The sequence below is a fragment of the Thalia democratica genome, chromosome 9 (genome assembly GCF_965202585.1).
Source record: "Thalia democratica chromosome 9, ktThaDemo2.hap1.1, whole genome shotgun sequence".
NCBI classification, from domain to species: Eukaryota; Metazoa; Chordata; class Thaliacea; order Salpida; family Salpidae; genus Thalia; species Thalia democratica.
This window is the reverse complement of record NC_139173.1, coordinates 33,667,128-33,739,216: the sequence shown is the minus strand read 5'-3', so window position 1 is coordinate 33,739,216 and position 72,089 is coordinate 33,667,128. Positions and strand designations below refer to the sequence as shown.

The 72,089-nt window shown below is 26.4% G+C and overlaps 4 protein-coding genes across 4 annotated transcripts in view; all 4 read right to left on the bottom strand.

Annotated features, from left to right (window-relative positions):
- The window catches only part of LOC145843978 (ubiquitin-conjugating enzyme E2 K-like), an 8,261-nt gene extending 7,854 nt beyond the window's left edge, over positions 1-407 (bottom strand). The window contains exon 1 of the mRNA XM_082951278.1: positions 326-407. Within this exon, the coding sequence (XP_082807404.1) occupies positions 326-385 (60 nt within the window). The 5' untranslated portion in view covers positions 386-407. The remainder of the gene's footprint in view (positions 1-325) is intronic.
- An 805-nt stretch (positions 408-1,212) lies between these two features.
- Positions 1,213-12,667, bottom strand: LOC145844241 (uncharacterized). Its single transcript, XM_082951615.1, has 4 exons — positions 12,497-12,667; positions 9,538-9,696; positions 3,148-3,309; positions 1,213-2,722 (listed from the first exon to the last, which is right to left on the bottom strand). The coding sequence occupies exons 1-4, from the start codon at positions 12,640-12,642 to the stop codon at positions 2,191-2,193; spliced, it is 999 nt and encodes a 332-aa protein (XP_082807741.1). The 5' UTR covers positions 12,643-12,667; the 3' UTR covers positions 1,213-2,190.
- Positions 12,668-32,018: 19,351 nt separating this feature from the next.
- LOC145844384 (uncharacterized) lies at positions 32,019-37,197 on the bottom strand. Its single transcript, XM_082951781.1, has 4 exons — positions 37,101-37,197; positions 36,623-36,792; positions 35,208-35,309; positions 32,019-32,306 (listed from the first exon to the last, which is right to left on the bottom strand). The coding sequence occupies exons 1-4, from the start codon at positions 37,174-37,176 to the stop codon at positions 32,238-32,240; spliced, it is 417 nt and encodes a 138-aa protein (XP_082807907.1). The 5' UTR covers positions 37,177-37,197; the 3' UTR covers positions 32,019-32,237.
- Positions 37,198-59,980: 22,783 nt separating this feature from the next.
- On the bottom strand, positions 59,981-66,987 carry LOC145845221 (uncharacterized). The gene is made up of 6 exons (XM_082952645.1): positions 66,886-66,987; positions 63,968-64,126; positions 63,239-63,349; positions 62,324-62,502; positions 61,269-61,370; positions 59,981-60,110 (listed from the first exon to the last, which is right to left on the bottom strand). The coding sequence occupies exons 3-6, from the start codon at positions 63,336-63,338 to the stop codon at positions 60,039-60,041; spliced, it is 453 nt and encodes a 150-aa protein (XP_082808771.1). The 5' UTR covers positions 63,339-63,349; positions 63,968-64,126; positions 66,886-66,987; the 3' UTR covers positions 59,981-60,038.
- Positions 66,988-72,089: the final 5,102 nt, after the last annotated feature.

Sequence of the window (72,089 nt, the reverse complement as noted above, 5' to 3'; positions counted from 1 at the left end):
TTTTTTTCTAATGTAAAAAAAATATTAGCATTTTTTAGATAAAAGTGTTTGTATGTTAATGTTTCATTTGGTTGATTTGTTTACTATTTAAACTAATTAAGTATGAAGTAAGTTAGAAATTGTATACAGGGTTGCCACTTTACATGGAAAAACCTGGAATTTGACAATTAATAACACTCTATTTCAAACCCACCTCATACATACACTATTAAAATAGTGTTAAAACTTCTAGGTTTTTTTAGTGAACTTTGTTCAAAAATCTTTTTTTTCTCAAACTTATTTATTTAAATATTTATTTAATAATACTTTTAAATTTCAAACAAACCTCATTCGCGTTCATGTCTTTCAGCTCCCTTTGGATTCTGGTCACCGCGATGTTGGTCATTTTAAATATTTTCTTAAATATTGAACCTGAAGCGTGAAAATAATAAGTACTACTTGAAATATTTGCAACAACGTATACCTAGCTTTGTATAAATTGCGTGCTGAATTAAAAGCACAAAAATTAATAAAAAAGCTACAAAACACTTTATAGTAGAAAACAGTCGAAGTTTAAAGAAAAAAACAGTAACAACAAAAATTTGAAAAATTCAAAACTTAAATTCCATTTTTACTTGAAATAATTTTGGCATGTTAGAAACTTCCTTTAATATAATAGTAATGTTTAGTTTTTATTTTTTCATATTATATCAAAATAAATTGAAAAAAAAACATTGGCTGAAAGTAATACTTTTTTTGTTTTAGAACCTGAGTAGAGAAAACAGTTAATTGGCACAAAAAAAATAACAACATTGAATTTACAACAAACAGATTAGTGAAAACTAACAAACAGGTTATTAAAGAAGTAGTTATGGTAATGTAAATATTTAAATAACAAGACAAAGTTAATTTTTTTAATTTAATTATATCGTCACAACTAAAAATTCAAGGTACATATAATGAAAAATCTTTGAAACATCATTACAAATAAACTGACTAATTTTAAATAAATTCTTGCTTAAATTACTAAAAATCATTTGACACAACTGAAATTATAAATATTTTATTAATTTCTTGGTGTGATAAAAATAATTTTAATTTATATTTATTTTTAATTATTCAAAAAGCTTTCAAATAACTAATGGCAACCAGTTAAACTAATTTCAACATGATACATAAAATTAAAACTGTATTCTTTTATAAATGACTTAACTAATTTATGTAAATTGACTTAATGACGTAATAGGTTTCAGGAAACTTTAAGAAATAAAGAAATTTGTTTCAAACGCTTACTAAATAATTACCATTCAAACATAAAACTGTATTTGAAAAGAAACCAACTTAAATTCAACTCAGAATTAAACCTAAACTAAATTTTTGATATAATTATCTTTTAACTTAACTTATTGAAAACAAAACTTAAATTTTAACTTTTACATGAGGAATTGTATTGGAACTTTTAAATAAAGAATTTGAAAGCATATATAAGTAACCAGTTATTTAAAAAAATAATAAACGTTAATTTGTAATTTGGCAACTTTATCTACACTGGGATCCACAAAAACTTTGCCTGCAAACTTCTTAACGAAGTTTTGTGAAATTTAACTGAAACTACAAAACAAATTTGCTTGTTTCTTAAACCCTCCCAGATAACCCATTCAGAAACGGTTGTACAGATGTAAAATTTAACTACCATTTGGTCAGGAAATGTAAAAAGAGCGCTGAAAATTTTTTTGTCTTCGTTGGCTGAAATTTTAAAACAATATTTTCAAATAGTACTACTGTTTTTGAGATACCACATTTAGGGGTTAAGTAAGAAAAAAGGGTCCCCAAACATGTTACCAGAACAATTCCGAAGACAGGAAAAACTTGTGTATCCACACTATTTGAAAGTGCAAACATTATAACATTGAATAAACCGTTTAACTTCGAACATTGATAAAATATTTTTTTGTTAATAAAATTATAACACTAAAGGCCTAAATACACATTTTTGAAACGTAACATATACTCTGTAAATGAAAAATATTGATCGCAAAATACTCCCAAAAACACTCCAAGAACTCGCTAAAACACAAGTCTCACAATGATTGTTTGTAAAAAGTCCCCGGAAGAAAAATCATTAATCGAAGTTTTGAAAAATTTCGAAAAGTTTAAATTTCAAACCGGGCCAAGTTCAACACCAACTCTCTCAAAACACCTTCCAAGAGGTCATACCGCTACAACCTCGCATTCGTGGTCGGACTTGACCAGCTCGTCACACGACGAATTCGATCCCTGCTCACACGCTTTCTTGTACCCAGGGTCGTTTATAACATCCGGGTCGTCCTCGTACTCTTCCTCGTGGTCGGAAAGCCCCCCGTCTTGAAACTCATCCTCAACGTCAGAAAGTCCCCCATCTTGAAACTCGTCCTCATTGTCGGAAAGCCCTCCATCTTGAAACTCGTCTTGGGAAATTCCTCCATCTTGAAACTCGTCTTCGGATATTCCCCTATCTTGACACTCGTATTCAGAGCAGTAAGCAGGGAAATGATCATCAACAACTGGTTCTGGCTCTACTTCATGTGAGGGTTCCTCCACTAGAGGGAGCTGTTGTTTGGGGCGTTTGGTGCCGCTCTCGATGTACCCTTTGCTGTTGTGGTCGCCCAACCTTTTCAGTTCTTCCTTCAGGAGGGGATTTCCCGTCTTGTTGTTGTTGATGAGCTTCTGAAGGTGCTCGTCGTGGTCGGCAAGGCGCCTGGCTCTGAGTAAAACAAACTTATTAACTATAGTATTTTCAAAGTTATTTGATTTTAAATATGTTTTAAACTTTAACTACCAAACAAATATAAAAACGAGCTTAAAAACTCGTAAAAACTTGTTTTACAACTTTTAAAGTTAACAAAATTTAAATTTTTAAGAGGCCATACAAAACCTATTTAAAAAAAACTAGCTGGCAAGTCATACGGTAATACTTTTATAGTATTTAATTTTTGTTTTAACATTTAGTTTTGAACATTTAGTTGCAAGCAGTAAACAGAGAAAATAAAAAAATTAAAGATTTTATAGAATTCAAAAGACATAAAAATACTAAATTTAAAAAACCAAGTTATGAAAACTGAAATAATACCTTTACAAATATTAAAGTAGGTATATATTAACTGTAAATACAAATTATTAATAACCAACCTCGTTATAATGCCCTGGCTGCAGAACTCCTCGAAACTTTTTTCCTTGGGGTCGGGTTGCAGCTCAACTGATCTGAAGTATTCCCTGTCGGCATCCGTCAGAACTTCAGAGAGTTCAACTTCGCTGCAGTTGCGCATGTTGAATGTGTGGGTTGGATACAACCTGTGTTGTGTAATAGTTTATTAAATTTAAATTCTTATGTGTTTTGCACTATAAAACATTAATCTGTTTTGGAGTAACAACACATATGTGTGCTTAAAACGTTATAAAACAATTAAGAGCTGAATATTTCCTAAAAGTACTTTAGTTGGGTAAAACATGTGTTGTGTAAAAGTCTATAAAATTTAATTTCTTATGTTATATCCTCTATAAAAAAGTGTTCTGTGTTGGGGTAACACTTCATGTATGTGCTTCACATATTAATATTATGAAACACTAAATATATATATTACTAAGCATGTTGAACGTGTGGATTGGGTACAACCTGTTTGGTATAGCAGTTATATTTATATACTCTAAATATATTAACAAACATTATAATTGTATGAATTGGAAAGGGCTTAACTTTAAGAGACAAAAATTACTTATCAACATAAAATAACAGGACAGTAACCACAAATCTATTCGGGTCACACAATTATTTATAGCAACCTTAACATTATCTATGACGAGCATGGACCAACCCGAATTACATGACAGTTCATGTGTGGGCAAATTCATGATGTTACAAACTAATACTATGTATCACAATAGAATCCCTGTAAAGGGGCAACCAATTGGCAGTAAAGGCATGGATAGGAAAGAGGCTTTTGAAATATAATAAATAAAAACAGTTGCATTTAATTAACAATACAGTAGCTCAGGGTTGCCAAATATTTTGCAAAATTTCTTCAGGCTTTCAAAATTTCCTAGAGTTTTTTAAAAGTACACATTTTTTGGTCTATTCTTAGTTTAGAGTTAACTTAAAGGTAAGAAACTGTGTTGAATAGTATAAAAAAATTGAAAATATACTGTTAAGCTATTTCAAATGTGTTTTCTAATAATTTTTTTTTGATGATGACAAAAAAATTATTTATACAATAGATGTTTTTGTGTCCAAATAATTGTTTATAATTCCAGGTTTTTCTAGATTTCCAAGTTTTTTGGCAACCCTTAGCTACAATCTGAAAGAACAAGTTCGATTTATTTTGCAAGGAGTTAGAACTTTATATTTTGTGTATAAACACAAGGGCATTATTGAATTAGCTTTCATGAATTTGCATTGAGACCTTAAGCTGCACAATTGGACATAAGTAACATGAATTTTTAACAGATTTTGAAACAAAAAAAAAATTAGCCTGAGTTACATAAGGCTAGTCTGAATTTATGATAAATTTAAAATTAAAAGTAGTAAGAGCAAAAAATAAAAAATATCTATTTTAGAGTTAAAACATTTTATTATTAATTGTGCTGACTATCAAAAAACTATAAAAAATCATAAAAGTTTCATAATAATTTGCTATTCTAAAACTAAAACGAGGTTTTTGAGAAAAATTTTATGTTGAAAAATTTAGCAACAGAATAAGAATATTATCCCAACCAGAGATTTTAATAAAAACTTTTAAAAATTTAAACTAGCTAGAGTCAGGGTTGACAAATGTTTTTGGCAAATTTTTTCCAGGTTTTTAAAATTTCCTCCAGGTTTGCAAAAGTACACATTTTGGGTCTATATTTAGTTTAAAGTTTAGTTTAAGGTAAAAAACTGTGTTAAATAGTACAAAATCATTGAAAAGATGCTGTAAAGCTACTTCAAATGTGTATTTTGATAAAAAAAATTTGATAATGACAAAAATAATTTATCCATTTGGTAGATTTTTTGTGTCAAATTCAAATTTTTCTACTTAAGATGTAAAAACTGTTTAGAATTCCAGGTTACTCTAGTTTTTTTTAATTTCTCGAATTTGAGGCTCTTCCAGGTTTCTAAGTTTTTTGGCAACCCTGCAGATTGTGTAGAGAAATAAAACTAAGTGGAGACAAATAAGTAGATTCATATTTATTAGGGTGAGATAACTAATTGTTTGTACCAATAAAATATATATTTATACAAACCTACAGTAAATATGAATAATGCATTGAAATTATAGAAATAAATTTATGACAACTAATGCCTTACTAATCAAATTCTCATTTATAATTTATTTTATATGCATATAAAGCAAAATTTAATAAAAAACATTGTTATTTTTTTTTAATCTAGAACTTTTTTTTCTTTAATTTCAGTTGCAATTGTTTCTTTTAATCAATTTATTTCTTTTTATTATTTGCTATAGTTAAATAAAACAATTACCTTTATTAAAAAAAAAAAGTTGGAGATATTTTGTAATTTTAAGAAATATTTCAACAAAAAAATATTAATTTCTGCTTATAAAGATATATTTAAAACTTATTTACCAAAACTACAAAACTTACTTAATAAAATTTTAAGAATAAATAAAAACAAATTATACAGTAATCTTCCTTTATTCTACCAACATATGTTTCTGTGTGTCAACGAATCAACACACTTCAACTGGGTTCTGTAAAAAAATAATTACTGTAATGAGAGAATAGAAGCATAGAATAAAGTAGGTGTATACATGGTGTATAAAGTAGGTGTATATTTTAACTATTAATAACTATTATCTGTAGAAAATATCTTATTTCAATGAAAACATGTATACACCTACTTTATTCTATGCTTCTATTCTCTCATTACAGTAATTATTTTTTTACAGAACCCAGTTGAAGTGTGTTGATTCGTTGACACACAGAAACATATGTTGGTAGAATAAAGGAAGATTACTGTATAATTTGTTTTTATTTATATTCCAGTGAAGTTACTTCACTAGGATCTTTTGTTAGCAAACAATTAAAACTATATTTTGAACAGTTAAAATTTTAAGATAAATTTTAAGCAACTATTGAAAAATTATAGAGAATTTTCAAGTTAAATTTTCAAACAATTTTTTTAAATTAAAAGATAGTTAAAGATTTCCGTTAGTTTTTCTACATAAAAAGTATATTTGTCACCTTGACTATAAAAATAGCATACTAAGATACCCTGATACAAAAATGGCATAGTTGTAATTTCTTTGTCTGCAAACTGTAGAACATAATTATTCTGATGTGCAACAATATACTTCCTAAGAACTGCAATTTAACAACTATTTATAGTAATAACTTATATTAAAGGATTACCATCCTTATTTTTAGCACATTACTCTATTTAATTAAATAATTTTAAGCTAATCATTATTCTATTCAAACAACTAAATGGTCATTTCAAATACTCCATATAATAAATAGTTATTTTACATAACAAAAAAATATGATATTATAATTTGCTTTAAATCAAGCAATTGAAAGTTCTTAACTTAAGAGTGAAACATTGTTTTGTTTATAATAAACCATGAAAGTAAAATATAACAAAAAATTACATTGTAAAACCTAGAACATATACTTACTTTAGACACACTTTTATGAACTATTTAGCTGAAATACCACTTTTAACTGAGAAATTTTATAAAGCTACCAAAATTTTCTCCTTAATTTGACTGATGAAATGTTTTAATATTGTAACTAGTTCTTTAATCCATTTAGAGCTTATTAACTTATTATAATTGTTCATCATTCATAATATATTTAATTTTAAGAAAAAAAATCTACATTTGCATAATCCCTTTATCTTAAGTTTAAACTATAATTTACAATCCTAGGTTGCCACATACCTAGACAAAAACCAGCCTTAGTAACCTAAATCTAGTATAAAGGTTCTACATACTCTTTTTAATAACAAAAACATAACTTAAAGATACTTAAAAAAATTCTTTAACTTTTCTTAAAGTAATAATATTACCGTTATATAGAAAGCAGTCAAACTACTTGTTAAACTTTAAACACATCAAATATAAAAGCTAAATTTAATATGACCTAAAAAATTTGCTGACTTCAATGTATGAAAGATTAACTTTTTTTTACCTTAAAGGAGTTTAAAGTTTTCTGTACTTAGTTAAAGCTATTACTGGTCAACAAATAATAATAAATATAAATTTTGCTCAATTTTAAATCTATATATATGTATCAAATTTAATTAGTACATCTTATTTATACAATCTTGACATCAGGTTATACAGATCTACTTACTTAAAAAAATTCAAGATTTCTTATTTTTAAAGATTAATCATGTTTCACATGATTTGCTTTAACATTGCTGTTATCTATAAGATTTAAATAAGGCACAAAATTTTATATCTTATTTCTTTTTCAATACTTATAAGTATTTAATACTAAACAATGATATTTATTGCTTATTGTAATCTTATTGCTTATAGAACAAAGATTTTTTATCAACTTTATTCATGCAAAAATTAAATTATTGTATCTAATCTTATTATACCTTACATAGTAATATCATAGTAATCTTATTTCTTTTAAAATAATTATTTTTAAACGTGTGGTTCATAAAAATTTATAACCATTTACATAATTAATCAGTATAAAAAAAGCTATTAACCAGTTGATAATAACAAATTTAAACATCATTGTTTTTTTATTACACTAACACATGTTTCTATGTGTTAACAAGTCAACACACTTCAACCATGGTTGCCACTGATCAAGCTGAGAAAAATTTCCTGACTTTTCCTGACTTTTTACCAAAGTTTTCCTGACTTTTCTAAATCAAACTCTTAAATTAAACTTATTCTATAATATATAATCTAAAACTAGAAACTATATTTAGCTTTCAATCAAATTTTCATACAGGAGACTGCAGTTTTATAAAGGATATTTTACTAACTTATACCAGATGAAGGCATTGGAAATAAAGTTAAATATTTTTGTAAATTTTTGGGAAAATTTTGGAATATTTTTCTGACTTCAAAGGACTTTTAATAAATTTTTACCATTTGAAGGCTTTGGAAACAAGGAATTCTGGAAATTTAAACAGACAAAATTTGACTTTTTTTTTAATTTTATCAAATTTCCTGACTTTTCCTGACTTTTTTTCAAAACCCCCCATTTTTTCCTGACTTTTCCTGACTTTTGTCATTTTTTTTAGTTTTTCCTGACTTTTCCTGATTTCCTGACTTTTCCTGACCGAGTGGCAACCCTGTTCAACGGAGCCATGAAGTTCAAGAAATACAGATTCAAAAATTTATCATTATATATTCCAGTGAATATACTTGTTTCGCTAGGATCTTTATTAGCAAACGCATAAACTTATAATTTGAATAGTATAAACCTGTTAATATTTTTGAAAAATACTAAAATATTTAAGTAATACTACTTATGCAACTATAAAAAAACAAAATGTTTTTTATCACTTGATTTTCATGTACTTGTAACAATTGAAACTTCAAGAAATTTTTTTTTAATTTTTAGTTATAAACAAAGAATAGAACAAAATGCCAAACATGTGGGAATGCTAATTCACTAAAATTTAACTGATTATTTTAATGTGGTTCACTATCATCTTATCAAAGTCATTTTTTAAAAACTAATATATTTATATAATATAAATACAAGTACATGAAAATATTACATTTATTAGAATTTTGTAACTATTTTTTTAAATGTATTACAATATTTGGTAAATATATATTTTATAAAAATTTGATTTAAATTAGATTTCGTAATGCAGTTAACTTGTTTATATCTTCAATGTGGCTAATTAAGTTATAACTAATAGATATCATAAAAACTAAATAATTTAACTTATAACTAAAACAGCACTTTTTTTCATATTGAAGAAAATTTTCTTAAAGAAAATTTTTTGTATGAGAAAATAAATACAAATACAAGAGTTTGTAGAATGATTTGACCAGAAAAAAACTTTGCTAAAGCTAAATATTAAAAAGTTATTGTTACATTGCACTTTATAATACAATATTATCAAATATACTATATATTTTTAAATTGATTTTACTTTAAACAATTTTTTAAAACAAATAAATATCATTTTATAGCTGAGTAAGTTGCTTACTGAAACTGAAGCTTTTCAACTAATAAGTAATAAATTATTAATATAAACGTCTAAAAATATTTACAGGATTTACACTTTTTGAAGCAAAGAAAATTTGGCCTGTGTGACCAAAAACTAGCCAGAGTCACTATAAACTAGCCTGAAGTCATTAAAACTGTTTAAAATTCATTTTTCACTAACTTAATTTTCATAACACTTTAATATATCTGCTACACCTTAAAAGTTACTTTGAATTTTAAAACATAATACAGTGATAACAACATCATAGTAACTTCTATATAACTATTATAAATATAAAAACGAACATTAAATTAACTTCACCAACTAACTATTTCAACTTATTGAATACTTTTCACTTAATACACTATAACAAATTAAAATCAACAAACTTCAGTGTGTACAAGCTTTCATTGGTGATGTTGACGATGATCCCGCACAATCTATCATCTTCACTACAGCCCTTGGCAAACACCCTCATTCCAATCTCGTACTTCATGCCTTTCGGAATGTCCTCGCCCACTATCATCTTGTAGTGGTTTGCGCGACCCCTGCAGGAATTACAAATTTTAAAAAGTTATATTTTTGAACATAGTTAAAGATACATACTTTTGTTGAAATATAAGTAAAGTTGTTTAAAAACAGAAATATTTATTTAAGCAGGAACTTGTAGTGGTTTAGCACAAACCCAAATGTTTGTAATAAATTATATTTATAAATACTTCCACTGATAGGAAGTTTTAAAATCATTATATTGCAATAAACTGGCTGCCTGGGATACTATTGTGACTTTATATGAGTAATAAAAGTCTTCATAACCATTTATACCAGGTTTAAAACTCAGCAGGGCTAAATAAACCATCGGCTAATGGATAAATTTTTCCCACATTTATTCTGCAAACTGAGAGAGAAAGTGGAGTGTAGAAGACTTTAAAATTACACTATAACAATATCCTAAATAAGTTAGGGGCATGGAGGGATAATTACCTTTTTCATAATTTGATCTTATTTTATAAAGGGCATAGGGGGTTAACACCTTTTTTTTGGTTTTTTATCTTAATTTATAATGTTTTTACCAAGCTACAAGATGCTTTTTACAGATTTTAAAATTTCAAAATAATTTTTGAGATATAGTCGGTCAAAGTCGGAGGCAACAATAGGATCCTTATGGGAGATAAATACCTTAAACTTTTGGAATATGTTCCTTGCAATATTTAGAAAATTCTGTTAGAAAAAAAAAATAAAAACCATCAAAAATTAAAAACTTTATGACAAAAAAAAACAAAAAAAATGTTTTACTTTTTATATATATATTTTTTAATAGTTTTAAAATTTCATTCCAACAGAGTTTTCTAAACATTGCAAGAAACATTTATTGTTTATTGTTTAACATTTATTATTTATTAATTACATTGAATTTTTGAAATCTGTAAAAATCATATTTTAGCTTAGTTGAAACTCAATAAAATAAGATCAAATTGTGAAAAAAGTGATTTAGCCCCCTATGCTTTTAACTTATATTAACTTTATAAACATACCAATGATCTTAACAAAAACAAATGTTCATTTTTACCTTACTGTGAAAAATTCTCTTAAGCTTTAGTAACTTTATAAATTACCAGTTATACACTCACAGATCTTTAAAATCTAGTTTATATTTACAGAGGGAATTTTTAAGGTTCACATGTGATATGTTATACAACAAACTTTTGGTTACTTATTATTCAAATGCTTTCAACACACAAACACTACAAGTATGTATGTTTTATATGAATAAAAAAGGTTTTTATGAGTTCTACAAAAAAACATCAAAATAGAATGAGTAGGTGGAAACCTTAATGTAAGTAACTTTTTTATACAAATGGTTTGGAGCAACAAAAAACTTTGAGTAGCATTTTAAAAATTTGCAGCAATACAACTTTTCTAATCAAAAACATCTTAAGTAGTATTTATACTGAGAGTGGGATTTTTACTGGAAAAAGGTTGGAATCAATGGCATAACAAACTGTGAAATCAAGTAAAAAATATAATATAAAATATTTCTACACGCTGCTCAACGTTTTAACAAAAAAACAATTTGTCACATTATACTAATCGTTTGAAAAGTATGAAAAACTAGTATCAACACTGATTAATTACTGTAATAATATGTAATTCTTTAAATGAGAATTCAAAAGTCACTATTTTTATAAGCACCTAACTGTATATTGAGTTCATGTAAATAAACAACATGTATTGTTATACAATGCTTATTCACTTATCCAGACACTTATTTTTCTGTAAACATGTTAGAATAACCAAAATTCCAGATAAGTACAAAATATAAATTTTTCATATAATAATATTAACATGAAAAATGCTTGCTAAAAATGATCTAGAATGTTCACCATAAATTAAAAGGTGTAATTCAGAGGCTTTTTCTAAGAGGTGATTAGTTATTGGACTACCCTTCTCATGCTCCTGATGAAACCAGATATAAAGGGCGCTGTCCAACTTTTTAAACCAGCCACCTCTACTTTTTTGTTTGTTTTTGTGGCTTTAATTAATCCCAGCTCCTCCTTTTCTACTTCAATCATCTTAAATTTTTCTTCATTTTTTTAAATATTGTACATAGTCGACTTGCTTATACTGAACTGCTTGATTATAAAAGACTTTTGAACATTGTTTTTTACCATTTTACAAACTTCTAGTTTGTTTTAAATGGTTAGTGCAACTTGTTTTCTTTTTTTAGAACTCTTGTCCATTTCTAAAACCTGGTATGTTAAGTGTGTCAAACTTGTATAACTAACATAAAAACGTAAACAAAAACTGTTTGAATTAAAAACTTCTGTAATTTTGTTTGGATTAAAAATCAAACAGAAAATAACTGCTATAAATTCATTTTCTAAAAAATCAGAATTTTATTACCTATAAAAAAAACTTTAAAGTTTAACTAAAAAACTAAAAGTTATGCTTTAAACAACATTGCTTTGAAAATTTCTAAACTGACTTACTTTACATGCAAAGGTTTTTGATAACTAAACTAGTTTTGAACAAAGATAGAATGTATACTTTATTTAGTAGTATTCTCTCGTCATAATAATGAACGAAATTGTAGAATTTGTGAAATCACTTGAAATTTTCTTACAACATTAAAACATAAATATTTGCATCATAGAAAAATGTTAGTGTTTAATATTGAATTTTTTTTCAATTTTATTCTGACCAAAACTGTCCGGATAAATGAGCGTACGGATAAGTGAAGTCCGGATACGTGAATAAGCACTGTACTAAAACTAGGTATTACAAACAAATTCCAAAATTTATAACTAGTATCATAGTGGTAAATTAATCTAAAAGTTTCTTTTTTACCTGGCCTTGTCCATTGCCCACTGGCTTGGGTTGACATTGTGAAGGTTAAACTGATTGCTTTGGGGCGGTATTTTTTGTCGTTTCCTTCCAGCATGACTCTTTTTCTTCTGAGCTCGTGATCTTTTTTTAGAGTTCTTTGATGGCATTTTGGTGTTGATATTAGGGTTTAGTTAAGCTGGAAAGAATTGTTAAAGATAAAAACACTTTAAAAAGTATTAATAGTTTTTAATGCATAGTTTAAAGTAATTGATTGGCGTTTTTGTATAAATGTTAGTTCTACTATCAATGGTTTAAATGAAGGTTTTTTTGTAACAAAAACTGTCATGAGTCATCGTGAGTTTGTTCAAACACTTTTAAAAATCAATTTCTTGACAAAATTGACTAAAATAAAAGAACAAAATTTTGAACCTAAACCAGCCAAACCTCATTAATATCTAGAATAAAATTTGATCAATATTATCAGAAATCTTTAAACTATACAAAGTCATCCTAAAATTTTCAAAAATTTCAAAATGCCCTGAGAGTGTGACAACCATGTTATTCACATAAACAAATTAAGTACTCCATTTTAAAACTTGTAAACATTTTTACAAAGGTTATGTTTGAGCAAGATTTTTCTTAAATATTTAAAGACATAGGGGGTAAATAACCTTTTTCACAACTTAGTCTTAAATAGAGTTTTAACTAAGCTACAAGTTGCTTTTTACATACTTTTAAAACTCACAATATCTTTTGATATATAGCCGGTCGAAGTCAGAGACTACAATAGGTTCCTTATGGGAGGCGCAAACTAAAACGGCAAATAACTAGAAATCACTAAAAATTTATTTTTCCGAAGTTTTTTATAATAATTACCTCAAACTTTTAGGAAATGTTCCTTGAAATATTTTGAAAATCTGTTGGAACAAAATTTAAAAAAATATATATTTATGAAAAAAAAACAAAAAAAAAACTGTTGCCTCCAGTTTTGACCTGCTATGACTCAAAAAGTATTTTGAACTTTTTTAAATCTGAAAAAGCATCTTGTAGCTTAGTAAAAACTATAAAAATAAGATCAAATTGTGAAAAAAATGATTTACCCACTTTAAGCCCTTAGTTTACAATTTAAAAAAAGTTATTAAACTACTACAAATATATTAAATTTACAATTAACTTTTATCAGGAAACTTACTAAAACTTTATAGTATACTATCAAATTTAGTATACTGAACAAAAATTAATAAAATTATAAGCTTTTGTGAGTCTCTTTTATATTCTTAAGTTAAATGACTATTTGTATATTTTAACAGTAAATACTTGGTTTATTTTAATATTACTTTGTAATTATGATTAAAAATGTCTTCTTCAACTCTCAAATGCAATGCAATTTCTATTAGTTTAACTTAATGTCATTTTGATTTTTATAGACTTTTTTTAGTTTTATATGTTTAATTGTTTCAGTTTTCAATCAAATCATTAACACTTATCAATAAAAATTCATGATGCTTTGTTAATAAAGAATTGTCATTGATAGTTAAAGAGACATTTACATTGATTAAATGACAAAAACATACTTTATAGATCTATTAGTTTTGAAATGAAAAGAATTTAAGGGCATAGGGGGGTGAACACCCTTTTTTGGTTTTTGATCTTATTTTATATAGTTTTTACTAAGCTACAAGACACTTTTTACAGACTTCAAAAATTTAAAATACTTTTCGAGATATAGCCAGTCAAAGTCGCAGACAACAACAGGACCTTTATGGGAGGCGCAAACTAAAATGACAAATAACTAGAAATCACTAAAAATCTATCTCCTCCTACGTTTTTTGAGATAACAAACTCAAATTTTGAGGAAATGTTTCTTGTAATATTTAAAAAATTCTGTTGGGACAGAATTTTAAAAAAATTAAAAAAAATTATAACAAAATAACTTTAAAAAAACTGTTTTTTTTTTTTTATATATAAAATATTTATTTTTTATTTTTTTCAAAATTCCTTCTGAAAGAATTCTCAAAATATATCAAGGAACATTTCTTAAAAATTTGAGCTGGTTATCTCAAAAAATGTAGGAGAAGATAGATTTTTAGTGAAATAGTCTATTTTTGCCAATTTAGTTTGCGCCTCCCATAAGGAACCTATTGTTGCCTCTGACTTTGACCGGCTATATCTAAAAATTATTTTGAATTTTATAAATCTGTAAAAATTAATTTGTAGCTTAGTAAAAACTATATAAAATAAGATCAAAAACCAAAAAAGGGTGTTAACCCCCCTATGCCCTTAATAATTAAACTAGGGTTTCCAATCTAAATCTAGAGGTACATCAAACAACACCCTAATGGACTGAAAAGAAGGTCAATCAGCTATTATTGACTACAGAAAAACTATTTTGTCAGCAAAAAAAAGGTGTTATACATTCTTTGATATTAATAGGTTTCTTGTTTTTAAAACTTCTTTTTTTTTTTTTTGCTGGAAGTGTTTTAGAAGTTATGCAACCATTATTTGCTTTTTTTTCAGTTAAAAAATTACTAATATTACTATAAAGTTTGTCTAAAAAGACTTAAATTATTCACACAAAAACACTTAAAAATAATTATCTATTACAAAACTTTTTATAATTTTTGTTAAAAATTTGGTATAGTGCTTATTGTAAAATAATTGTTGTTTGATAACTCAAAATTTTATAATGTTTATGATGTTTTTAAATTGCTCACTTTTCAAAATTGCAAAAATTAAAAAAAGTTTAATGCCACCAGTTTAAGGTTTCTTAAAAAAAAATTGTGCTTCAGCCTTGTTTTAAAAATAAGTAGAGGCTCCCTAATGGCATTTTTAATTCATTAAAAACATTAGTATACATTTAAATTGCCCTAAAACACACCTGAATTTCATTAAAATATCACAATTAAAAAACAAAAGTTTCTTTAAATCATCTAAAATTTTGTACAGAGTGTTTTTATGATATTTCTGAAACATAAAAATTTTTCCAGCTGAAAATCATAAGTAGCTGTAAAAAAAGCACCCTAAAGTACAATTAGTACAATCTATAATGATGATTTTTAATAAGTAAAAACTTAAAATCTGAATTCAAAAATGTGGCCTGATGGTGTAAGGGTCCTAATGACAGCTATGAAAACTCTCTGAGTTGGATGTTTCAAGATTAAAACCCAGTGGTCAACATGTGTACAAAAACAAGTTTAACACTAAAAGCCTAATTGAAAACTTGAAAACAATATTGGTTGGGGATATTAGTTTAAAAAATTAAATGATGCTCAAAATTACAGGATAGGACTAGTTAATCAGACTAGTGTATCAAACTTCATCTTATATTTGAACTTATAGCTTTTTTTGAATACTTTTTAGTTTTCAAAAAAACTCAGAACTTGAGGTCTGATTGGGTAGTGGTGATATTGGTGGATTTTAGGACACTTAAATGATTTGGTAATTTATGATTTTATGATTTGGTAATTACCTAGGATGATTTCGCACCAATATAAGCTGAAATTATTTTATACTTAATGTCTTTTTTAACTATAGTTATAAGCAAAAAGTTTATACTTTATAAAAACATAAATAAAATTAAACTTATTTATCATAGACTAATAAAACTTAAATATTCAATCGCTTTTGATTTACAATATTACAAAATAAAGCAACTATATAATTAAAATAACTTGTACTAATTACAATATTGTAAAATAAAATTGATGAAGTATTTTAGTTTATAATAAATAAATTTAATTCTTACTATGTACTTATATAGCTTGTTTAAAACAAAGCATGGTATTTCCCTAGGATGATGTTGCACCAAAATCAAATTAAAAATATATTTTGTTTCTTGTCTTTTTTAAGCATAGTTTCCAGCTAAAAATAATGGTTTTAGCGTAATATGCTAAATCTAAAAAGATAAATTGTTTTACACAAGCTATATAAGTACATAGTAAGAATTAAATATATTAATGATAAAATAAAATATTTAATCAACTTTATTTTACTATACAGAAATCAATATAAACTATTATATTAATATAGTCCTTATACTGTCAAATAAAAGTGATTAGATATTCAAGTTTTATTAGTTTATGAAAATTAAGTTTCACTTTATATATGTATTGGTTATGCTTAAGTTGAGCATTAATATCAATCTGAAAATATAATACATTTGATGTCTTATTTAACCATAATTTTAGGTTAAAAAAAAAGATCCTTTGTATTATACAAGCTATACAAATACATAGAAAGAACTGATTTAATATATTATAAACTGAAATATTAAATTAATTTTATTTTACTGTATAATAATCAATATAAATTATTGTATTGATACAATCATTTTATCTTATAAAATTAAAGCAATTAAGGGCATAGGGGGGTAAACACCCTATTTTGGTTTTTGATCTTATTTTATATAGATTTTGCTAGGCTATAAATTGCTTTTTACAGATTTAAAAAATGGAAATAATTTTTGAGATATAGCTGGTCAAATTCGGAGGCAACAATAGGTTCCTTATGGGAGGCGCAAACTAAAACAGCAAAAATAGACTATTTCACTAAAAACCTATCTTCTTCTACGTTTTTTGAGATAAAAACCTCAAATTTTCAGGAAATGTTCCTTGACATATTTAAAAAATTCTGTCGAAAAGAATTTTTTTTAAATTAAAAAATAAAATTTTATATAAAAATGAACAAAAAAACAGTTTTTTTTAGTTTTTTTTGTTATAATTTTTTTTTTTTTAAATTCTGATCTAATACATTTTTTTAAATATTGCAAGGAACATTCCCTAAAAATTTGAGGTAGTTATCTCAAAAAATGTAGGAGAAAATATATTTTATGTTATTTGCCGTTTTAGTTTGCGCCTCCCATAAGGTTCCTATTGTTGCCTCCAACTTTGACTGGCTATATCTCAAAAGTTGTTTTGAATTTTTTAAATCTGTAAGAAGCATCTTGTAGCTTAGTAAAAAGTATATAAAACAAGATAAAAAACCAAAAAAGGGTGTTTACCCCCCTATGCCCTTAAATATTCAAGTTTATTAGGTTATGATATATAGTTCAATTTTATTCATGTATTTATAAAAGATAAATTTTCAGCCAACTATGGTTAAAAAAGACAAGAAATAAAATATATTTTTATTTTGATATTGTTGCTACACCATCGTAGGGAATTACCTAAAGTATCTTTTTAGTTTAAACATATTAGGTTTAAAACGTTGATTAAAATTATGGTTAAAAAAGACATTGAATACAATATATTTTCAGCTTGATATTGGTGTGACATCATCTTAGGTATTTACCAACAATTTAAGATTTAAACCCAGTGGACAACACATACAAAAAATTAAATTTTAAGCACAATAAAAGTTTTCATTTTTAACAGTAAAAAGTATTAGTCTCAAACTTTATCCCTTGCTAAAAAGTTGTTTCCTGGGAAAGTCTTCATCACTAACAATTTCATAAGATTGATCAAAATAAAATTTTGACATCATACATTTTAGTTTTGAAGGTGACAGTAGCTTAAGAAAGAAATTTGAAACATGAATACTAGTGTTCTTCATTTCGATTTAAACTTAAAAATTTATTAATTGTATGCAAATTTTGAATAAGCTTTTAAATTTCTTACAATTTCCAGACATTCAACATTGCGTCATTATAAAAACAAGCTGTGCTAAAACTAAAACTAAACAACTAGATTTGAACAGAGCCGCTTTTTCTCCTTTAGCCAGCAGGCATATCTATATCTAAAGACTTTCTTTTAGCTCGAAAAGTTTTTTAAATGAAACTAATTAACTAAAGTTTGTAATTTTTTAAGCAATTAGTTTTAGCGAGGGTTACTTTGGCTCGAATAGTTTTTTTTTGCAATTTTTTAAAAATATTTAAACTTCAAACCCAAATATTTTCCTTATCTTTAAAGCTAATTTAGATTTTTTTTACTCTAGAGAACGCTCCTTTGCCTTTAGTTTGATAAATATCCGTTGGACTGGGGTTTAAATTTAGTAGTGGGTCCCTTTAAACACTAAACGTTTTTTTTTAATTATTTTACTTATTTTAGCTTTCCTCAAAAAGTTAAAAAGTATTTTTTACTTTTAACTTATTTATAAAACTAAGTGTTTTATAATGGAATTTTTTTTTCCTTAAATTTTTTTTTTCTCCAAATATTTCTAAATAAAATGTTCCAAAATATTCAAATTTATCATGGCTTTACTGCAAATACATAATATTTTTTAAATAATTTTTATTATCCATATTCTTATTTATCTAAATTTAAACAAAAAAAGTATTATTTTTTCCTTTTTTTTTAATTATAAAACCTATGCAAGTTTTACATAAATTTACGTAATTCAAGGGATTTCTGACTCAAGTGCTATGAATTTAAATGTTATATTTTTGCAGTAAGGCCATAATAAATTTGAGTTTTTAAGAAAATTTTGTTTGGGGATGGTTTGAGTTATCTTAAAAAAATATATTTCCATCATAAAAAACTTTGTTTTTTAAGTAAGTTAAAAAAGTCTTAATTTATTTATGTAGAAAAGCTATAATAAGATTAAAAAAAAAAATTAAAGGTGAAATTTTTCAAGAGGCTCCACTACTAAATTCAAACACTAATCCAATGATTTTTTTTTTCAAACGGCAAAGTAAACTAAAGGCAAAGTTCTCTAGAAAGAAATCTAAGTTAGCTTTAAAGATAAGGAAAATAATTAGATCTAAAGTTTAGGAAATTTTTTTGAATTGCAAAAAAAAAGCTATTCGAGCCAAAGTAACCCTCGTTAAAACTAATGGATAAAATATTACAAACTTTAGTTCATTAGTTTTAATAAATTTTTCAACGCTTAAACAAATTAAATAAATCAATTAAAATACTTTTTAAAGTATATATTAATGCTAACTTTGAATAAAAGGTTTACACTAAGATTCTACAGACTTTTATAAGTCTCCGGCCAATATTACTGGATAAAATTGTTATAAACTTAACTTATTTTTAACTAAAAGTTAAACAAGATTTTTAAAAATTTTGTTCAAAAAACACACAATTTAAACTTCTTTCTTTTTTAAAAACACATTTCCTAGATTTTTGAAGACTTTTTCAAATTTTATTCATAGATGTTGTTTAAAAACTATTTGAGAGAACTAACAATTAGTTTTTAAAATTTTACATTTACACTTTTATAATTTTTTTAAATTCTATTATAGATAACTGTTCCTAAATTTTGTTGTATAAATGTTATCTTTTTACAAAACAAGTTGTATTAAGTAGTCAAACTTGAAACCATTATAGTTTATTTGTTTTTTTTTTATTTACAAAACAGTTATAAAAATGCGAGTCGAAAAAAAACATTTAACATGTAAAAAAGATATGGTTAAATCTAGATTAAAAAAAAAATTTATAAAACAATTTTTTTGAAGAACACGATTTTGAAGTACGGCACAAAAAAAACTATTCAAAGAACATACAGAAGCAATTACCAATACTTTAAAAGAAATAAAGTCAGTACTTTTATTATTTATTCATTATTTATTAACATAATACAACTATGAAGAGTCTAAAGAGTATTTAAGCTATTCTTAGACAAAAATAACTAATATTTTTTTTCTAAATGTTTATTCGTTAAGAGCAAAGTAGCTATCTTAAAACCATTAAAGTTGTGAATATTACTTAATCATAAGTTTTTAAGTTGAAATGTGCAAAAGTTTATCAAGTACTTAAATTTAAGAGTTTTTTATTTTGTCAGTATTGGTTATAAGTAGTGTACATAGATTTTTCTACTTTGCACAGAAAATGTCGTAAAAATGATTAAAATATAACATCAAAGTTATACATCGTCCTGGACAAGACACTATAAGGTATTCGTAGTGTGCGACTTGACAACCGAAAGAACTTTTGTGCACCAGCTCCTAGAACCAAACACTTTGAGCGCTTTTTTTCATTGTTCAATAAACTATACTTTATTGTTAATTTTGATTTTTCTTTAAATTCTATATTGTATCAGTCAACAGTTCTTTTAAACTTTAATTTTTCGATTGTTCTAAATCAGGGGTCGGCAAACTGCTGCCCGCAGTCCAAATGCGGCCCTCGAAGTCAAAATATGCGGTCTACGAGCTCCCTTTAGCAAGAAATATACATTTTAAAAACAATAAAAGTCAAGGACTTTGTAATAAAAACTTACAGTTAGGCTTATAACTCAATAAGTACTCTTTATTAGTGCTCTAGTATGGCTTGAATTATCATATTTTTGATCTTAAGTAATATTTTTTTACTGATTACAGTAGACTACCGCTTAAGTACGCACTTTTTTGGTACGCACCTCGCCTTAAGTACGCACTTATCCAGAAAGACAAAAAAAATTCTAGTTTTTGTTTTATGTATATGTACAATTTATTTATCAAAATAAGAATGTTATATTAGAACTTCTAAGAAATTCCAGATTTTTTGCCTAAATTTTCAGTCATCAAGTTGTTCCAGATTATTTTATGTTTCCAGGTAGAATGGCCAACCAGCTGAGTTAGCCTGAGACTTTCACAATTTTTAAACTAAGGTGAGTAATCCTGAGTAGTCTAAGTGGCCTGAGATTGTGATAGTCCTGTTATTAAATGTTAATAAACTAAATACTTATGTAGTGGTTGCAGAAAAGTGAAAAGAATAATGATATTTGAGCTGTAATGCTATAGAATAAATAAATCTAGATAATAAAGTTTAAAAAACCTACAAATACAGCAAAATTAAGTCATAATTTAATTTAAATGTACACACCTTGATAATTTGAAAATGTTTGGTAAACACAATGTAGTTTGGTACTTTCTAACAAAACAATATATGGGTTAACATTCTTTTTTATATCATTGACTTTCTATTATAAATGTATGTATTAATTATGTAGAAACTTTTTATAGAAAAATAAATCATTTTAAAAGATTTTGCAGATTAGAATTGTGTATTAAATTTTATTTAAAATAAAAAGACTTGTTTATTTGGTTTAATTATTTGGTTGCCAGTTGTAAGAAAGAAAACAAACAACTAAATTTCATATTATACCATGTCGTCAAAAAGTACGCACTACCCGTGCTAAGTACGCACTTTTTGGTCAGGTTCAATTTGCGTACTTAAGCGGTAGTCTACTGTACTAGAACTTTTTTTAAATAAATGCGACACTAAAAGTTTTTTTTTAATTATTGCGGCCCGCAAGTAACATAAGGCTGCCGAGGCCGGCCCCTGTTCTAAATGATACTGTATATATATGTCTTGCATAAGTTCTATTTAAATTAACAACTAGCTATTAACCTTTGTTCAGTGACTTTTTCTTTGGCGTCCTACTATTTACAAATTATAAACAGTTTGAGATTTTAAAAAATAATAATCTGTTAAGTTAAGTTTTTATGTGTAAAAATCTATTTTTTTAATGAAGGGTGCTTGAATTTTTTAAAGTTTTAAAATAAAAAGAAACAGTAAGAACAGAAGTTTCCTATATCTCTTCATTTGAAAATACCATTTATTTAATCATTTTAATTTCAAATTTCAATTGGTCATTATATTTGCTTGAAATTTTGATTTTTTAACCAAGTTTAGTTTGTTGAAGTCCTTAACAAAAAAGAAGGATTTACTGCAACACTAGATTAACATGCTTTAAGTAAAATTTTAAGCTACTAAAAACTTAAAAATACTAATTAAGTTTCGTATTTTAAGATATAAGTTTAGTACTAAAAATTGCCACTTTCTACAAAGCATAACACACAAGTTTTTTCTTTCAATGGCCAATTGTTATACATTTTTTTACTCTGTTTTGAGAGCTGAATTTTATGCATGGAAAAAATTTTTCATTATAAAAAATTATTTAACGTCAGGACTGAATGTGTTTTTTTTTTGTAGACGAGCATCTTTTAGAACAAGGGTCGGCAAACTGCGGCCTTCAAAGTCAAAATCTGCGGCCCACGAACTCCTTTTCAGCCAGAAATATACATTTTAGAAACAAAAAAATTAAATAACTTGTGATAATATCCTATAGTTATGCTCTTAATTTAGTAAATACTCTTTACTAGTGCTCTAATATTGCTCAATTTATCACACTTTTGATCTTAAATAATACTTTTCTACTAAATACTAGAATTTTTTTAAGTAAATGCGGCCCTCAAAGGTTTTTTTCTAAATAGTCGACCCGCGAGCAATTTTTCCAAAGAAAATTGACCTGCGAGTTATATAAGGCTGCCGACCCCTATTTTAGAACATCACTGATCAAATACTACTCAAGCATAAAAAAGAGCAAAAATAAAATATTAAAAAAAAAATTAAGTTTTAAATCTTACAATGTAAATACAGATTCAATACATGATTCAAATTTTTTGTTACACTTAAAGAAAAAACCAAATAATTTACAATAGAACCATAGTTTACATAAACATGTTTAAATTAGACTATTAACCAAAGTGAAACAGTTTGTTTAAAATTAACTTTTGACCCAGCAAGGAGATGATGAAAAGTAATTTTTGAATAATTTTATACAGTGCTTCCTCACTTATCCAATCCTCTTTTATCTGGTCGGTTTAAGTCAAGAAAAAGGTCTACTTAATTCAACTAAAATCAATGTTTAGATATAAAAACATGTCTATTTTGATTTCAATAACTATGCAAGCAGTTTATAGTTATGTGACACTTTAACTTTTTCGCGCTATATAAATATAAGAATATCAAACCGGGGCTACTCCGAACATCAATTTTTTTTATTTTGATAGCCGGGTTGTATTTAAGAATGTTGCATTACCATTGGTATACAACCGGCTAGATGAAAACAAAAAAAAAACAGAAACCACACCACTAAAGTGTTTCCCAACTTATCTGATTCCATGCGTTAAAAACTAAAAAGTTATGTCAGACAAACCTTCATTCTTTCTTTTTACAGGAAGAGTTATGATATCAGTTATAATTTTCATGAAGTAATTTGTTTCCGTTAAAATAGTTTTAAAACTTACAAAGTTTAGTTTCGTTTGCTTTTTGTCTTTAAATTTTTGATTCGTTGAAAAAAGTCAAAACAAATTTAATTAATAGTAATTAAGTGTACGTCTTATTATACGCATTATATGATATAATGAGATATGTTATCAAAAAATGATGTTTTGTTCTCATCCGGCCAAAGGCTTATCCGAACACATTTAAAAAAACTTGCCCAACATGGCCGGATAAGTGGGGTAGCACTGTACTAGCATAAATATAACTTACGACTTTTATTTAGCAAAGAAATGAAATTAACAAATTGATCTAGTTAGTATATCAACTATCTTTAACTTGCTAATTACTATAAAGTTAACTGATTTAATAAGAAAAAGTTAATAACTGGTATAAGATTTATTAAAATCTCTAACCAATAGAGTTATTTGAATAAATATATTTTTCAATTGTTTCTAAGATCATGCTGTACAACATTATCTTGTGCTGATTTTTATTGGTGAGAAAATTATAAATACGTTGAACAAAACAGTATTTAGTATTATATTATATTGAGAAAGACTGTATAAAGCTCATGTTTAAGAAAAAGCTTTTATGGTGGCAATTAAATTTTAAACTTCGAAACTTCTGCACTACCTAAGTGCACTTATGATCGTATATACTAATAAATGACAGACTTTTGAAATTTTTAAAACTAATAGATGAACTATTTATTTACTTTTGACAATTTAACAAGTAAAAAGAGACAAATGGCTTATTTAGTTTCTACAGTTTTTTTTCTACTATAAAACTTAATATACTGCACTAATCACAAATGTTTCATAATAGTATAGGCTGTAAAAGTTACTTCAAAACTTACTAATTTCTAAATTTACTACTAAAAATCTAAAAGTATGGTTTTAAATTAAACTAGCTTCATTAATTGCTTGGTTTGTATTTTACAACATTTTAGTGTTTCTACAACTAGTAACATTAAAAACAACATTAATACAATTGAAACATGTCAAACTAGTTTGATTAAGCACTTAGAATCTTGTCAATAAACTGAAAATGTATAAAAACCATTTATAAATTAGATCGAAAAGGCTTCAGTGGTGATTTTTTTCTGAGAAGGGGAAATTTTAAACACGAATTTTCAATAATATTTTGTTGGAGTTTATAAACAACCTTGTTGGTAATTATTTAGTGTCCGTTAAAAGATTTGTTCAAATTTACATACTTTCCACACTATTAATAAATGATATTTTTTGTATGGTAGTAAATAAAAATTCATGTAACTTAACAGTTTAATAATATATCTATCAAAACATAGCTTTCTGAATTATATGTGTATAAATATGAATACAAATGAAAAGAAGAAAAGGTAAAACTAATTTGCAAAACCCCTGCTAATGTTTCTAATTTGGACCTGACGTATTTTTTACACGTGCTTTCTACAAACAAGTTGGTAAATTGTTTTTTTTACTTTTTATTCAATTTTTAGACTTGTCTAAACGTTTTTTATGTTCGAGTTTTTGTTTTAGAAGTTCCCTCAGTTAATAGTTTTTTTTATTATTTTAAACACATTTCAGGTAATTTGAATACATTTCAACTCCAAATTTTATGGATTAATAATTTAATTGATATAATATGACGAACTTAATATTTAAAGATATTGTTAACAACTTATTTTTTGTTCAGTAGGTCTCTTCAGTTATAGCTAAACTTCCATTACTAATAAAAAACTAAAAGTTTAAAGATGATCAATGATGTGTAAGTAATAAATTGGTTAACTGCATACTTTATCTTAATTTTAAACTTAAAATCATAGTATTTTAAAGTTAAGAGTGATTTTTTTCTTATTATTTTTATTTTTAATTAAGTTAAACTATTTGTTCATATTCAAGTCAAATTAGAATCCAAATTACTTTGAACTGTATGTTTTTTTATAATTTCAACCTATTTTTTATATGTATATGCCATATTTACGGACATCCTACAGAATAAGAAAGAGCTAGTTTGATTTTGTTTATATTTTTTAATTAGCATAGAAAATTGCTTACTTTAAATTTTTTTTGTCAGTTAAGGTGTCTAAAAAACAATCTCAGTCTTTTTCTATGTTGTCAGTAAAGCTTTTTGATAATTTTTAATAAATTTTTAATTTGTTTTATAAATGCACAACTTAAAACTTTAACTATGTATTTTTTCAGAAAACTTATCTTTTACCTTTTTAGCCAAAAAAATATTATCAATAAAAAAATGTATAAGACGTAAACGAAATTTTTCTTCATCATTGTCCAACTGAACGTTTAGTCTAGTTTAGTATAAAATTATTTTAATAGTCCTTTCAAACAAAACAATAAAAATTGTTAAAAATACTGAAAAACGAAAATGTATTCTACTTTATTAAGTTATTTTAAGCTACAAATAGCAGGTAAAACTTATTAAATTTTAAAATAAACTTTTAAAACTTCACAGATTGTTTTTGGAATTCTGTAATTTTACAAATTGGCATTAGTTTTATCCGGTGTAAACACAAAACAAAACTATTTTCAACAATCAGTTAGCTGCGGAAGCTGTCATGAGTGCGGAAAGAACAAAGAGGAAAAATCTTGGTTCAATAAATACCAATAATCAATTACCTGAAGAAAAATACGTTGCTCATGGTAAAACGTATAAAGTGTATAAATATGAATACAAATGAAAAGAAGAAAAGGTAAAACTAATTTGTAAAACCCCTGCTAATGTTTCTAATTTGGACCTGACGTATTTTTTACACGTGCTTTCTACAAACAAGTTGGTAAATTGTTTTTTTTACTTTTTATTCAATTTTTAAACTTGTCTAAACGTTTTTTATGTTCTATTTTTTGTTTTAGAAATTCCCTCAGTTAATATTTTTTTAAATAATTTCTTTTCGGTACTAACTTTATATAAAAATTTAAGACAATAATTCATTTTGCAGTATATTTTATTTTTGTTAACTAAAAATTTTTCAATCTACCCTTTTCAATAGTTTTTGTAGATAACTAAATAGATTTTTCTAAAATAGTAAAATTAATAAAATTGTAAGATTATGCGTCATAATAGGTAAATAAAATTACATGTACTAGACGATGCTATTTAAAGTTGTTTAACAAAATTTAAAGTATAAAGCTTAAGTACTAGAAATTGAAAGTATTAATAGCAATTTTAATAAGAGGAAACCGACTTATTTAAACTTTCTTAAAATAAAATTAAACAACAAAAACAAAACTTAGTAGCGAATTTACAATAATTTAAACAAATTAGAGTTATAAACAAATTTTTGTTTGCATAAACTTGGCTTATTAGTTTTAATAAATATAGACTCTAAAACACTTAAATGATACATGTTACGTCCTTTACAAATAATTGAAAACATATTATCGTTATAGTTTTTTGCGCATTCTAAATTATTTAACAGATGTTCACCTATTGCCGATTGACTTTTTATTGGCTTATTAGTCCCATAGATCATCCAGTTTCGCAATGCGTTGGTCACGTGTTGGTCCCTTCTTATGTGAAATCGTTGCGAAGTTCTCCCAATATACTCACTATCACAGTGGCATTTGTATTTATAGATTATATTGCATTTTTCTTGATCAGGAGTGAGATCTTTAACGATTCCGTTAAGTGGTTTTCTAGTGGAATGGGTAATTCTTAATTTAACTGCCCCAAAAGTGTTATCTACGGTTTCTAAAATTTGGTTTTCAAAAAGCTTAGCTTTCTTTCCTAAATATGGAAGTCTTAAGTATACTACACATTTATTTGGGCCGTGTTTTGTAGGACTGACAAGCTTCGCGGTAGTCCTATTGATAGTTTTTTCACTAACTTCCAAAGGGTAACCTAAGGAGCCAAAAATACTTTTAATATTACTAATTTCTTCACTTAGTTTAACCTCAGAACAAATTTTATGTGCTCGAAAAACTAAGCACGATATTAAGTTGGTTTTTTGTGAGGTGGGACAAAAAGACTGCCAAGGAATATATTGGCCTACGAAAGTTGGTTTTCTATAAATTGATGTGTTTAAAGAGGTTGGTGTTCTTTGAACTAAGACATCAAGGAAAGGTAAAGAGCCATCAGCTTCATGCTCACGAGTGAACTTAAGTGAAGGATGTAAGTTGGAGATTTGGTCAAATAAATCATCAACATTGTAGTCTGTCTTGTAAGAAATAAAAATATCGTCAACATATCTAAAGTAATTTAGAGGTTTTTCTATATTCGTAAATAAAATGGACTCAAAATAGCCAACAAATATATTTGCTAACACAGGACCCAGGGGGCTGCCCATCGCGACACCGTCGACTTGTCTATAGATGTAATTGTTGAACCTAAATTCTACGTTCTTAGCTGCCATGTAAAGCAAACTCTGGCATATCTCTTTTGGAAACATTGGTGGATTTAGATTTGAATTATAAAGCTCGTTTACACATATGTTTATGGTTTCATCTAAAGGTACATTTGTAAAAAGACTTTTTATATCGAAAGAACACATTTGGTCGGATAAACAGGGGTTATTACGTAGATTGTCAACAAAATTAAAGGAATCTTTTACGCAAAATTTGGAAAATTTGTTAGAAACTTGACTTAAAATAGGAATTAAAAATTTTGCTATTTTATATTGGGAAGAATAATATTAATATTATTAATATTTTTTTAATTATTTTAAACACATTTCAGGTAGTTTGAATACATTTTAATTCCAAACTTTATAGATTGATAATTTAGTTGATATAATATGACGATATTAATATTTAAAGAAATTGTTAACAACTTATTTTTTGTTCAGTAGGTCTCTTCAGTTATAGCTAAACTTCCATTACTAATAAAAAACTAAAAGTTTAATGATGATCAATGGTGTGTAGGTAATCTAATTTAAAGAAATTAGTTAACTACATACTTTATCTTAATGTTAAACTTAAAATCATAGTATTTTAAAGTTAAGAGTTATTTTTTTCTTCTTATTATTAAATTTAATCAAGTTAAACAATTTGTTCGTTTACAAGTCAAATTAGAATCCAAATTACTTTAAACTGTATGTTTTTTTATAATTTCAACATAATTTTTATATGTATATGCCATATTTACGGACATCCTACAGAATAAGAAAGAGCTAGTTTGATTTTGTTTATATTTTTTAATTAGCATAGAAAATTGCTTACTTTAAATTTTTTTTGTCAGTTAAGGTGTCTAAAAAACAATCTCAGTCTTTTTCTATGTTGTCAGTAAAGCTTTTTGATAATTTTTAATAAATTTTTAATTTGTTTTATTAATGCACAACTTAAAACTTTAACAATATGTTTTTTCGGAAAACTTTTCTTTTACCTTTTTAGCCAAAAAAGTATTGTCAATAAAAAATGTATAAGACGTAAACGATATTTTTCTTCATCATTGTCCAACTGAATGTTTAGTCTAGTTTAGTATAAAATTATTTTTTTAGTTTTAATAGTCCTTTCAAACAGAACAATAAATCTTATTAAAAATACTGAAAAACGAAAATGTATTCTATTTTATTAAGTTGTTTTAAGCTACAAATATCAGGTAAAAATTATTAAATTTTACAGTAAACTTTTAAAACTTCACAGATTATTTTTGAAATTCTGTAATTTTACAAACTGGCATTAGTTTTATCCGGTTTAAACACAAAATAAAACTATTTTTCACAATCAGTTAGCTGCGGAAGCTATCATGAGTGCGAAAAGAACAAAGAGGAAAAATTTTGCTTCATTAAATACCAACAATCAATTACCTGAAGAAAAATACAGTGCTCATGGCCAAACAGATACCTCTCTTACCAACAATGGTTTATTTGAAGGTGCACCTGAAATGAAATGTGGTGTTCACGACCGAACATGTGTCTCTGATGATTCAATTTCGTTTGAAGTTTTGAAACCACTGAGATTAAAGTACTTCCGGGCGAAAAAGAACGGTGCGAACAGATTCCACGCCAGGTTGGTTCCTTATGATGTCACAAAGACGGAAAACACCCGCGTGGTCTCACTCTTCCAAGTCAAAAGCGACTTCTCGCTCGCCAGGGAATTTTCCGAAACTTTCTACGAAGCGACGATTTTTGAATGACGTCTTTATAGCTGACATTCTGCTGCTGAAAGCTGACCCGACGTCAGTTGAAAACCTTCGTTTGACGTCTCTGAAAAGAGTCTAGCGCATAAACGGATTCGATGGTATCTTTTTCCTCAAAACTGTTTTCGCGACTGAAATGCAGTTTTGGACCGAATGGAACATTTACGCGGGAAAACTGAAAAACGCCAATTTGTCCCGCCACGTTTTGAAGGAAGAGGTGCGGTCCACGGTGGCATGCTTCGAACGGCTCTACTTTCACGTGCTGATACTGCTGAGGTTTGACGTGTTGTGCTTTGAAATTTCGCTGGAGGCGTTCGATTCGGACAAGAACAAAATTGAGAGTTTGATCGGCGAAATGAAAGAGCTGCTGGGTAAATACGGCACGCTGAGAAATTACACATCTCATTACTTGTCTCGCATGGGTTCTCTTACAAAGAGCAACGCCGACATCAACAGAGCCATCGGTCCGACGTGCGGTTTGTTAAAGAAGTGCATAGACAATTCGATCATCGCCACAAGTTTTGGGATTGCTTTTGTCGAAGCGTTGAAAGATAAGCTTTAGTTTTTAGTTTTTTTAACGAATTTTGTTGATGTGTTACAAACCTATCCGTTTTGTCATTTTCTTGTGATTTTTGTTGCAAATAATAAATCAGTTTAAAATTTGTGCACTACCCATTTTAACCAAATCAAACTTAAAAGGTATGCTTATGATTTTAAAGCATGACACGTTTTATACAACTTACTCACAATTTGTTTTCACTTTTTCTGTTTTTTGTAAAATTAGACATTGTACAACTGATGTTCTTATTAAAATTCCTGAAATTGTTAGCATAAATAAGGACAAATTTATTTTAAGTTTTCAAGCTGGCATAAGGTCGCAATTTAAATATGCTACTTGTAAAAACTAATAACATGTAAGATGAAATTAATTAACAAAATTTAATTAAACATTTTGGGCTTAGTTTATAAAAACAGTAGAACATAAATAAAACTTAATATCAGTTTATTGTAAGAATAAGTTATCAAAACTCAGACAACGAAAATTTAGAAATTAAGCTCAATTTTCATAGAAACATTAGTCCGTAGTTTTGGTATTCATTAAAAGTTTTCAAAATTATGAGAGTTTTTATGATAACTAAATGCTCAATTACCAAATTTTACTATTAAAACTGCAGTTTCACTGCTGTGAACGTAAATGCTAAATAAATATGGAAATATGTTTGGCTTTGTGCTGTTCGCTGCTTTGAAACAGCAGGAACTAATTTCAAGTCAAAAGGCTTTAGGTTGTCAGAATAAACTTGTTGCTGTTATAAAGCGCCTGTTTGTAAAAGAAAGTCATTTGCGTAAAATGAAAAAACTGAAAAGGCTAGAACTAGTAAAAAAATATCATGCAATGTTTTTGAGTTAAATATTGCGCTTTGACTTTAAGTTACTAAGTTCTTAAAATGGAACTACAGTTATTTAAATTTGGAAAAAATCTATATGACAGCTAAGTTTTACTAATCTTTAGTATGAAGAAATAAATAGGTTTGTTATGTTAAAGCATATTTCTGCACGTCTACTAGCATATTTGTTTTCAATTAATGTTATTTGTAATCCAAATGTAATCTTAAAGCTATTAAAATTTCTGTTCTATTAGTTAATAAAATCTTTAAAAGTCATTTCAATTACTCAACCGCGACACAAAGTTTAATACCATGTAGTTTAATATGAAAATTGTCGAGTTTAATATAACCGAGTTGAAAGTTGTCGAGTTTAATATGATCGAGTTGAAAATTGTCGAGTTTAATATGATAGAGTTAAAAATTGTCGAGTTTAATATAATCGAGTTAAAAATTGTCGAGTTTAATATAACCGAGTTAAAAATTGTCGAGTTTAATATAATTGAGTTTAAAATTGTCGGGTTAAGTATGATAGAGTTAAAAATTGTCGAGTTTAATATGATAGAGCTAAAAGTTGTCGAGTTTAATATAACCGAGTTAAAAATTGTCAAGTTTGATATGATCGAGTTAAAAATTGTCGAGTTTAAAATGATCAAGTTAAAAATTGTCGAGTTTAATATGATCAACTTAAAAACATCGAGCCAAATAAAATCGGGTTTATTATGACGGAGTTTAATTTCATTTCATCTAATTTACTATAATGTAAAATTTAAATGTGATCGAGTTTAAAATTATTAAGTTAATATATCAGTTCTAGTATGATAAACTTTGATATGATCGAGTTTAATATTTCGAGTTTAATATAACCGAGTTTAACATGATAAAGTTAGAAAAGTAAAAGTTTAAAATAGTCAAGTTTGAAATGATCGCGAGCAAGAAATAATAGGCTCCCACTAGTAACAACTAATTATCAAACTAAAATCCTAAATGTAGTTTTTTACTACAAATTTAGTTTTGTTGTTTTAAATATATTTTTATAGCTGAAAAATACATCGAAGACAAAAGTTTGCCGTCTAATGGTCTGAAACAAGGATTATAAATGACACAAATTTATTAACTTAAAATTATATTAGAGTGTGTAATTTCAAAGTAGAAATATTCTTTTATAGATTTTTATTTCAACCACCAAAAAAAAAAACACACAAAAACTAAATGGAATACTTTAGAAATTAGAGTAAGTGTTATAAAGATTTTAACACTTTTATTTTTTCAAACTTTTACGAGTTAGGTTGTACTTTATACATAATTTTTATTGCTTAAACGGAAAATACTCCGACAAATTACTTTAAAAGTATCTTAGAAAAATGAATTAATTAATTATTTTCTTTTGTAATATTCCTTAAATTCTGCTTTTTCCCCATCTGACTTTCTTGTGAATATTCCGTGCTAAAAAATATTTTTTATTCATATTTATTTTTTTACAAATGTTTTGTGTCAAATAATTATTTAGTTATACAATACTTTATTCTAACGAAAATCTTTAGTCATAACTAAACTCTGGAATTATTTAAACTAAACAAAAACTAGGACACCAAGGCTTAATAATTAAAAACTATATATAAAGCTAATAAAAACTACTTATAAAAAAAATACTTAGTAATTACTGGTAAAAAAATTTACATTATACTGCATCAAGGTTTGAGTATTTTTTAAAACAATTTGCCGATTTTGTTTTCTTGTTTTGTATTAATTGTTTTATTATTTTAGTTTGAAGAAAAAACAATATCCGACAAGCTTTCTGTTAAAAACTTTATAAATTTAGATGTTCAAGCATACATTATACCAAATATATAATTTAAGAAGTTTGTTTGACCATTTAGCTTAGAGAAAAAAGAAAGCAAAGAAAACTTGATTTCAATTTCAATCAAAAAAAAAACACCAGCTAGTACATTTTCTACAACTAAAATATTTTTTGTGAACATTTCAGCTTACAGAGTAAAAATAATCTTTCTTTTTAACATTAAACTGTTAATATTGATGTAAACTTACAAAACTGTTTCTAGGTAAATAAAAAAATAATTGATATTTTCATTTCAAATTTAGTTTTTAAAGTTTAATTTTATACATAACCACCTAAATTTTATTTTTGAAGTTTTAAACTTAATAAGCTTTTTATTTTAAATTTAGAATGTTATAAATAAAAACTTAAAATTTTATAGTTGTAGTTTATCAAATCTTCTCAGAGTTTTTCAATAAGTTTTATTCAGTTTCAATGTAAATTTAATTTAACTGTATGTTTTATGTTAAAAATATTTTTTTGAAAATAAAATAAATCTTGTTAAATGATAATAGATATATAAGTAAATAGAATAATAATAAAAACTTTGTGATAAGTAGCTAATATAAAATAAATTTTTCTGTTAAACTGCACAAAAATAAAGTAACTGTAAGCCTTACTAGGTTAAATTTTTAATATTTTAGCTAAGTGTTTTTAATATACGATTTACATTACTACAATTATCTGCTTAAAAGTAGAATATTTCAACAATTTTGAAGAACTTAAGTTTGGGTAAGTTTTTTATTTTAAAGTTTGTAAGATTGTTTTGACTAAAATTAACACAGCAAAAAATAATTGAAAAATTATCAGGGGCCCTAAGTTAAGTAGTTAAGTTTATATACAGGAGCTAACAATTTATTTTGACTTTATATACGCAAAATACTCTTTTTACAACACAGCCCTGTTGGGGCAGTAGGCAGCGCGCCAGTCTCACAATTTGAAGATCGTGAGTCCGATCCTCATACGGGGCACTTTTATTCTATCTTAACTATATATTATAATTCCAATTTGTACCACTTTTATTTTTTTTAATCCTGGAAACTGATGTATGCTACCAAGTTAGTTTAAAAGCTTATTGGTAACTATATTTTTCAAAGTTATATATAAGTGTAAAGAGGAATTCCATCCCCTGTCAAATTTCGCTTGCGCAGTTTTCAATGGAAAAATTGTAATTAATTAATTATCATGTTACTAATTAATTGCTAATTTGAAAATTTTCAGCGCTTTTTTGGTCGTTACGTCACTATACTGCTCACATACGCGTAGGATGAGTGTTTTGAATCGTTTTAAATTAATTTAAATTTTAACTGTTTAGTATATTTAAATAAAATATTTTATGAACTTTTTGTAAATGTTGGATTTTAACTTTTTAAGAAATTGCATCGATATATCCACAACAACACATCGTTAAAGTATTGAAACGAAAAGTAACAATGTGTTACTAAGCATAAAATAAAACTACAAATGAATTTTGATTGGTTTTAACAATAAATTAGTCAGTAAAAAACTTTTAAAACTGTATATTACACGAAAGCTGTAGTGAATTAAACGGGGCATTTTTAAAATCCAAGCTAGGCTGTGCGTAGTGCAAGTAACAAATTTTGATATAGAACAATTATTTTTCTTAAAAAGTCATAATTACCAGTATTACTTTCACAACTTACAAAAACGCTTGGTTTCAATTGATTCCAAGCTAGAAAAAATAATTGCAAGCCTCATAACGTTCGTACCTTTTAAACTAAGTTTTTTTTAACTCGTTGTTTTTAAAAATATAAAAATACTTTCAGCTTTGCAACCAGCTCAAAAATTTAAAATTTATTTCTAAAACCTGAGCTTAATTTAGTAAAAATTAATGATATGATCACGAGTAGTTTACTAACAAAAAAATTAACACTGCTAAGACTTGAGCTTCAGTATGATATATAAGCCAGCAGAAAAAGTTAATTTTGTTACTCTTGTGACGTAATAAAGTTTTTTGTCGATGTCAGCCACCTATTGTTGAAATAATCGATTATACTCAACCGAAACTTGCGTTCTTCATAATCATGAAATGTTTAATTATTACTTTTTTTTAAATGGATCAAACACACCACGAATGGTAGCTATGTGTAAATTAAAACTGCACAGCCCGGTAGTTTGTCGAAACTAATAAACTTGTTTACTTTTTGGCTTGAAAGCTATTTAATTAACATAAACAAGTTTGTCAATTTTATTACAAATTCAAATAAACGTACTTTTTTTAGCTAAACTTGACATTGTTTTTGTTATTAAGTAGAAATTAAAACATTATCATTAAATAAACAGTGACAACAAAAAAAAAAAATTCAACTTAAATGTTAAATATGTTAAATAATAAACCATAACATACTAATTTATTCATATAATATGTTATTAATGACTAACCATAACATATTCATCATCTACGTATTCTCTTCACTAATCATATGTAAAACAATATACTTTATTCATATTTATCTACCTTTTAATTCAATACATTATAACAAACTAACCATGACATATTCGTCATCACCTACGTATTCTCTCTTGTGTTTCCTCATAACTCTGTCTACTTCGAATTCGTACCAACCGTCTTTGATATCGGATAACTTGAACTAGAAATGTGATAAATATTTAGTATTAAATTTAATTAGAATAGCATTGTTTCCTAATATTAGTAATAATAATGATAATAATAATAAAAAAAAACAATATTAATAATAATAATAATAATAAATTTCAACTTCAAACTCATATCATTATTACTTGATATAAGGTAATTTGATATAAAAATATAATAAATGTTTAGTATAAAAACAACTACAGTAACACTGTTTTCTATTAATAACAGTCATCAACTTCTTATTTATATCAATGATAATTTAAACTGTGAATGATATTAATATTTAGAATAAAAGTAACATTTAATATAAAGTAAATGTATTCATTAGGAACGATGTACTAGCAAATAAAAGTTGTGAAAAATGCTGTATAATAATCAAGTTTAATTCAAGTTAAGTGATAGATCAGATTAACAGTTAAACTTCATTTTTCTAAATAATTGAATTTTGAAAAACATATGTTGTGATATGACGAAATCATTCTGAGTACATTCAAACTTGTGATCATAAGTTTTCAAAATTACACAAAATTTTAAAACATAGTGTTGTCATAAAATTTTTTTAAAACAACTTGCCAGTAAACTATTAGGAAAACTTTAAAAATCTCTTTTTTTTGGTAAACTTGTAGTCTGACTTTAATCATTAAGTATTGAAAGCTTAATTTTTCTAGTCAATGTAGTTACTTTTTTAAATTTGTTAAGAACAAAACTTTTATGATCTACCTGTAATATAGTTGGTTCTAATTTTTTTTTTATTTAAAAGAAAACAAGTATGAATAAAAACTATTAAAAAATCTAGCCAAATTCAATTAGCTGTTTTATCTTTGTATGTTTGTTTTGGTGACATAAGTTGAAAACAAACAAAGCTTTTAAAACGTGACTCTGTGCAAATAAACTTATTTCTAAAATTACTACTTTCCAAACTTTTTGTTTTAATTTACTTAAACTGTAAAAAACTGAATAATTAGAAATAAAAAAGAGTTTGTTATTGATATCACACAAATAAAAAAGTTTCAAAAATTCAGTTTGAAAAATAAAATCTAGGGATTCCTATATTGTTTTTTTCGTCATAAAACGGACCTGATTCTTTGAATTTTTGAAATAGAACACTCACTAGCATAAGTTATACATATAAACTTTAAAAAATCCTATTTCGGAATATTTTATTACGTCACAAAGCTTTAAATAACGTAACAAACCAGTTTCAAGAATTAGAACGTCTATTATCTAATGTACTACTTAAAAACATTAAATACTTAAAAAAATTTTTTTTATCACGTCACAAATGTTGTTTGTGACGTCACAAACCTTGATGTCCTTGCCTCCCTTCCCCATGTCGATGGTGATCTGCTCTCCCTCCAGCTTGGTGATTATTTTGAACCCGGCCTGGTCCCAAGTCTCCTTGAAGCCGTCGGCGGTCTTCTCGATCGTGTTGGTGGGTTTCATGTCCTTTATTGCGTCATAGTGCTGCTCCATGTCTGAGACAAAAATTTTTGAAATTAATTTTGCAGTTTTTGCTCGGTTCTACTTGAGCTTTGAAATAGGAGTTGGTTGTTTAAAAAAAAGTTATTACAAAAGTTTTGTTTTGATTCTGCTTGAGGGTTTAATCTTTCCCGAAAACTGGGTTGCAAAAATAAATCAAGACAAATTATTTTTTTTTAAAATTTTGTTTGATGAACTTTTAGTAACATGTATTTGGACATTAAAAAAAAGTACTTTGTTCAATTAGGCAGTATACAAATAACACTCATACTACAAAAAGTATTGTAAGATTCACAAAACTCACCAATCAGCTTGTAGACTTCAGCCAAATTTTCAGTCTTGAAACGTTGCCACACTCCTACTTTGCTTATCATATCCATATTTAACAGTTTTATTTTAAATAGTCTACGTGTTTTATAATATGTTTATATATTATTATCTTTTTTTTTTCAAATGGTCTATGTGTGTATATCAAAAATTTCACAACTTAAATATTGAAGAAAAAAAAACAATAACTTAGAAAAAAAAGTTTATAAAAAAACAATTAATTGTGTTTTATAGGGTAATTAAAGTAAACCAAAAATTTGATTAATAAAGTTCTAAGTAATAAAAAATTAATTTTTAACCTTTAACTAAAAGAATTAATAGAAGCTAGCCTAAAAGAAAAAAATTATGCCTAAAAAACAAAAAAACATAAATAAAATATAAAAATTGCTTTAATTATAGTAGCTACAGTTCATAAGTTATACATGAATATAAGTTATTAGCATATACTTTATACAAAGCTGAGTATTAAAAAAAATAATATTTTATTCTAATGTTTTAAATTACGTACATTTAAAAAAAAACTATGTTACTTACCTGACAAAAATTCTTAAAAATTTATGTTTTTCTAAGTTTTTCTTTTACTAAACCGCATACTTTATTCTTGAAAAAAAGTACTTATAAAACTTTAAACGTTCTACCTTTGCTAATGTATAAGTCAAATCACTTTTTTGTTCCTGAAAGCAGCTAAAAAGTTTATAAACGTTTTCATAAAAGCCAAAGTACAAAACAAAACCTTTATCAACCTTCGCTGAATAAGAGTGACCTAAATTCAACAAAAACCTTGTTTAAAACCCTGAAGATAGTTAAATATTAACTTACATGCAAACATAAATTAAATCATTCCGCCAAAAACTCATGATTGTAAAAAACATACGTCATAATACAATTTGAACTTTTTCTCAATTAGTTTCAAATGCTCTTCTAATTAATATTGTACTCTTGTTTTGCTTTTGTATATATGTAAAAGAGACTTTTGCTTTTTTAATGTCTCAAATGCCGTTTTAATCATGTAGTTGTATTCTCATAAGTTTCCGCCCAACCTCATGACTGTAAACAACATACGTAACAATACAATTTGAACGTTTTCTCAATTAATCCTAAACGCCTTTTAGTAATCTTTGCTTTTTGAATGTCTTATATGCTAAAAGCGTTTTAATAATACAGTTGTATTCTTATAAATTATGCTGTTCAAAAAAAGTACTTGTTTTGTTTATAAAAAAAAAATCTTAATGAAAGCTCTAATTTTTTAAGTTAGTGTTATACCCGATTTCAAAAGGTGTAGCATAGTATAAAACCATAACAAAACAAAACTCTATTGTCTTTAAAATTCTACATCGTAAAACTTTAAGAATATTGTGTTTTGAACTTTTTACTACTAAATGAAGTGTTTGACAAAGGCAGTAAAGTAAAAATTTTAAACTTAAGTTTATTTTCAGTAAGTTTTTAGTTGTCATTGAAAAAAATAAAAAACTTCGTAAACTTATTTATTCTATAATTTTCTTAATCTTAAATTGCATTTGATTGTTTTTAACAAGTAATCAAAAAGCAGTTGTGTAAAAATTGTCAAACAAATCTATTATAAAAAAAAAATTGTACTGTTTGAAAGACTTTAAAGATTTTGTTAAAAATAGCACTATTTCATAAAAAATTGTTTTATAATAACTGCTTTTAATTTTCAGTTAAAACAAACTTTCAAACAAAGGGTAGAAAAACAGCAGAGTAACAATGCAAATATTAACACAATATCACAATTTAACTTTGTTAAACTCCATTGTACTGTTTGTTGAAGATAATATTAAATTTACTCTCCTTACAGTTTTTCTTACAGTTTTAGTTTTTAGTTTATGACATCTAGTTTATATGTTTACACAATTCAAAGTCAAAATAGTTTAAATATAACACTTTAACACTGACTAAAATCTTTGGACTAAAAATAAACGAGTTGAAGAATATAAAACAAAATATAGAAAAAAGATAAAAACTCTCTAAAAAACTGAACAGAAAGGAGATAAAAAGCATCAACTGTTAAGTATCGATCTGATTCTATTAATATTTGATGCGATTTAAACGCAATTCAGTTATAAAATTTCAAAACAAAAGTTTCTAAAATCGTTACGCTTGGGTGATCGCACCAATCAAGTTTTACTTTTGCTTTGGTTTTAGTTTTATTATTAAACTTAGCTAAAGCCGGAAAATAAATATGCTTTTCAAGTTGCAAATGTTTTTAGCTTTAAATTTTATCAATTTTCGAGATCATAGTGTAATAATATACCGCTTTCTTTGTTGTAGCTGATATTACTCACGGTAGATATATTGCGTTTTGTGTTGTAATTATAGTTCATCAAAAAACAAAATAAACACATTGAAAATAATTAAGCTAAAAATTTACAATAAAATATACCTAACTGAATGTAATGCTAGCAAAAAGTACTTCCTTAATCGTTATCAATATACTTTACAATAAAGTTCATTATTGCATCATTGTTTATGAGAAAGGTTAATAAGGCTTATAAAATAATTTACAAAAAAAAAAAAACCTTTAGCAATTGAAAATATGCAAATTCACTTTGAATCAGAAGAAATGTTTTGAATAATGATTAAGTATTCAATAGTAAGCCGTAAAACTTACAATGTATCTAGATAAGCAAATTAAATAGTTTTTATTTAAAACTTTTAATTTAAAAATTCATTGTACGTAAATTTATTTGCATCATTAAAACAAACAAATCTTACATAATTCTTTCTAAATAAGACTACACTGTAAATTAGGAAGGTTAACTTTTAGTTATGTAAATACATAAAAGCTTCCAACGTGAAATTACTTAATTTATAAATAAAGCTACTATGTTAAAAAAAAACATTTCTGAGCACAGCTATCTTTGTTTTTTCAAAAAACAATCACTGATAATAAATCATAAATAAAATGTTTTGCTAAGCTGAACTTAGAAGCTATTTAAGCTGTAGTAACGACTTTGTAAAAAATAAAGCAATACAAAATCAAAAAACAGACTTTAATGTGGAGATTTATTGATTTATTTTGTCTGTAGTAATGTCTGTAGTAAGCAATTTGAAGATATTACTTCCTTCTTTGCAGCTTCTATACTATTTGACAAACATAACATTTATCATTGTAAACAAGTTGTAAAAATTATTTTTTAATAAACTTTTTTTTTTTCAAACTAGCTTTTATAATAATGCTAAATCAATTTCAAAAAAACTTTGTTAAGTTTTTGCAATATATATTTATGACTTTAAGAAACTTAAAAAAAGAAATAAAGTATTTTAAAATCGATCGAACAATTAAACGTATATTTAAACACACTTTAGTGTTTTAAATAATTATTTGATGATACTTTATACAAATATTGTAAATATTGCTACGTGTTTAAACTAATCTTTCTTTTGGAACATATATTTGTGTTTAAACACGTACATATAATCTTGAATGAACATATTAAACAGAAAAAAAAGAGTTTAAACATTTTAACTTAAAATGTATTTAGAGGTTAAGGAAATCAAGAAAAACTAGTCTATTTTGAAAACTTTTATTGCTTTAGTAAATAAATGTAAATAAGATCTACCTAATTTAAGTTTTTAGACTGAAGTGCACTAGTAAACTAGTAAAAGTTTATTTACAAATATTAATAACAACTTTATATTGTTGAAAATATTAAAACGTTTATATAAAATTTGTTACAACTTAAACTAATCGACGATTTTATGCTTTTTTAATAAGCAATTTATAATTTAAAAATTACGTTTAAAGTGTGCAACCAAATTAAAAGTTTTTAAGTTACTTTAGCACAACATTAAGTTCTTTAAGCTTATTGATCAAAAAATTAAATATAAATTAAATTAAAAGTATATACATATAATAAATTAAAAACTTATATAAGATTAAAATTAGAAACTTAAAAAAATTAAAAACTGAATTAATGAAATGAAATACTACTTAACACACTAAACTATTGATATATATTTGTGAAAGCTAAAATATACTAACTATCTCTTATAAGTTCAAACTAGATGACAACTTAAATAATTGATAAAGGCATGACTTAAATTAGCACATTTTACTGACACAAGTAAAGTTCAAGTTTATTTTGTTGAAGTTCGGAAGTTGAAAATATTAATCATGTGATTCCTAAGCACAGAAAGTTATGTGAACTTTAATATAATGCATTATATCAGTCAAAGTAATTTTTTAAGTTTAAGTGTATTCTGTATTAAATAAAAGTTATAAAAAGCTTGTAGACTGTTGACAAAATTAAACACTTTAAAAAAACTATCAAACACCATTTGTTAATTAATAGCTTAAAAACTAAACATAAAATATCTCGATTAAAAATGATTATTAATACAGCAAAAATGGTTTACATAACAGTTTGTTTAAACATAACAAAACAAATCAGTTCAAAACAATTTTATGATTTTGCAACTCAAATATTTACTTATAACTTGTTTATAGATCTTATCATTGTTTTTGTTTACAAAAAGTCAACTTAGGTTCGCTCTAAATATCCTGGCAAACAAATAACAATAACAAACATTTAAATAAAGTTGAATTTACAGTTAGTTTTTATATGTTTTATAGCTTGCATCGGTTTTCAATCAGTCACACTTTACAGCTGTTTGAAAAACTTACTAAAAACAAATTTAATTTTAAATTACAAAAACTAAAAGTATTTTACATACTTGAATAAAAACAAATTGTTTTTATTATTGAAAGTTGTACAACTTTATTTTTATACCAACAAACATCTTAAAACAAACTGTCACTGTTTATTTAACTATTACTATTATTATTATTATTAATATTTTTCTATTTAACTAAAACTATAATTTTAATTGCATACCAAAAATTTCAAACGTAATTATTTTTCAAATAAGTTTTTATGATGCTCCTATAATTTTAATAAAAATATCAACAGTAAGCTTTTAAGTTAAACTTCTTTAATAAACTATTAAAAATTTGAAAACACCTTTTTTTTGTTTATAATATTTTCAATTAAGCTTTTTTATGTTTGTTTAAAACATTTCATTGATTTAATGCTTATCTTTTTCTTAGAGCTTAGTAGTTTCGTAATTAACGTACACTTTTTTACGCTTTAATATGTGTTTTATTAATGTTATTAAAAACTTTAAAGTTTAAACTTTTTAGTAGTGAGGTACCGGACCTACAATTTCGGGTCCGGCTGGACCCGGATCCGGACTTTTTTTTCAAATTAGAGTCCGGCCGGAACCGGATCTGGACTTTTTTTTCAAATTAGAATCCGGCCGGAACCGGATCCGGACTTTTTTTTCAAATTAGAATCCGGCCGGATCCGGATATCAGACTAAAATGGCAATATCCGGCCGGACCCGGATAGTGAGTCCGGTACATCACTAGTATAAACTAGCCTAAGTCAGAATGAGGTTTTTAAAAACTGAAAAAAAAAAGAATTTTAATTTAATAATAAGTAGAACAGCTAGCCACAAGGTTTACAAATTTAGGTGTTATTTACAATTAAAAATCTGAAATCAAGTTCTTGAAGAAAATACACTAGAAAATTACAAAATATTGAAAACTGGATCAGCTCAAACTCATTCAAAATCTAAAAGAAAACTAGCCTGAGTTTTTATAAAAAACTAAATTAGCCTGAGGCAGTCCAAGATTTTCTAAAATTCCCAAAAATTTTCAAACTAGCAGGGTTGCCACTGTTTAAGTCAATAAAACTAGCTAGAGTGAGTATAAACAAGCCTGAGTCAGAATGAGGTTTTTGAAAACTGAAAAAATTACTTTAATCTAATAATCAGTAGAACAGCTAGCAAAGATTGACAATTTGGTAGTAAAGTTGTGGACTGATTGTGGTACACTTAACTGATTAGTACTACCCATCATAATTAAATCCTACCTTATTTAATTAATATCAAACAAATACTAAATTCTAACTGAGACTACTTTCTATAATCAGACACGACAGTTTTGAGTGATGAATCTTTTATATAAAACACAACAAGAAAAACTAGCATATACAAAATTATTAACTACTTTGGTAACACTTTACAAACTGTTAACTATTTAAATCTATATCAAAAGACTTAAAACAATAAACTAAAAAATAAATAAAACTTTTAGTTTACAAGAAACTGTAAAATTTTTAATAAACTATTAAACTATTAACCTGGCTTAAATATTTAAACAATTAAACACCAGTTGAAATATTCACTTTTAAAACAAAACACTACTTACAATAAGCATTCACAAAAAAGTTCAAGATATTTTGTTGCTTCAAGCTGCACACCAAACTAACTAACTGCTTACATATAAACTGCCTGTCATTTTCTGATGTTTTGTTGCATCATTATTAAGTTTGAAACATTTTGTCATATGATTCTCATTGGCTCTTACATTTAACCGCATTAACTCTAAATATTCTCTGAGCTCAACTTTAAACAGTAAATAATGCAAGTATTCATTCCAATGTTTTCAATTTATGTAAAAAGTTGCATTTCTGAAATGTTTATTTCATAATTTAAATGTAAACAAATGTAAATTAGTCACAGGTACAAAATGAGCGAATCACGGTAGGTGTTTAATTTTAACTGACGAAAATGACTCTTATTAATTTAAACAGGGTTTGTTTTTGAAAAAATACTTTTCAGTATGCTCTTTTTTACTAACTAGATCCGGGTCCGGCCGGATCCAGATTTTTTTAAAAATTAGAATCCGGCCGGAACCGGAATTTTTTTACAAATTAGAATCCGGCCGGAACCGGATCCGGACTTTTTTTCAAATTAGAATCCGGCCGGATCCGGATATCAGACAAAAATGGCAATATCCGGCCGGACCCGGACCCGGATAGTGAGTCCGGTACATCACTACTTTTTAGTATCGATAGAACGTTAAAAGATAAATAAATTAGTATTGGTTCTTAAATTTTTATATAAGAAATATTGAAGGTTTTAAAAATTATTTTAAAGGAGCTACAAAAAATTTAAGTTAATTATGAAAAGTAGCTAAAATATTTAAAAGTATCTTACAACAAAAAAGTACTAACAGTTGAAAGTAGCGTTTTTTATAATTCTAATTAACTGTGTTATTAACAGAAAATGTGAGAAAACAAATTAATTTTCTTTTTAATCAAAAGTTGTATCAGTCGTAGTGACTATTATGCTGAGGATAAGGGATCTAGGAGAGAAGACATTTGCTTGACCAACAACTAAATTGGTACGCTTTAATGTAACTCCACAGAGATTTGAACTCACAATGTAGGAGTGGATGGCGCTTGGGAGGAAATGTGTTTACATCTCGAACCATCCTGTCTCACGAATAAGTATATTTATAATAGCATATAAAGATTACTACACTAGTTTATACATTTAATTGATAATTACATAGTTAACTACTGTTCAGAAAATTAAAAATAACATAAGTAAAAAGTATAAACTATGCAACATTAACTTTATATAATCTATATCATTTATTAAGTTTCAGAACATTAAACTTGTTAATCCTTTTTGTAACATATATATATATATATAATTGTTTATTTTTGTCTAATATAATCTCAATTTTTATTGACAATCACAACACTACATCAAAAGATGCAAAAGCGATACACAAGTCGTGATGATCAGTGAACAAAGGTTAGTACCCATCGAAGGACCAATGCTCAACCTACAATGAAATTAATTCGCCACAAAGTAACTCCACCGGGTTTTGAACCCACAACATGCCAGTATATCGCGCTCAGCAGGCGACGTATTAACATCTCGACCAATCTGCCTCGCAATAACTTGATTAATAACTAGCTTAAAAAGCTAATTTAAATTAATACTTTCTTATCACTGCTTTTCTCAATACTTAATTTTTAACGTTGTTAGGTTAATTTTTTTGATGCTTAGTATATTTTTACTAGTTTGTAAACATTATTTTAGAAGTTTTTAAAGTAAATACATTATCATAAAGAAAATTTAAGTATATTTTAGATTAATTTAGTAAAAACCTTGTGTTTACTCGCTCTAAATATCCTGGCAAACAAATAACAATAACAAACATTTAAATAAAGTTGAATTTACATTTAATTTATATTTTATAGCTTGCATCGGTTTTCAAGCAGTCGCACTTTGCAGCTGTTTGAAGAACTTACTAAAAACAAATTTAATTTTCAATTATAAAAACTAAAAGTATTTTACATACTTGAATAAAAACAAACTGTTTTGTATTTTTGTCTTCGAAAAAGTTTCCTAGAGTGACATATAGTAGTAGGAGTTTAAACCTGTTTAAATTTCAGCTTAATTGAATGTGCTTTTAGGATTAGTTTATTTTTTCATGCCCCATTAAAATTATTTTTATTATTGAAAGTTGTACAACTTTATTTTTATACCAACAAACATCTTAAAACAAACTTTCACTGTTTATTTAACTATTACTATTATTATTATTAATATTTTTCTATTTAACTAAAACTATAATTTTAACTGCATACCAAAAATTTCAAATGTAAATTATTTTTAAATGAGTTTTCATGATGTTCCTATAATTTTAATAAAAAATATCAACAGCAAGCTTTTAAGTTAAACTTCTTTAATAAACTATTAAAATTTGGAAAACACCTTTTTTTTTGTTTATAATATTTTCAATTAAGCTTTTTTATGTTTGTTTAAAACATTTCATTCATTTAATGCTTATGGTCTTTTTCTTAGAGCTTTGTAGTTTCAAAATTAAAGTACACTTTTTTACGCTTTAAAATGTGTTTTATTAAAGTTGTTAAAAACTTTAAAGTTTAAACTTTTTAATATCGATAGAACGTTAAAAGATAAATAAATTAGTATTGGTTCTTAATTTTTTACATAAGAAATATTGAAGGTTTTAAAAACTATTTTATAGTAGCTACGAAAAGTTTAAGTTAATTATGAAAAGTAGCTAAAATATTTAAAAGTATCTGACAACAAAAAAGTACAAACAGTTGAAAGCAGCGTTTTTTTTAATTCTTAAAAACTGTGTTATTAATAAAAAATGTGAGAAAACAATTTTTTTATTTTTTAATCAAAAATTATTTCGGTCTTAGTGACTATTATGCTGAGGATAAAGGACCGCGGAGAGAAGACATTTGCTTGACCAACAACTAAACTTAATACTTTTTAATGTAACTCCACAGAGATTTGAACTCACAATGTACGAGTGAATGGCGCTTGGGAGGAGATGTATTTGCACCTCGAACCAAACTGTCTCACGAATAAGTATATAAAGATTACTGCACTAGTTTATAAAGTTAATTAAAAGTTAAGTAGTTAATACAGATTAGAAAATTAGAAATAACATAAATAAAAAGTATAAACTATGCAACATTAACTTTATATAATCTATATCATTTATTAAGTTTCAGAACATTAAACTTGTTAATCCTTTTTGTAACATATATATATATAATTGTTTATTTTTGTCTAATATAGTCTCAATTTTTATTGACAATCAAAACACTACATCAAAAAATGCGAAAGCGATACACAAGTCGTGATGATCAGTGAACAAAGATCATTTAAGTCACCACCGAAGGACCAATGCTCAACCTACAATGAAATTACTTGCCATGTAGAAACTCCACCGGGTTTTGAACCCACAACATGTCAGTATATCGCGCTCAGCAGGCGACGTATTAACATCTCGACCAATCTGTCTCGCAATAACTTGATTAATAACTAGCCTAAAAGGCTAATTTAAATTACTACTTATTTATCAGTGCTTTTCTCAATACTTGATTTTTAACGTTGTTAGGTTAATTTTTTTGATGCTTAGTATTTTTTTACTAGTTTGTAAACATTATTTTAGAAGTTTTTAAAGTAAATACATTATCATAAAGAAAATTTAAGTATATTTTAGATTAGTTTAGTAAAAACCTTGTTGAAAAAAAAATAATTAAGTTTTTTTTGGTTGTATACAAGTTATACTACTCACATTTTTAGTGCTGTTGTCTTTAAAATACAACTAATCAAAATTTGTTATATACTTATAATGTTTGCTAATAAAAGATTTAAACGAAGCAACTTCATTGTAATCTTATTTTTCTAATCATCACTTTGTACCTTTACCACAACTTGTTTAATTAAAACTTTAACAAAAGCTTTTTGTCCATTTAACGCTTGGGGAATAAGTAGTGTTAAACCGAAGGTTTTGTGAAAATTACTGTATTAAAAGTTACAATTGCTAAAAAGTAATGAAAGTTTAATGATTGAAGAAGATTTAAGTATAAATAAATTTCAAGGCCAGATGTTTAATTCTGTTATACTAGAAATTCGACAAACTTATATTTAAACTTTTTTTAAATATAGCAACAACTCTTAAACTAAAGATTCATTAAATATCTGATAATTATTTTAAATGTATTGTTTTATACACAATTGATATAAAATAAATACAAACAAATCTAACAACAAATGCTTTATAATTATTTTAACATTTAATGTTTGTAACGAGCTTTGATAGAGTTGTTTTAGTATAAGGCAATTATTAAATGTTGACTTTACTGTCTATATTAAGTTGACAAAACAAGAATAATAAAAATATGCATACTAAAGTTATTTGTTTTAATCAAAAAACAACTTTAGCAACTATTTACTAGTATTGAATTGTTTTCTTCAAACATACTAATTCATGGGTCGCAAGCTTTTCATAAGTCACAGATTTACTAGAATTTTTTTTTTTCAGGCCGAATTAAATTAAAAGACTTTGCGGAACTTAATTAATTTTGAATAAAAGTATACTTAAAGCAGTAGTATTCAAGCTTACTAAATTATGTGCATCCTAAATCGCAAAATAAAAGTTCTGTGCACCCCAATATGTTCTTCCTCACGAACTCCAAAATATCTTAAATAAGATTCGAATTTTCCCGTGATGTCTGTGTAACTTTCAAAAAACTTTCATAATATACTAAACTAATAATATATATATTTGAAAGCTTAAATATACTAAGTATCTCTTATAAGTTCAAACTAGATGACAGTTTAAATAATTGATAAAGGCATGACTTAAATTAGCACATTTTACTGACACAAGTAAAGTTCAAGTTTATTTTGTTGAAGTTCGGAACTTAAAAATATTAATCATGTGATTCTTAAGCACAGAAAGTTATGTGAACTTTAATATAATACATTTTATCAGTCAAAATGATTTTTTAAATTCAAGTATATTCTGTATTAAAAAAAAGTTATAAAAAGCTTGTTGACTGTTGATAAAGTTGAACACTTCAAAAAACTATAAAACAACATTTGTTAATTAATAGTTTATAAACTAAACATAAAGTATCTCGATTAAAAATTTTTATTAAAACAGCAAAAACGGTTTACATAACAGTTTGTTTAAACATAACAAAACAAATCAGTTCAAAACATTTTTATGATTTCTCAAATCATATATTTACTTGCAACCTGTTTATAGATCTTATCATTGTTTTTGTTTACAAAAAGTCAACTTAGGTTCGCTCTAAATAGCCTGGCAAACAAATAACAATAACAAACATTTAAATAAAGTTGAACTTACAGTTAGTTTTTGTTTTATAGCTTGCATCAGTTTTCAAGCAGTCACACTTTACAGCTTTTTAAAAAACTTACTAAAAACAAATTTAAATTTAAATTATAAAAACTAAAAGTATTTCACATACTTGAATAAAAACAAACTGTTTTGTATTTTTGTCTTCGAAAAAGTTTCCGAATGTGACATATTGTAGTAAGAGTTTAAACCTGTTTAAACTTCAGCTTAATTGAATGTGCTTTTATGATTAGTTTAGTTTTTTATGCCCAACTAATATTATTTTTATTATTCAAAGTTGTACAACTTTATTTTTATACCAACAAACATCTTAAAACAAACTGTCACTGTTTATTTAACTATTACTATTGTTATTAATATTTTTCTATTTAACTAAAACTATAATTTTAACTGCATACCAAAAATTTCAAACGTAATTATTTTTCAAATAAGTTTTTATGATGTTCCTGTAATTTTAATAAAAAATATCAACAGCAAGCTTTTAAGTTAAACTTCTTTAATAAACTATTAAAATTTGGAAAACACCTTTTTTTTTGTTTATAATATTTTCAATTAAGCTTTTTTATGTTTGTTTAAAACATTTCATTCATTTAATGCTTATGGTTTTTCTTAGAGCTTAGGAGTTTCGTAAATAACGTACACTTTTTTACGCTTTAATATGTATTTTATTAAAGTTTTTTAAAACTTTAAAGTTTAAACTTTTTAATATCGATAGAACGTAAAAAGATAAACAAATTAGTATTGGTTCTTAATTTTTTACATAAGAAATATTGAAGGTTTTAAAAACCATTTTATAGTAGCTACGAAAAGTTTAAGTTAATTATGAAAAGTAGCTAAAAAATTTAAAACTATCTTACAACAAAAAAGTACTAACAGTTGAAAGCAGCGCTTTTTATAATTCTAAAAAACTGTGTTATTAATAGAAAATGTGAGAAAACAAATTAATTTTCATTTTAATCAAAAGTTATTTCAGTCGTAGTGACTATTATGCTGAGGATAAAGGATTGAGGAGAGAAGACATTTGCTTGACCAACAATTAAATTGGTGACCTTCAATGTAACTCCACAGAGATTTGAACTCACAATGTACGAGTGAATCGTGCTTGGGAAGCGATGTATTTACATCTCGAGCCAAACTGTCTCACGAATAAGTATATAAAGATTTCTGCACTAGTTTATAAAATTAATTAATAATTACATAATTAACCACTGATTAGAAAATTGGAAATAACATAAATAAATAGTATAAACTATGCAACATTAACTTTATATATTCTATATCATTTATTAAGTTTCAGAACATTGAACTTGTTAATCCTTTTTGTAACATATATATATATATATAATTGTTTATTTTTGTGTAATATAATCTCAATTTTTATTGACAATCACAACACTACATCAAAAGATGCAAAAGCGATACACAAGTTGTGATGATCAGTGAACAAAGATCACATAAGTCACCATCGAAGGACCAATGCTCAACCTACAATGAAATTATTTCCCATTTAGTAACTCCACTGTGGTTTGAACCCACAACATGCCAGTATATCGCGCTCAGCAGGCGACGTATTAACATCTCGACCAATCTGCCTCGCAATAACTTGATTAATAACTAGCTTAAAAAGCTAATTTAAATTACTACTTTTTTTATCACTGCTTTTCTCAATACTTAATTTTTAACGTTGTTAGATTAATTTTTTTGATGCTTAGTGTTTTTTAAAAAGTTTGTAAGCATTATTTTAGAAGTTTTTAAAGAAAATACATTATCATAAAGAAAATTTAAGTATATTTTAGATTAAGTTAGTAAATCCCTTGTTGAAAAAAATTAATTAAATTTTTTTGGTTGTATACAAGTTATACTACTTACATTTTTAGTGTTGTTGTTTTTAAAATACAACTATCCAAAAGTTGTTATACACTTATAATGTTTGCTAATAAAATATTTAAACGAAGCAACTTTATTGTAATCTTATTTTTCTAATCATCACTTTGTACCTTTACCCCTAACTTGTTTAATTAAAACTTAAACAAAACTTTTTGTCCATTTAACGCTTAGGGAATAAGTTGTATTAAACCGAAGGTTTTGTGCAAATTACTGTAATAAAAGTTACAATTGCTAAAAATTAATAAAAGTTTAATGATTGAAGAAGTTTTAAGTATAAATAAATTTTAAGGCTGGATGTTTAATTCTTTTATACTAGAAATTCGACAAACTTATACTTAAACTCTTTTTTTTAAATATAGCAACAACTCTTAAACTAAAGATTCATTAAATATCTGATAATTATTTTAAAAGTATTGTTTTATACACAATTGATATAAAATAAATACAAACAAATCTAACAACAAATACTTTATAATTATTTTAACATTTAATATTTATAACGAGCTTTGATAGAGTTGTTTTAGTATAAGGCAATTATTAAATGTTGACTTTACTGTCTATATTAAGTTAACAAAACAAGACTAATAAAAATATGCATACTAAAGTTATTTGTTTTAATCAAAAAACAATTTTTAGCAACTATTACTAGTATTGAATTGTTTTCTTCAAACACACTAACAGTATGTTTGGAGCTACTAATTCATGGCTCGCAAGCTTTTCATAAGTCACAGATTTACTAGAATTTATTTTTTGCATGCCGAATTAAAAAAAAAAGACTTTGCGGAACTTAATTAATTTTGAATAAGTGTGTACTTAAAACAGTAGTCTTCAAGATAATTAAAGTATGAGCACCCTAAATCGCAAAATAAAAGTTCTGTGCACCCCAATATGTTCTTCGTCACGAACTCCATAATATCTTAAATATGTTTCAAAATTTCCCGTGAAATATGTGTAACTTTCAAAAACTTTCACAATGTCTGGTATAATTTTCAAAACTAGCCTTAAACACACCTAGGACCTTTTTTTGCTCTTCATCATGAACTCCAGAATACCTTGTGCAAGTTATAAAAATTTTGATAGTTTTTCAAATTAGGATTTATGCACTCCAAAAATTTTCTGTACGCTAATGTGCACTTGTGCACACTTTGAAGACCAATATACTCTGAAGAACAGTAGAAAACTCTTAAAACGCGTTAAAGTAATCGCATTATATTTTAAATAGAGCCTCATGTTTACTTAGAATAGAATTAAGATCACATTAAAAAGAAAAAATCATAAAGTTTTGAATTTTTTTTTCACATGTTGATTCTAACCTAAAGGGAAGTTTGCCGACTCTTGTACTAATTGCTTGTATTTTGTTATTCAACCTTAATTAATATAACTTTGCGCCTACCAAAATAATTCAATTAAAATAATAAAATAGTAATAAAAATTTGTAAACTAATTCATGATTGAAAATTGTGAAAAAAAAACAGTTACCAAGCGAAAGTGTGACGTTGTTTTGAAGGCAAATAAAAATGAATAATTTTGAATTAATGCAAACTTTCCAAACTTTTTCCAAACTTATAACTCGATAGTTTTTACAATAAAAATGTCGTTTATACCCCGCTGGAACCAAAAATGGCATCCCCAGAAGAAGTTTTACGGAATCGAAAAAGACTACCACCAGGTTTATATTAACTTGATACGTTTAAAAATATTTTTGATAGTTGTTTTTCAAAGTTTTAAAAGGTTTTTAATACTTTTGTTCCTAAAGGTGTTCTTTATACAACTGAATAGTGAAGTTTTATAAGCTTTAATTTTTTAAACTTATGCAGGCGTTTCAACACAAATTTTGAAAAAAAGTAAAGCTATCAAACACATTAAAAAAAACTTTACTTAAAACATACAAAGCTCCCAACAAAATTACAAACGGCTCTGACCAAGTCAAAGTTTTTCACCACGACAAAAACTTTGAATTTTTTCCAAAAGGTTCATCCTGACTCGTACAGATTCACGTGGTACAGACAAAAGGAGAGACCGAGATACAGGCAAACAGGGGAAGACAAGAAGGAAGCTCTCACGCAGAAGTTTTTACCGAAGCACCCATATTACTACACATCTGATGAGAGATATGGTGAGTTTAAATTTTTCAATGTTTTATCAATTAAATATCAGAAGTTTTTACCCAAACAACCACATTACTACACATCTGATGTGAGATATGGTAAGTTTAAATTTTCAATGTTTTATCAACTTATAATCAGAAGTTTTTACCCAAACACTTTATTATTATACATCTGATGAAAGATATGGTATATGTTTGATGTATTTTGTTATTTATCAAAAGTTTTTACCAAAGAACCCTTATTACTACACTCCTGATGAGAGATATGGTAATATATAAATATAAAATATTTTATTTATCATTTATCAGAAACTTTATGCCTAAGAGCCCTTACTAATACACTTCAATAGAAAGATGTGTTTAATGTTTTTTTCTTGTAACATTTGTTTGTTTTTAATTGATTGACCAAGTAGTCACTAAATTTAATACAGGTACATTTTAGCAAATCAGCTATTCTAAACATAACAATATAGTTGAAACTTATACAGATTAGATAAAGAGCTGTTAGAACATGTTCAAAATCTAAAACAAATTTGAATTTAATTAAACATGCATTGATGTTTTCTTAAAATAATAGTTTTTAAAAAACATAAAAAATAAAAAATACTTTTTTTTTTTAGATTTCAAAGCTGCAACCGACGGGGTCGTCCGAAATTTGAAAAAAGATCTGAAAAACGAGTTTCCGCACCCGACTGCCGCCAAGTTGGCTCCTTTGGAATCGGAAAGCTCCCTGAAAGTCCCGGATGCTCGCGAAAGTAGAGGAGCGGACGATAAAGCCGACAAGCTGGCTGACAAGGAGGGAATTGTGAAAAACATTTTGTCGAGACCTTACATCTTGAGATCAGGTTTTTTTCGTGGTTAAATTTAATCCCGACTTAAATTGAAGCGCAAGCCAGTTAAATTTCGAAATTTTATCATCTGCTCAAAATCAGTGCAACTCTTCAAAAATCAAATTTAGTTGCCTAATTGCTTTTTGTTATCAAAATAAAATCTTTAAAACCCCTTCAGACTTCTCGGTCACCGGCGAGGGTCAGCGCAGGCAGCTCGTCGGCGCCAGACAGCGGAAGCTGGACACGAGAGAGGAGAAAATGCGGAGGAGCAGGAGAAACGGCAACTCGTGCCCGGCGCTCCTGTGCGACGCCGTGCGGATGGAAAACGAGAGAACGAGGAAACCGAGAGAGGAGAAAGCGGTGCGCAGAGGGGTGGAAAGCAAGAACGTTGACGGGGACGAGATTGAAAGGTCCATGCACCGGCCTGAGATGGTTGGGGTTTATTTAATAAAAATTTATAACTTTATAAAAAAAATTATACTTTTACGCTTCTACGGCCCGGAACGTAAAATATGAGCTACTTTGTGCAAAATAAAGCTGATAAACCAAATGTTTAGTCACAGTATTGGTTTATTGAAGTATTTGGTTTTTGTTGAGTTGATACAATTAAAGAATCAACTTTGTAACTTGTAATTTATGTATAAAAATCAGTACATAGGGTATCTCTATACTTTCATGTCGGTTATAAATCTAATTAAACTTAACTAACTTCTAGCTTATGCAATAAAATTTCTACCAAAAACAGACGGAACCGCTGGGACTGAACACTAGAGGGCGCCACTTGTACGACCCGGAGCACCTGCAGTACGCAACTCTCAACTCCACCCGGATGCTGACCCAGGAGAGGGACCTGTATAGGAGGAGGGCGATGGGGGAAACCCCCAAGTACCCGCTGAAATCGGGAATCGTCCCCAAGTACGCCGGGTACGTCCCTGGTCAGTTTGTGTATTGTTAATTATTTAGGGAATTCCCCAAATGCCCGCTAAAATCGGGAATCGTCCCAAAGTACTCCGGATACGCGGCTGGTCAGTCTGTGTATTACAAGAGACTTAAAAACTAAACAAAGTTTGGTTAAAAAAAAACTTAAATGCTAAAAAACTTACTTCACACTAAAAAAGTATATGTTAAAAGACATAAGTAAGAAACTAAATAAAAAAAATCATATAACTTTAAGTTTGAGTTTATTAAAAAATAAAGCTTAGAATACATGATACAATGTCTGGTATTTTTTTCTTTACTTTGCTAAATTGTTGTATTTGTAAATCTTTTTGTTGGAACTCCTATGGCATCTTGCACTTGGACTTTCATGAACTAATTAAATAAGTGCAAAATAAACAGCTAACTTTTTGGTTAGGTCTCAATCATAAAAAGATATCTAAAACTCTAATTTCTATTCTTTTTTTTATCGGTAAAAAGTTTAATTTTGAAAATTTTTTGTAAACTGCTTCTAGATATATAAATATATAATTAAAACTATGTCATAGAATTTACAAACGCGTCAATTTTTTCACAGGTGACAAATTTCGCGTTGGGGCGACTTTTGGTCGTCTGACCATCAACGCCAAGGAAGTTGGGGTCCCAATTAGCACCACTTGGGGCGGCATGACGTCAGTTAACCTGGGAAAAATGTGGTGAAAAAAATAAAAATTGGTAAAAACTTAAAGTGTTTTTGTTTTTTTTTGTTTAGTGTGCTTTTTATTTCAATGGTCTTACTTAAAGTAAAGTATGAATACTGACTGAAAATATTCAAACCAAAGTTTCCCAAAATCATTTTTACAATTGCCCTCCTTGGCGGAAAAGGATATAAAAAATCGCCCCATTTACTTTTATTCTTGAATACAGACCCAGAACTTTTTGTTTAATTTTTTTTTTCTATAGCTGCCCAAAATTTAAAAAGTTGTTTCTTCTTCCTTCTTTTACTAGTTGTTGCCTCCTGATTTACAAAAATCGCCAAAAAAAGTGCGTTATTTCCCCCCTATAGAAACCCGGGTACAAAAGAAAAAAAAAGTAGAGCTTAGAAAATCAGCTAAAAAGTTATTTGATAATACCAATTAGTTTAACTTTGTCTTTCTACAAACGATTAAATAACACTTTGGTTAACTTGGTTATAACTTTGTGATTTTTAAACTTGCTAAAAACTCAAAAAAAAAAATAGCGTCATAAAATTAATATTTTTTTACATAGAAATAAACTAAAAACTCCGCAAAAAATGAAAACTTGTTTACAAAATATAATTTTATCTACAAGATATCTAATATTTAATAACGTGCTAGTTTTTTTAAGAAATTAATTTTAAAGTAGTTTTAAAGATGCTTTCTACAGCTATAAATATTTTTATAAATATTGAAATCATTTTATGTTCATCTTATCGTGCAAAAGTTTCAATCCGTACAAAAACGACTTCATGCAAAAGTGACGCTTTGCAAAAAATCGGGAAATCGGCAAAGATAATTAATAATAAGAAACAATTTGACTTGTGGGAATTTAATTACAGTTTGTTTATTTGACGAAAATAAAGAACAGCGTGCTATTTAAACTTGCATACCCTATGATAAAGCGTAGTAATGACAAATACTTAAAAAGAATTAAAAAGTTTAAACAAACGAAAACAATAAAGCATTGATATTTTCATTTACATATTCCATGATTGCAACATAAATTTTATACTAAAAACCGTATAAAAAGCGATACTAACAATGCTATAGAACAGGGGTCGGCAGGCAGTTGGTGGTCGCGGGCCAAATTTCAAGTTTACGAAGTCCTCGCGGGCCGCAGTTTTAGTTTTATAGACATTTGAATAATCTTTTGGTTTTAGTTTTAGTCACACGAGAGAAAAGTTTTACTTTTATTCACCTTATCATTTTAAATGACTTTTAGCTATACATAGAATGCTTATTTAAATAAACATTTATTAGAATAAAATTTACATTGACTAATATACTTAAGTGTTAATAACTATGTACTTTCATAGCATTAATAAGTTAAACTTAATACTTTTGTAACTTTACTAACAACCTAACTCTTTATAAAAAACAAATTTGAAAGACAATTTATGGGTTACTTTTATATATTTGTTATACTATTAACCGCTATTTTCATATCTAAGAATATTTACTTTAAAAAAATGTTTTTGCGTGTTAAGTAGTTTACATTAATTAAAAAATTTAGTAATTAGTTAACTTAATAAAGTTAATACCTGTTTGTATTCCAGAAAGCTAGAACAAATTCTTTAACATAATTAATTCTCGAATACTTAAATAAAATATCTTACTAGTAACTAGTCTTTTACATAGTTGCCACTTAAAAGCAAAAATGTCTGAGTTGTATCAAACCAGCCTAAGTTTATTAAAAGTTGAAAAAACTAATAAATCGTTGTTAATTAAGCTTAAATACCTAGTAAAAATATCATCATCATCAAAAAGTACACAAAAAGTAAGAAAACAAGAAAAAACTACAATTATTAAACTACACTACAATCATAAAAACAATTCTGGAAATTAAAAGATTTCTTTAAAGTGTTTGAAATAAAAGTTTCACACAAACCTAAGTTTTTAAGCTTTTAAAATAGCCTGTTTGTGTAGCAACCCAGTTAAAACAAAGTTCACAGCTTAAAGAAATAACGAAAGTTATTAACAGTAAATAAATTACATGCCAAAAAAACTTACTAGTTAGCTGGAATGGACAATTAAGTTTCTTAAACAATTTTAACAAAAGTATTTAACTTTATTGAGTCATTAGCGAAATAGAAAAACTTGTTTTCTATTAAGCATTATAGAAATTCTTTATCTGCAATAAGAATATTGCATTTAAAAATATTAATTGAAAAAAATAAGACGAGCTACAAAAAAAAAAAAAAGTTAGTTAGGAGTTATTGCGAGAAACGATAAAAAAGCAAATCACCAAAATCAGTTCCAACAAAGCACAAGATTATCTTTAGTAACTACAGAATTATCAGAAAAAAATTGTTAAGGAAAGTTATAAAGTAGCAAAATTTATTATTTAAAATGAGATACCGTTTATAATTGAAAACTTTTTTAAAGAATTTATATTGGTAGTAATGAAAAACTTTTGTTTATTTCTTCAATGACAACAAAAGGTCGTATTTAGGAAATGCATTAAGGTTATAAAGTCGCATAAATCAAATTAAGACTTTAATCAATATGTTAACAAGAGAACACTAATAGAAAAACTATTGCTCATCTGAGAATTTTTATTAGAGATGTTTTTACTAACTTTGACATTTTAGTAGAGTTTCTTGGTTTAGTTCCAACACGAAGCACAACAATCGGTGAAATTTTACAAGTAAGCTGCAATGCACCAATACAAAGGTTTTAGAAGTACAATTCCTTCTTTTTATTTTAGTATAAAGTTTAATTAAAGTTTATAATGTGTCTTAAAAAATATATCAATATTAAAAAACACTGTTAAGATACTTTAGTATATTTTTTAATAAAGAAATGTTTATTTGCTAAATTTTTTGTGTCAAATCGAAATTTCATTACTTTACATTGAAAAATTGTTTGAAATTCCAGGTTTATTCAAAAAATCTCAAATTCAAGTTTTTTTCCAGAACTTTTAAGCATTAATTTTTAAGTTCAAAGCTTTTCCGGGATTCAAGTTTTTTTGGCAACACTGATTGTTCACACTTAAATGTACACAATAATATAAATAATATATTGAATTATATCAGCTGCAAGACTTAAAATTTAACATATATTATAACTCAAACTAACACTGTGGATTGAGCAAAACATACATCATAAGTTTAATTTGCCAATCTTTCAAGCAAAAAGCCAGCTTAAGTCAACAAAAACATTTCTGATATTTTTGTATACAAAAAACAGTTCTAGTCAAAAACTTATAAAATGACTTAGTTGGCTTGAGATTTGAAGTCTACAAATAGCGATAGTCTAAGTGTGTGTCAATGTTTAGTTGTTTATTAGCATGAATTTGAACTATTTTGATTAATAGTGTACAACCTTGATAAATTTACCATCCCTAAGTCTAGTTTATATTAATTAGGTAGCTCCAAAAATCAGCAAATGTGTGTATTGATATGCAAGGCATAAAAGTTAACTTAGTTTTACAAAAACAATGTTTGAAAAATGAAAATGTATACCTAACAAAAACTATATTAATTTATATCATATATACATTTTTAAATGTGTCTGTACAAATTTAGATGATACATGTAGAAACAACAATGTTAGATAATTATGCATAAACTAAACTTAGACTAACTAAAGTATTAAATAAAAAGTGGTTTAAAATATGAGCATCTTTTTAAGTTGGTGTGCATATAAATTAATTTAAGTGCAAAGAAAACTTCTAAAAAATTAAAATGTGTCAAAAGAAAAATTAAAAAAAACCTTATTTCTTATCACTATGTTATTTTAAATGTTTTTACAGTTCAATATAACATTTACAAATTAAAAAATCTATAAAAGAAACTTAGGTATAAAAAACAGTGAAAAAAATATCTAAGCTATAAAGAAATGACACTTTAGTTAATTACTGTGAATTACTTTTGTACAAAATGGTAAACACTTGCATTTAGTTTATTTAATAAATAGATATTATACAACTAACTTATTAAGTTCAAGCACTCTTTACACTCTTTTTTCAGATAATTACTTGCTGTTGTAAAAAAGAAGTTATTATAAAATTCAGAAAAATATCCTGTTAAAATGCTAATTTGTCTTTTTCACATTTTTAAACTAAAGCAGTAATTTCTTCTAATTATTTTTAAATGTTATACAGAGACTTAAAACCAAACTAATCAAATTAAATCGAGTTACCGAAAAAAAATTAACATGAAACATATTTTGCTCAGCGGGCCACATTTACATGCTCGCGGGCCACAAAATTTTCTTTCGCGGGCCGCATTCCATTCAAAAAAATAATGTGCTCGCGGGCCGCAGATTTACCCTTCGCGGGCCGCAATTGGCCCGCGGGCCGCAGTTTGCCGACCCCTGCTATAGAACGTTGCAGTTGACACTTACCTACCCAGTTATTAAAACTATTTGCTTCAATATTCATCAGTAAACTTTATTGAACTTCAAAGTGTTTGTATTTGGCTTAATGTAGATAATTCAAATTTTCCTAGGTACGCACTACCCGTATGAACTTTTGCGTTGTGTTGAAAAACGCGTACCTAGTCGGTAGGTTTCTGTTTTAAACCACAAACTTGATAAAACCAGCAGTAGTAATGCTTTTTAGCATAAAAACATTTTTTATCGTTTCAAAAATGCATTTTTGTAGTCTGAAAAATACATCGAAGACCGCAGTTTGTGGACCAATGATTAAAAAAAGAAGGAGTATAAATGACACAAACTATGGAAGGTAACAAGTGAAACAATTTGTTTATCAAGTTTTATTTTCATCACCAAAAAAAACATTAAAACTGAAAGGAATTTTAAAGAGATTAGAACAACTGCAATAAATTTTCTTTAAAATTTTTTTAAGTTCTTATAAGAACAGCATTGTAAATGTTAGCATAGTATTTATCGTTATATTTTTTTACTAAACTTCAAAAAAAACGAATATCTTTAAAATCTTCAATTATTGAATCCTTTTGTAGTATTCCTTGTAGTCTACTGTTTTTCCGTCCGACTTTCGAGTATATATTGCGTGCTAAAAATATTGTTTGTTTGTTTATGTTTGTTGTTATAGTATTTTAAATTAAAATAAAAATTTTATAAATTACTTTATTTATAACTTGATATATAAAACATTATCTGTTTAGTTTTACTTTCTTATAAATATGCATTTGCTAGAATTTAAAAAAAATTTGCATGTACTTAAGTATCGCCACTTATTTTAATCAAATAAGTTTAAACTATTTTATTTAGTTCTTTATAAATTAATTTAGTATAATTTTTGTTTAAGTATTTTTTTTAATCTTAATTGTTGACAATGAGTTTATTTTATTTCTATCTTCTTCTTGTGTGTCCTGTTTAAGTGGCTCAGGTTTTGATTTTGAGTCCAACATTGCACAATAAACAATATAATAATGATGAAATCAAAATCTGTCCGATTCTAATCTAAAAAATGTAGACAACCTGCAAACCGTTTATCTTAAGTAGTTTACATGCAGAGAATTAATTAGCTATTTTGACTTTATATACGCCAATCAGTACTCGATCTGTAACCCTATCCCGTTGGTGCAGTAGTCAGCGCGCCAGTCTCATATACCGAAGGTCGTAAGCTCGATCCCAACACGGGGCACATTTTATTTGTTAGCGCAGTAGGCAGCGCGTCAGTCTCTCAACCCGAAGGTCGTGAGTTCGATCCTTACACGGGGCACATTTTATTTTGTTAGCGCAGTAGGCAGCGCGTCAGTCTCATAACCCGAAGGTCGTGAGTTCGATCCTCACACGGGCTTTCGTAGGCTTGTTGTATAATAATCGAATTGGTATGATGAAACCTCATGTTAGCTTGAGTTTGTCTCACGGCATACAAAAGTCCAGACTCAGGCTCTGTAGACTTTCGCCGATACTTTAGTTGATCGTTCATCAAATTAAGACAATAATCAAGAGTTTGTGACTTCATAAAATTGTTTTGTTGATTTCAATAATCTTTCAATGTTAAACGTGCATGTCACAAGCAATGTCCTTTTCAACTTTGATAATGACTCAAATTGAAAAACTATTTAATTTGACAGTTCTACGAGTAACTACTGCAACTTATGTGCATATTTTCTGGTAATATTTGTCGAAACAAAAGCTTTATTTTTTTTTGTACATACTTTAGTTCATTATTATTGTTAATACTGTGTTGTTATTAACTCACCATAATGTATTCATCATTCCCTTTGTACTCTCTAAAATGTTTTCTCTTAACTCCATCAAGTTCAAACTCATGCCACCCACCTTTGATATCAGATAACTTAGTCTGAAAAAAAAGTCAGTATTAATATAGTGATCACTAGAATTAATTAATTGTTATTTCTGTAGTAGTATTACTTATTAACTTCAAATTCATACTGTCCTTAAGGTAAGAAAGTTAGAATGGAAGTATAATAACGAATGTTTGCAGATTTTGAGGAAAGATTAATAAAAAAATGTTTTATTAAATTTATAAACTAAATTTATAATGCGAGTTGAAGTTGTTTTTGAAATTAAACTATTTTGTTGAGCATACACATAAAATATAGTTATATACCGTTTTATACATATTTTTTACTGAATATACTCATGCTACTGGACAATACACTTATACTTTGTATATCGGTAGAAAATAACCTTTATAAATTTAAAAATCATCTAAGTCAAAATTATTGAAAATATTTGTTTAGTTAATTTTCGTTATAATACAACAAACTTTTTTTCTTTTGTTAAGTTTATAAGACCACTTTTAACATGCACATGTTTTAAAACTTTATGAAAGGCATGATATTTATAAACTTTCTTATATATTTTTTACTTAGAACGATATAATTATTAAAAAAAGCGGTTTGACATCAAATAAAACTTTGATTTTTTAAATAATTTTTTCGGTGTTTGTTTTGATGGCAAAATTTGCGAACAAACAAACTTATTCAAAACGTGATTCTCTGTAACGAAATGTCAAACAAATGCGTTAAACCTATTATTTAGTTAAGTTTTGTTTTGAAAAAACAACATACTAAAAAGTGTTTAGTTTTTAAAATTACAACATGAACCATACAACGAAAAAAGTTTAAACAGTCTCAGAAAAAAAAAGCATTTTGAATCAAGCTTTGCAAAAAAGACCAACTAAAAAAAACTCTGCAATAAAATACTAAAAACTTTATTCTAAACACACAGCAGAACTTGTACACACACCACAAAGCTGGTGTGACGTCACAAAGACTTGTTTTCACAGACCTGGTGTTTGAAGCCCGGCGCCTTCATGGTCATCCGGTCCCCAAAGTGGTCCAGCTCTGTCACTATCTTGAACCCCGTTTCCTTCTGCCTCCACGTCTCTCTGAACGTCCCATGCGCGGTCCGCTCGATGGTGTTGGTGTGCTCGAAGCCCTTCGACGCCTCGTAGTGCTGCCCCAGACCTGCGAGGTGAAAACACCGGGGTCGGTTTGAATTTGGCCAGTTCAACGGTCCCCTTACGGGGAACGGGTCACTTTTGCACGAGGAACATTTTTGCATGGCGTTACTTTTGCGAGGTCGTTACTTTTGCACGCAGGGTCATTTTTTGCACGGCGACATTTTTACACGTCAAAACTTTTGCATGACCTTACATTTGCATGGCGACAATTTTGCAAAGCGTCACTTTTTTTCAATGACAAAAGTTTCACTCGGTCCCGTTTGTGCTTCGAAACAGCTGTTGGTGACTTTTTAATAATAGTCATTCAATTCTTAGGTTTTATTCTTAGAAGTTCAACATTTATTTGATAATGAGTAATGAATTACTTCCTTGTTACATGCTGTAATTCGAAAAATTTAATTTAAAAACAAGCTAGATGCTAAATTTCAAGTTTAAAAGTTAAATAAATATCCGCATACAACTTTATATTTTGTTTAAAATTTCTACATAGTATAAAACCTAGCTTCCGTCAGCTTTTTAAGTGTTTGCGTTTTTTTTTTCAGTTTTAAGTTATCCTAGTTAAACTGAATTGCAAAACGTATTAGAGAAAAACAAACTTGTTTTGTGTCTAAAAATTTTCTGGGACGTTTAATTGGTTTGTATTACGTTGTTGGATATATGAAAAACACACTACTTGTTCAAATTGAGCAGTGCAAATAAAAATTGGTAACACAGCAAATATTGTAAAACATTTAACTAACCTAACAGCTTAAACATTTCTTCCATGTTTTCAGTTTTGTAGCGTTGCCACACACCTACTTTTTCTCCCATAACTTTTATATTGTTTAATACTTTCGACATGCTTATAGTGCCTGTGAATATGTTAAAACAGTCTAAACCAGCGATTCTTAACCTGGGGTAAAATTACCCCCGGGTAAATTTCTTCGTTTTTTAGGGTAAATTTCCTTTGTTACAGGTTATGTAAATTAGTTTTGTTTTATTTAATAGGTTAGTATTAAAATGTGTTATTTTCAAAGGTAAATAAATTCTTTAAATTTTACGATTTTTTACATTTAACAAGCTTTAAGTTCAAAAAGTTTTTTTCCTCAAGATAAAACAATATTTTGTATATTGGCGTCTGCAAAACTAAAAAATACATAAATATTCAACTTATAAAAAAGCTATTTTAAATCGTTTTACATAAACTTAATCATTTTTATGAAAGTCTGCACATTTGAAAGCTTAAAAGTATTTCAAATGCTTTCAAAGCACAAGTTTACGTTTTGATTTAGTTACAAAGTTGGCTAAATCAAATTAAAACTTCAAAAATAAAATGAAATATATAATAAAAATTATACAAAGATCAAATAGTTTTAGGAAATTAAAAGACGCAACTCTAATTACTCGTGCAAATTTTGCAATTGTGAGAATCATTTCAACTTTTACGTTTTAAACACTTTGTTTCTTTTATCACAACAAGAACAACTCACGGCAAATGGTGGTGAGACATTTTCGGCAGTCACTTTTTAAAACTTTGCATTTAAAAATGCATCTGCGTATACACTCATATCTATCTAGCCCTGTACGAGATGAAGCAGTTGGACCATTTCCTGGACGATTAGTTGGAAATCTGGGAGGAAATCCAACAACTGTTTTTTTTTTTATTTATTTATTTAGTTATGTAACGGTAAGTTTCTCAACTTGATTGTTTTATTCTCTGAAAACGCTAAACTGTTTTCAGCGCTTACAGTTTGAAGTTTACGCTGTATTTCTATTTTCTAGATAAAAAGTTTGGTATTTGTTTTACCTTCAAGTAAGAGTAGTGACACTACGCAAAGAAGAAGAAGTGTTCTTATATTTCTAGAATTATTTCCTGAAAATTTATAAACCTTTTAACAAACTTACATTAAGTCATGGAATGATTTGATTATTGAAGTTTAGATTTTTTATGTAATATTTTGTGGTAATGCAATATTTGTTTAATAAGCAAGTTGTTTTTCGACAATCATTAAAACATAAATTTAACACTTATATTACGTTCAACTCGAAATTGACTTTTATTTCGATCTTAAAAAAATAGTTTCATAAGCTTTTGCTAATGTGAAACATTTAGATTATTTTCAAAGTATTTAAAGCAAAATCTACTGTGAAATCAGTTTTACGGTTACAAGCGGTCGTAGCAAAATAAAAATAGGTTATTTAAAAAATGTCCTGGTTTCTGTTATCACCAAGTTAGTACTTAAAATATAGTTAGAAGTTTTTCAGCATTGTAAATTTACAAATATAGTTACATATATAAAGTGTAAAATTACTTTACTTTCTTTTCAAATTTTAACTTCAATAAATTGCATCAACTGCTGAAATATCGGTCAATACTCTTTTTGAACAGAAATTAAACAACGTTTTCGTTTCTTATTTCCAAGTGCCGTACAGAACACTTTCAAATAAGTGAATAACTAATGTTGTGGCGCAGTATTTTTCAACACTTAATAAACCCTTTGGGCATGTCAAAAATGAAAATTACTATAGTTTGTTAATTAAATACGATATAGTGCTTCTTATGAATAATGTTTTGCTGTGTATAATGCATCATTAATGAATATATTTTTTTTGGCCCTATATTTTTTTTAAGTTTTGTAGGTTAAAACATTTACTAAGATAAAATTAACACAAAAGGCAATTGAATGAACAAAATAAGTAACTTAATGTTTTTCAACACTCTTTTTTTTTTACTATTTGAAAATTAGTACAAAACTTTAATTATAATTTCTATGTAAAGTTGTTACAAGTTAATGTTTACAAAAGTTTTCTAATCTCAATATCAGTGGTGGCGGGCTGAAAAAGTTCTTTAATAAAAACTTATGTTAAGTATATAATCACTCCGTTTAAAATGAAAGTTTTTTATTTCAGTAGTTGTGGATTGCAAGTTAGGATTAAAACAAAGATTTGAAGATTCCAGTTATGTTAAAAATTATAGTTAGTTCAAATAAAATAACAATTAATTACAGTTTTTGTCTATTTATTAAAGTAAACTTTTTGTAAACTAACCAATTTAAAAAAAAACTATTAGAATAGTACTACAATAATGAACACTGTTTTGTTTGTTTTTACAGCTTATATTTATCTTATACAGAAGAGAACTTTTTTTTGTTGCTCAACTTCAATCTATTGTTTTATGTATGTTTTATCTTATACATACGACCTTTATTTTTTTGAAAGTTTTTGTATGAAATTGAAATTTTGCACGAACTAATATTTATTTTTACTTTTACGTTATTTTTGCTAATGCGCTTAAGTATCAAACTCTTACTTTTATAACTTGATCGTTTAGTTTAGCTCACAAGTTTATTTATAAAATTAATCCATTTTTTTATTTCAAAGCTTAAACTATTTTATTGAAATAATTTGACGTAATTTTATTTTAATAAAAGTTAACATGTTATAATTGTTTCTTTTATTTCAACCTCAACTAATATAAAGTATTTTATTCAAGTTATGATAAACAGTAATAGTTCTTTTTGAACTTTTTATATGTTTTGAAAATTTTGTAGAATGCTTTGAAGTAAAATGTACTAATTTCCGAATTTAGTGTGATTCATTTATAAAACTTTAAATATAAGAATACTATTCAAAATAAAATAAAAGCATGCAACTTACTTTTTATTGCACGTTTGTTTTTGTAAAATCAGTTTTGATTTGTAAAACTATAACTTGATTTTTAGTTAAAAATAAACTTCAAAGTTATTAACGACTAAACAGTTTAAAACTCATAAAAGCAATGTATTGTTTGATTATGGAAATTCTAAAACGCTTAGTTTTGTTTCAAAAAACTTAAAAACGCAATCCAGTTATTGTGTGTATAAGTAGGACTTTTAAAAATGACATTAAATATTTTGATGATATATTAAATTCACTTCAAATTCTCCGTTTGACCTCAAACCAAATAGTTTTGGTTGGTTCTTCCCGACCCACGTGACCAGGGAAAGCACGTGAAAACTAGTTTTTCCGCATTGATTTGTTTGAAGTTAGCGAATTTGCGGTAAAATATAAATTCTAATCACTTTTTTAAACCTATATGTTTGAAATTATTATTTTAGTTTAACTTATAGACTAAACACCAAGCAACAAAATGGAAGATTTTGAAAAAACAATATCAAACTGGAACTTGCTGCTGAAAAAATCAACAGATTTTGATTCATCGGGCCAACTGGTTGAAGCTGAGATGGAATATAAAATGTCAGTTTATCAACAATTTTGATATTTTATAAAGTAAAAGTTTGTACTTAACTATTCGTAAAGTTTTATATACCTTATTCATATTCAAATTTTATCTGACTGACCCTGGTTTTAATATAGTTCGCATAAATAGGATTTGTTTTATACCTCTTGGGAGGCTAAAAATACTTACCTAGAAGATTCTTTCATAGACTTCTATTTTGTTCTTCGTTATATATTTTAAACTGTTTTTAAAATTTCAGAAATATTCATGTTACGTCACTAACTCTTCCAGATGTCCTCTTTAGTCGACATAAAATCGTTTAAAAATATGTATAAAAAATTTGCATAAAATTAGCATAATTTTATTTTTTTGAGTTGATTATCAAATTTAATATCTTTGGAACTTTACTTTGAAATTACTGTAATAACGTTAATTCTTAATAAATAAAAATGTTATACGTTTAAGAAATAAATAAAATATTACACAACTGTAGTAACTAATAAATAAAACAAACAAAGTCAATGTGCTATAAAACAACATCACTTGTGTGACAAACAGTTTCTTAATTTAAACGTAAAGTTTTGCTCAAATGCAGATCAAAAAATTATGTTAAATTAATGTGATTTATTAAAATCAACTACTAAAAATTTTAGAATAGTTTTATGATGAAAAAACCTTTTTATACTTCCTTATATGTAAACAATTTGTATTTGTGTTATACAAGCGAAGATTACAACATTTAGTTTTAACATGCATATTTTTATTCAAAAAAACTCTGTTCAAAGTAAGTTTAATTATTTGAATTTACTTCGCTAGCTTTGAGAAACAATTATTAATAAGGATTTAATAAAATATAATTAATAAAAATTAGTAAAATTTTGAATTAAGTTATGTTTTTTTGAAAAACTACTTTAAATGTAATTATTCTGTTAAAATTTATAGTTAGTTCAAATAAAATAAAAATTAATTACAGTTTTTGTCTATTTATTAAAGTATACTTTTTGTAAACCAACCAATTAAAATAAACTATTAGAATAGTACTACAATAATGAACACTGTTTTTGTTTGTTTTTACAGCTTATATTTATTTTATACAGAAGAGAACTTTTTTTTGTTGCTCAACTTCAATCTATTGTTTTATGTGGACATACGACCTTTTTTATTTTGAAAGTTTTTGTATGAATTTGAAATTTTGCACGAACTAATATTTATTTTTACTTTTACGTTATTTTTGCTAATGCGCTTAAGTATCAAACTCTTACTTTTATAACTTGATCGTTTAGTTTAGCTCACAAGTTTATCTATAAAATTAATCCATTTTTTATTTCAAATCTTAAACTAGTTTATTAAAGTAATTTGATGTAATTTTATTTTAATAAAAGTTAACATGTTATAATTGTTTCTTTTATTTCAACCTCAACTAATATAAAGTATTTTATTCAAGTTATGATAAATAGTAATAGTCCTTTTTGAACTTTTTATATGTTTTGAAAATTTTGTAGAATGCTTTGAAGTAAAATGTACTAATTTCCGAATTTAGTGTGATTCATTTATAAAACTTTAAATATAAGAATACTATTCAAAATAAAATAAAAGCATGCAACTTACTTTTTATTGCACGTTTGTTTTTGTAAAATCAGTTTTGATTTGTAAAACTATAACTTGATTTTTAGTTAAAAATAAACTTCAAAGTTATTAACGACTAAACAGTTTAAAACTCATAAAAGCAATGTATTGTTTGATTATGGAAATTCTAAAACGCTTAGTTTTGTTTCAAAAAACTTAAAAACGCAATCCAGTTATTGTGTGTATAAGTAGGACTTTTAAAAATGACATTAAATATTTTGATGATATATTAAATTCACTTCAAATTCTCCGTTTGACCTCAAACCAAATAGTTTTGGTTGGTTCTTCCCGACCCACGTGACCAGGGAAAGCACGTGAAAACTAGTTTTTCCGCATTGATTTGTTTGAAGTTAGCGAATTTGCGGTAAAATATAAATTCTAATCACTTTTTTAAACCTATATGTTTGAAATTATTATTTTAGTTTAACTTATAGACTAAACACCAAGCAACAAAATGGAAGATTTTGAAAAAACAATATCAAACTGGAACTTGCTGCTGAAAAAATCAACAGATTTTGATTCAGCGGGCCAACTGGTTGAAGCTGAGATGGAATATAAAATGTCAGTTTATCAACAAATTTGATATTTTATAAAGTAAAAGTTTGTACTTAACTATTCGTAAAGTTTTATGTACCTTATTCATATTCAAATTTTATCTGACTGACCCTGGTTTTAATATAGTTCGCATAAATAGGATTTGTTTTATACCTCTTGGGAGGCTAAAAATACTTACCTAGAAGATTCTTTCATAGACTTCTATTTTGTTCTTCGTTATATATTTTAAACTGTTTTTAAAATTTCAGAAATATTCATGTTACGTCACTAACTCTTCCAGATGTCTTCTTTAGTCGACATTAAATCGTTTAAAAATATGTATAAAAAATTTGCATAAAATTAGCATAATTTTATTTTTTTGAGTTGATTATCAAATTTAATATCTTTGGAACTTTACTTTGAAATTACTGTAATAATGTTAATTCTTAATAAATAAAAATGTTATACGTTTAAGAAATAAATAAAATATTACACAACTGTAGTAACTAATAAATAAAACAAACAAAGTCAATGTGCTATAAAACAACATCACTTGTGTGACAAACAGTATCTTAATTTAAACGTAAAGTTTTGCTCAAATGCAGATCAAAAAATGATGTTAAATTAATGTGATTTATTAAAATCAACTACTAAAAATTTTAGAATAGTTTTATGATGAAAAAACCTTTTTATACTTCCTTATATGTAAACAATTTGTATTTGTGTTATACAAGCGAAGATTACAACATTTAAATTTAACATGCATATTTTTATTCAAAAAAACTCTGTTCAAAGTAAATTTAATTATTTGAATTTACTTCGCTAGCTTTGAGAAACAATTATTAATAAGGATTTAATAAAATATAATTAATAAAAATTAGTAAAATTTTGAATTAAGTTATGTTTTTTTGAAAAACTACTTTAAATGTAATTATTCTGTTAAAATTTATAGTTAGTTCAAATAAAATAAAAATTAATTACAGTTTTTGTCTATTTATTAAAGTATACTTTTTGTAAACCAACCAATTAAAATAAACTATTAGAATAGTACTACAATAATGAACACTGTTTTGTTTGTTTTTACAGCTTATATTTATTTTATACAGAAGAGAACTTTTTTTTGGTGCTCAACTTCAATCTATTGTTTTTTGTGGACATACGACCTTTATTGTTTTGAAAGTTTTTGTATGAATTTGAAGTTTTGCACGAACTAATATTTATTTTTACTTTAACGTTATTTTTGCTAATGCGCTTAAGTATCAAACTCTTACTTTTATAACTTGATCGTTTAGTTTAGCTCACAAGTTTATCTATAAAATTAATCCATTTTTTATTTCAAAGCTTGAACTAGTTTATTAAAGTAATTTTATGTAATTTTATTTTAATAAAAGTTAACATGTTCTAATTGTTTCTTTTATTTCATCCTCAATTAACATAAAGTATTTTATTCAAGTTATGATAAACAGTAATAGTTCTTCTCGAACTTTTTATATGATTTGAAAATATTGTAGAATGCTTTGAAGTAAAATGTACCAATTTCTGAATTTAGTGTGATTCATTTATAAAACTTTAAATATATTTTATGAACACTATTCAAAATTAAATAAAAGCAAATTAATTACTTTTTATTGCACGTTTGTTTTTGTAAAATCAATTTTGATTTGTAAAACTATAACTTGATTTTTAGTTAAATATAAACTTCAAAGTTATTAAAGACTAAACAGTTTAAAACTCATAAAAGCAATGTGTTGTTTGATTATGGAAATTCTAAAACGTTTAGTTTGGTATAAAAAAACTTAAAAACGCAATCCAGTTATTGTGTGTATAAGTAGGACTTTTAAAAATGACATTAAATATTTTGATAGAAATATTAAATTCACTTCAAATTATCCGTTTGACCTCAAACCAAATAATTTTGGTTGGGTCTTCCCAAACCACGTGACCAGGGAAAGCACGTGAAAGCTCGTTTTTCCGCATTGAGTTGTTTGAAGTTTGCGACTTTGCGGTAAAATACAAATTCTAATCATTTTTTTTAACCTAAGTAAATTGAATAAAATACTTTGTCTTTATTTTGCCAGTCAAAATACATTTTATGCCTTGGTCAATAAATAGTTTATTTGTTTTTTCTACCTTAAGTACAAATTTAGGCTAATTAATAATGAAATTTAAAGATAGAGATAAAATTTAAACAATATAAATATAAACTTAATTTTAAAGTGTTTTGTTTTTTATACATAATTAATTTTTATAGTCTTGCAATACTTGTCAGTACAGTAGACTACCGCTTAAGTACGCACTTTTTTTGGTACGCACCCCGCCTTAAGTACGCACTTATCCAGAAAGACAAAAAAAAATCTAAATTTTTATATATATATTTTTTAAGTTTCATAATACAGCGTGTTCAATTAAATGTTAATAAACTAAATACTTATGTAGTGGTTGCAGAAAAAGGAAAAGAATAATGATATTTGAGCTGTAATGCTATAGAATAAATAAATCTAGATGACAAAGTTAAAAAAACCTACAAATACAGCAAAGTTAAGTCATAATTTAATTTAAACGTACACACATCGATATTTTGCAAATGTTCGGTAAACACAATGTAGTTTTGTATTTTCCCTCAAACAAAACAAAATATGGAAAATATGGCTTAATATTCTTTTTTATATCATTGACTAATGTAGAAACTTTTTTTAGAAAAAATAAATCATTTTAAAGTCTATTAAAAAATTTTGCAGATTAGAATTATGTATTAAATGTTATTTAAAATAAAAAGACTTGTTTATTTGGACTAATTATTTGGTGGCTAGTTGTAAGAAAAAAAACAAACAACTAAATTTCATATTATACTATGTCGTCAAAAAGTACGCACTACCCGTGCTAAGTACGCACTTTTTGGTCGGGTTCAATTTGCGTACTTAAGCGGTAGTCTACTGAACTAAAAGACTTCAAATTTTTATTTTTGAATATTTATACATTTTTTACATTTCAAATATTACATTAACATACTTTTAAGCTTGAAATAAACTTTAAAAAGCAACAAAAGTCAATTTAATTTTATTGAAAATACTCACACGCTCTTAATATAGTTGTCAGTAAAAATAAAAACTAGTTATATATCTGTAACTTGTAGTAAATGCATTTAAATAACAGCATTGATAAAAAGCTTAAGTTCTAATTTACAAATAATAAAATAGTTTGAAAGAAAAGTTTAAGTATAAAAATAACATTCA

Excerpts from the sequence above, each read along its gene's own strand:
- LOC145844384 (XM_082951781.1), bottom strand. The coding sequence starts at position 37,176 with ATGGATATGATAAGCAAAGTAGGAGTGTGGCAACGTTTCAAGACTGAA. Across the intron at positions 35,310-36,622 it reads AGGGAGGCAAGGACATCAAG|TTCAAGTTATCCGATATCAA; the intron begins GTTTGTGACGTC and ends TCACATTTCTAG. Across the intron at positions 32,307-35,207 it reads GTGATGACGAATATGTCATG|CACGGAATATTCACAAGAAA; the intron begins GTTAGTTTGTTA and ends AATATTTTTTAG.
- LOC145845221 (XM_082952645.1), bottom strand. The coding sequence starts at position 63,338 with ATGTCGAAAGTATTAAACAATATAAAAGTTATGGGAGAAAAAGTAGGT. Across the intron at positions 61,371-62,323 it reads CGCCGGGCTTCAAACACCAG|ACTAAGTTATCTGATATCAA; the intron begins GTCTGTGAAAAC and ends CTTTTTTTTCAG. Across the intron at positions 60,111-61,268 it reads GGAATGATGAATACATTATG|CACGCAATATATACTCGAAA; the intron begins GTGAGTTAATAA and ends CAATATTTTTAG.
- LOC145844241 (XM_082951615.1), bottom strand. The coding sequence starts at position 12,642 with ATGCCATCAAAGAACTCTAAAAAAAGATCACGAGCTCAGAAGAAAAAG. Across the intron at positions 9,697-12,496 it reads TGGGCAATGGACAAGGCCAG|GGGTCGCGCAAACCACTACA; the intron begins GTAAAAAAGAAA and ends TAATTCCTGCAG. Across the intron at positions 2,723-3,147 it reads AGCCAGGGCATTATAACGAG|AGCCAGGCGCCTTGCCGACC; the intron begins GTTGGTTATTAA and ends TGTTTTACTCAG.